The sequence below is a fragment of the Balaenoptera musculus genome, chromosome 3 (assembly GCF_009873245.2).
Source record: "Balaenoptera musculus isolate JJ_BM4_2016_0621 chromosome 3, mBalMus1.pri.v3, whole genome shotgun sequence".
Classification (NCBI taxonomy): Eukaryota; Metazoa; Chordata; class Mammalia; order Artiodactyla; family Balaenopteridae; genus Balaenoptera; species Balaenoptera musculus.
Genome location: NC_045787.1, coordinates 130296688 through 130368776, shown reverse-complemented (window position 1 = coordinate 130368776; position 72089 = coordinate 130296688). Strand labels below are relative to the sequence as shown.

The following is a 72089-nucleotide window of genomic DNA, read 5'->3' as shown; positions in this document are numbered from 1 at the left end:
GCTAACATCATACTCAGTAGTGAAAGGTAGAAAGCTTTTCCTCTAAGATCAGGACCAAGATAAGGATGCCCACTCTCACCACTCCTATTTAACACAGTACTAAAAGTCCTAGATACAGCAATCAGGCAAGATAAAGAAATAAAAGGTATCAGAATTGAGAAGAAAAAAGTAAAATTGTCTCTATTTGCAGATGACATGATTTTATATATAGAAAAGTGTAAAGACTCAACCAAAAAACCATTAGATCTAATAAACAATTTCAGTAAAGTTGCAGGATACAAAACCAACACACAAAACTCAGTAGCACTTCTATACAATGATAATAAATTTTCTGAGAAAGAAATAAAGAAATCAATCTCATTTACAATAGCATCAAAAACAATAAAAATGCATAGGAGTAACTTTAGCCCAAGAGGTGAAAGATCTCCACTCTGAAAACTATAAGACATTGATGAAAAAAATCAAAAAAGACACAAATAAATGGAAAGGTATACTATCTTCATGGCATGGAGGAATTAATATGGTTAAAATGTCAATACTACCGAAAGCCATCTATAGAGTCAATGCAATCCCTTTCAAGATTCCAATGGCATTTTTTACAGAAGTAGGAAAAAACAGTGCTAAAATGTATATGGAACCACAAAAGATTCTGAATAACCAAATAAATGCTGAGAGAGAAAAACAAAGCAGGAGGCATCACACTTCCTGATTTCAAGCTATCCTATAAAGTTATAGTCATCAAAACATAAAAACAGACTGACATAAAAGCAGATAAATAAACCAATGGAACAGAATCAAGGGCCCAGAAATAAACATAAGCATATACGGTCAACTAATATTTGACAAGGGAGCCAAGAATAGTCAATGAAGAAGACAGTCTCTTCAATCAATTGTACTAGCATAATGGGATATTTGCATATAAAATAATGAAACTGGATCCTTAACTTACCCTACTCACAAATACTAATTCAAAATGGATTAAAGATTTAAATATAAGAACCAAAATCATGAAAATCCTAGAAGAAAAGATAGGAATAAAGCACCCTGAGATGGATCTTGGAAAGAAACCATCAACAAAGTGAAAAGACAACCTACAGAATGGTAAAAAATATTTTCAAACCATATATCTGATAATAGATTAACATCCAAAAATACATAAAGAACTTATACAACTCAATAGCAAAAACTCAAATAAGCCAATGAAAAAAATGGACAAAGGACCTGAATAGACATTTTTCTAAAGAAGATATACAAAAAGCCAACAGGTACATGAAAAGAAGCTCAACAGCACTAGTCATTAGGGAAATGCAAATCAAAACCACAATGAGATATTACCTCACGCCTGTTAGAATTGCCATTATCAAAAAAAGATAAAAAATGCTGGCATGGATGTGGAGAAAAGGGAACCCTTGTACACTGTTAATGGGATTGTAAATTTGTATAGCCACTATGGAAAACAGTATGGAGGATCCTTAAAAAATTAAAAATAGAACTAACACATGATCTAGCAATTCCACTTCAGGGAAATATCCAAAGGAAATAAAAACACTAACTCAAAAAGATATCTGCACCTACATATTCACAGCAGCATTATTTACAATTGCCAAGTCATGGAAACAACCTAAGTGTTCTCTGATGCATGAATGGATAAAGAAGTTGTGATACACATACACACACACACTGAAATATTATTTAGCCATAAAAACTAGGAAATCCTCCCACTTGTGACAACATAGATGGACCTTGAAGGTATGATGCTAAGTGAAATAAGTCAGACAAAGACAAATACTGTATGATCTCCCTTATATGTGGAATTAAAAAAATAAATAAAACTCAGACTCTGAAAAAGAGATCAGACTGGTGGTTACCAGAGACAGAGAGTGATGGGAGTTAGAGGAAGGTGGTCAAAAGGTAACAACTTCCAGTTACAAGCTAAATAAGTACTAGGAATGTAATATACGACATGATGATTATACCTAACACTGCTGTATGATAAATAGGAAAGCTGTTAAAAGAGTGAACCCTAAGAGCTCTTATCACAAGGAGATATTTCCTTTTTTCTTTTCTTCTTTCTCTTTTTATTGTATCTATACGAGATGACAGATGTTATCTGAACCTATCGTGGTAATCATTTCACAAAATATGCAAATCAAATCATAATGCTGTGCACCTGAAACTTACACAGTGATATATGTCAATTATTTCTCAATAAAACTGAAAATAACTGCTTTTTTATGTTGTTATTACATAAAATAATTCTATTTTTTAAAGTTAGCGATCAGATAGATTATATTATCTGTAAAATTCATTACAAGAGAGTAAAGGGGGTGATTTTAAATATTTGTTTATAATATGGACTCTCTGGATCTCACAGAGGTGGGGACCACCATAGGATATGGGGGAAAATGTGGACTTTATTCTAAGTTCAATGAGAAGTTTGAAGTGTAGTAAACAAGGGATTGTGGTGATCTGACTTGCAGTTTTAATAGCTTACATCTGCATTTGTTGAAACCTGGTTGAAGGAGGCAGAAGGAAATCACAGAGACCAGTGAGACACCTGATACAGGGGTCAAGGCAAGGAACGATGGAGGCCCAGACTAAGATGCTAATAAGAGAGTTGATAGAAATTCATCTCCTGACTATAACACCCTTGAAGTATTTGAAGGCTGTCATCGTATCATCCCACATTATTGGGTGGACCAAAAGGTTCGTTCGGTTTTTTCTGTAAGATGGCTCTAGTAGCATTTAGTTGTCTTTAACTTCATTTGAAACAATTTTGTTAGATTGTATGTGACAGCCGTCATATCAGCGTGCATTTTAAAAAATGACATCAAAATTGGTGAGTTTTTGTGTAGCCATTTTAATATTGAAGATGGAAGAAAAATAGCAACATTTTTGGCCTATTATGCTTTATTATTTCAAGAAAGGTAAAAACACAACTGAAATGTACAAAAATGTTTGTGCAGTGCATGGAGAAGGTGCTGTGACTGATCGAACATGTCAAAAGTGGTTTGCGAAGTTTCGTGCTGGAGATATCTCTCTGGACGAAGCTCCACAGTGGGGTAGACCAGTTGAAGTTGATAGTGATCAAATCGAAACAATAACTGAGAACAATCAATGTTATACCATGTGGGAGATAGCCGACATACTCAAAATATCCAAATCAAGCATTGAAAATCATTGCACCACCTTGGTTATGTGAATCTCTTTGATGTTTGGGTTCCACATAAGTTAGGCGAAAAAAAACCTTTTTGACCATATTTCTGCATGCGATTCTCTACTGAAATGTAATGAAAACATTCCGTTTTTAAAACAAATTGTGACAGGTGATGAAAAGTGGATACTGTGCAACAATGTAGAATGGAAGAGATCATGGGGCAAGTGATATGAACCACCACCACACCAAAGGCCAGTCTTCATCCAAAGAAGGTGATGTTGTGTATATGTTGGGATTAGAAGGGAGTCCTCTATTATGAGCTCCTTCTGGAAAACCAAATGATTAATTCCAGCAAATACTGCTCCCAATTAGACCAACTGAAAGCAGCACTCTACGAAAAGTGTCCAGAATTAGTCAACAGAAAACTCATAATCTTCCATCAGGATAACGCAAGACTGCACGTTTCTTTTATGACCAGGCAAAAACTGTTACAGCTTGGCTGGGAAGTTCTGATTCATTCACCGTATTCACCAGACATTGCATCTTTGGATTTCCATTGATTTCAGTCTTTACGAAGTTCTCTTAATGGAAAAAATTTCAATTCCCTGGAAGACTATAAAAGTTACCTGGAACAGTTCTTTGCTCAAAAAGATAAAACGTTTTGGGAAGATGGAATTATGAAGTTGTCTGAAAAACGGCAGAAGGTAGTGGAACAAAAGGGTGAATATGTTGTTCAATAAAGTTCTTGGTGAAATGAAAAATGTGTCTTTTATTTTTACTTAAAAAACCGAAGGCACATTTTGGCCCACCCAATATTTTCCTCTTTTTGTTAAACATGTCCAGACTCTTCCATTATATTCTACATGACACAGTTCCTAGACTTCTGTCCACCTTGTGAACAAAGATATCTTTGTTGACATCTTCTGAAAAATGTCTAGGCTATCACTATCCCTCTTAAATAGAATTCCCAGAATTGAAGGCAATTCCTCAAGTGGGATTTGATGTATTTTCAGAACAGTAAATCACCTGGCACTTGTGACCTCTCTACCCTATCTACTGCAGAATGAAGTAGCATTTTCTGCACCTGCATTGCACTGTTTATTTACATTCAGCTTGTGATGAAATATGATTTCTCTTCCTGCCTCAGACATTCTTTGAGCCTATACACCAGTCTTTACATTTCTAAGAACATTACCCTGATTAGTTTTGATTTCTTCCTATCCTTTATCACTGGAATGAAATATCACTTCATGAATTACACATTACAAGAAGCCTTTGAAAAAAAGAAGGCAGCAGCATATGTGTGACAAATTCCAGCTGTGTAGTCCAAACAGCAGGTGTCATAGTATTTGCCATTTTTTTCATAAGCACCAACTTGTATAGGTGGACTCTCTTCTTGACGTCACTTTCTCTCAGGCAGATGTGTTTGTTCTGTCACCAACCATCTCTATCTAGCAGGAGAAACATCTTTCTTTCAGTACATTCCATGTACTGCCAGAGAGGATGCTTCATGAAGTTATGAGTTCCTTATCATTGGAAGTAGGTAAGCAAAAATAAATTATCTCTGCTTGAAGATGTTAAACAGAAAATTCAGATTAATAGCAACTGCAAGGGCGTAAATTACTAGATGACACTTAGGATCCTTATAATTCTTAAATTCTAATGATTCCATGATTCTTGTCATCTTTTTTCAACTGGGCTTGCAGTTACCCTGCTTCTCTTACTTGGCACTTGAGGGATAACTCCATGAAAGCCACTGTTCCAGCTATCTATTGCTGTATAACAAACAATCCAAAAATGTAGTGACAGAAAGCAACAACCATTTCATTATGCTCATGGATCCTGTAGGTTAGGATTTTGGACAGGGAACAATAGGGCTGGCTTGTCTCTCTTCCTCAATGTCTGAGCCTCTGTTTGGAAGACATGTGTGGCTGCGGTGACTCAGATGTCTGGATATGACCTAAACCACTGGGGGCTGGAACCATCTGGGTTTTCTCACTCACAACACATTTGACACCTGGGCTGGGATGACACAGAAGCTAGTTGCAGCTGAAACTATTGACTGGAGCATCGGGAGGCTGTTGCTTGGGGCTTAGGCTTCCTCACAGCACGGAGGCTTAAGAGTAGTCAAAGTTCTTACACAGAGGCTTAGGACTCCAAGGGCAAACGTTCCAAGAGCTAACATTCCAAGAGCAAGGTGGAAACTTCATGGTATTTTATGACCTAGCCTCAGAAGTCATCTAGCACCACTTTTTATAGGTTCAACCTATCAAAGACCTTCCCAGATTTAAGGAGAGGTGACATAGCCCCCCTCTCTCCATGGGAGAGATGTCAAAGAATATGCAGCTGCATTTTAAAGTTGCCACATTCTTTATAGCGCATATTTTTAAATTTCAGATAACAACAGCCAAGGAGTCTTTTTTTCTTCTTCTTCTAAATTTCCAGACTTTAATTGAAGGTATGTACCCGTGTAGCTTATAGGCAGACTCAGGCTTCTAAGCGCAACAGGGGAGAAAAGAGTGAACCAAAGCTTCCAGTGGACAAAATGGAGATTTTTCTGGAGCCGAGAACACATATGCATTTGGAGTGAAATGAAGACTGATATTCTGGACACCTGCTGCTTCCTTTATAGACCCTAGGAGATCCAAGATTAAGCTCTGCAGCACTCCAAACCCTGGGAGAAAAAGCCTTGCTCAGACTCAATTTATTGGACACTGACCTTTAACCCACTGAAATTTGTATGTGTTCCACAAGTCTCTCAATGTTCTGTTTTGGCTAATTCGTTACCCAGACATGTCTCATTCTCACCTGGAGACTATAAACATGCCTGGGCCTGGGAGAAGAGGTGCAGAGAAAGAGATGACTATGCTTCCCACAGAGACCCATCAGGTTCAACTTCTGAGCAACAACGGAAAGGAAGGAAAGCTATCTCAGCAAGCGAATTGAAATGCTAGAAGAAGAACTCCCCTCCTGGCTGCGTGTAGTGCCATTCTCTGTACCAGCCACCACCTAACTATTCTTCACTGCAGATCAGTAAAGGCTGATGTGATTAAAATCATAAATCAGCCCTGTGTTTCTGTGGAGCTGGGTGTGTTCATTAAGGGTGCAACATTATCAAAAATGAAGGCTTTGGTCAAGTCATGGAACTTCTCTATGTTTAGCTCAAGATACCAGCATTCTGGGTTTGGAGATGTTGACCTTTCAGTTCAAACTCCAGATCTTCGAAATTGAAGGCAGATTACAAGTCAGCATCCCTATCTTTTACAGGAGGCCCTGCAGTCCTGGGCAAGTGTAAGAAATGAGATTTTTATATGGTGATTGATCAGTCTTTTATAATGGTAGTTAAAGAGAGTTAACTAATTTAACTAAGCACTTACCATGCAAGTGCCAAACTGTTTAACATGTATCATCTGATTTCATTCTTGTAACAATCCCATTTTACACATACAGAAACTGAGACCCAGAGCAGTGAAGTAAACTACCCAAAATTACATTGTTTGGAAGTGATGGAGCCAGAAATTGAGATAAGACAGTCTACCTCTATCCATACCCAGGACTTTAACCACTAGGAAGTACTGCCTCTGCTCAGGAGCATATGGGAGAACCCTTCTAGGCACTCCCTGGGCATTCAGGAAGGTCTGGAGAAAGTGGTGCCTGACCTGAGTCTTCAGGGTAAGGAGAAGCCAGGTGGGCTGAGAAAGGGTAAAGGGTGTTACAGGGAGACCATTGCTGGTACAAGTGTGGGTAAGGGCCTGAAGGCTGTTGAGAGCCAGGATAAAAGCTCCTTAAAGTCAGGAATCACATTTTCTTGCTCACCATGGAAGCATTTGCTACCTGGCATATGCCTGGCATATGATAGCCACATGAAAAGCCAAAGGAGTACAGGAGTCACAAGCATGGGCTCTGGGGTCAGACTGCCAGTGTTGAGCTATGACACTTCAAATGATTGGCTTCACTTCTGTGAGCTTTGGTTTTTCTACCTGTAAAAACAGAGGTGAGAATAGAATCTGTCTCTTAGAGTTGTTGTGAGGGAGGATCAAATGAGATCGTGTGGGTAAAATGCATACATAGTCTAGTGCCAGCCACAGAGTCAGAGCTCAAAAAAAGGTAATGATAGTTTTTTATTGTTAGTCCCCCAATAAGTCTTTGGCAAGGGAATGAATGATTGATGTGGGCATGATTATTAGAGGGCATGACTTATTAGAAGGATTTCAGTATGAATCTAGAGGGTGAGAGACAAGTGGTACAAGGGAAAGCTGAGGCCAAATTGGACATCCCCACTTTGCCTGCTGTCTTTTCCTAATATTTTGTGATCTTAATGGTGATAGTGATGAGGAGTAAAAGAGAGGTACCACCTTGCATTTATACTTCAATTTGCACTTCACAACATACTTCTGTAGTCATTATTTTATCCAATCTTCCAAACAAATACATGACAAATATATGATGTGTGTGACTTGTTCCCATTTTGCATAAATCTAAGAAGCCCAGAGAGTATAAGTACCTATAAAAAGTCAACAGGCTGATAATAGAAAAACAAAGCCTAATTATTCTGACTCCTGGCTCTTTACCCCTCCACATGGATAACAGAGCCAGTATAGACACTCTCAGGAAATCTTCTTAACACCAGAGAATCTGTTTGACACACTTGTTGGCTATTCACCAAACCTCGCTTCTTTTCCTCCTGGAACATGTCTTTACTACATTTTCTTTACTACATTCACTACATGTTTAAAAGTACCTTAGAGTGTTTGTTTTTGTCAGAATGGCTGACAATTTTCTGTATTTTAGTTTACTATGATGATAATAATATTCCTCCCTTAAAAAAAACCATTCAAACTGTCTCAATCCTTGAGGCAATTCTTTTAACTAAAAAATACCAGCCTGATCTTTTCAAAGAAGAAAATTATTAAAATTCCTTTAGCTTGATAAATAGAAGTCATTTCTTCTTGTTCCACATAGATGTACTTCGTATGTACATTTACTACATCACTATATTTTCCTTGCAGTTAAGTGTGACCATGTAGCTTACCTCTGGTCAATGGATCATGGGCAGAAGCAATTTGTGGCACTTCCAGGTCTGATACATGAGATCTTTCTTTCCCCTTGAGCAGTAACATTAGAATTTGAAGATAGCAGATCTACAAGACTAGAGGAGCCTAGATCCCTAAATCTTAGGTTTGGATGAAACTGCCAACTGCTCCAGAACACCTATTTTGGAAATTATATGAGCAAGAAATACATTTCTATTATGATAAGTCACTGCGGCTTATCTGTTTCAGCAACTAGCATCACCTTAACTAACAAAGGCATGGAAAAAGAAATATTACAAACCCAGACACTCACTAAGACCATCTTCAGAATTCCCAAGGACCTATATTTCCATGAACCTTTGCTTCTTTATTAGAATTACATTATGTCCCCTTCTTGAAAGCAGCTGGTAATAGATAAAAATTGCAAGACTGTAAATTCATTTTGGGCAAGAGTCCTAACTACCTTCATGTCCTCAGCACCTCAAACAATACCAGGCACAGAGTAGCTGTTCAATAAAGGATGACAGAAATAACCATCCTTACAAACATCATCCGAGGAGACAATATTTGAATGGGATTTGAATAATCAGGTTTTCCAAATGGAAAAGGGTAATTTCCTTTAGGAGGTGATACCGAGCAGGACCCTGTGGGACTCCTGGGCACAAAAGCCTTTCTGTGTCCCCCATTTCTTGATTACAGGAAATAGGCTTCATTCAGCCTCCATGATCTTCCCTGAGTTCCAACGCAGGTTCAAACGGATGTTAATTAGGGAAGGGAGGAGATGTCGAGACAAGAGGGGGAATGTCAAAAGAAACAATAGTTCAGCCTTGGGTCAGGGTCCTGGTTCCCCCTCAAGGGATACACACAATGATACCTTTGAGCTGTTTTGCAGATACTGAAACTCCCACCAGGTGGAAGAAGTTCTGTATGGTGCCCACAAGCACGTAGATCCCAGACCGGTTGGAACCAGAAGGCTGGTGATGCTGGCTTCCACTCACCTCACCACCAGCCAATCAGAAGAATGTCCACGAGCTGATCATGCCCTCTTTGAACCATTACTAGAAAATTCCTCACTACCCCTCCAGGTCGGGACACACAGTTTTGAGGGCATTAGCCAGCTGTGGCCCCCTTTGCCTGGCAAAGCAATAAAGCTATTCTTTTTTACTTCACCCAAAACTCTGTCTCCAAGATTCAATTTGGTGTCAGGGAACAGAGGCCAGATTCGGCTTCAAAGGCACTGTACAAAGCAGGAGATCTGCCACAACTTGGTAACAGGGTAGTAAGAGACTCTTCACATATCCATTCATTTCTTCAGAGCTATTTATTGCGTACCTGTTATATGTCCATCACTATTCCAGGAGATAAGGGTACAACAAAAATAAAACAAAGAAGATCTCTGTGTTTGTGACTTTTACATTTGAAGGGGAGCAGAATATGCCACCCCAGAATGTGCCTCTTTAGCATGTTAAAGAGGCAACCACATGTCCAAAATGGTGTCACTTGTGCTAAAGCCCATGATACAAATCCTAGATTTAACATTTGACTTAATTACACTTTCAGCCCTCACCAGGAATGTAATCTTAATCTGCCAGTTTGGAATTTTCTTGTCAGCACCAATGAGGCAATCTGTCACATGGGCCCTCTTCATCCCCCCCCCCCCCCCCCCCCCCCCCCGCCCCAGCCCCCAGGACCAGTCAAAGAAAGAAGAGGTAATCTGCATTATAGACCTTGCCCTCCCCCCAAAAAGATGATGAAAGATGACCTGGCCTGAAACAATTCTTTCTTTTCTTTTGCTAAAAGCTTCCTTGCCCCACCCTCCTCCTGCCTATAAAACTCTCCCACTGTATAGAACCCCTCTGAGTGTTCTTCTGTTTACTAGATAGGTTGTTGCCTGATTCATGAGTCACTGAATAAAGTCAATTAGGTCTTCAAATTTACTCGGTTGAATTTTGTTTTTAACAAGGATAAAGGTTATTTTGAGCTGATTATTTTTGAGAAACAGCCTACATAGGAGAAGCTCTGCAGAGTAGAAGTTACTCTTCAGTAAGGAAAACTTATATTTGTAAAAGAAATCTCCATTAGTAAGGGTATTTCTCTCTGTGTACCAGGATGAGAAGAATGAGCCTAAATCACAAGAAAATATCCATGGAGAAGGCACTAATTTAATCTGAATAACAAAGCTAACCCCTGGTAACTGTGTTTTCCTCGTAATCCCCCTTAACTGTCTTCCCAAGCCCCAACATCTGTTTTTTTTGTTTTTTGTTTTTTTGGTCTTTAGCTAAAGGTGGTATTTAAGGTGGTGGCTTGGGCCATCTCTGGGAGTTACTCAGTTTTCTGGGGCAGCATACATGTTAATACACTTCCTTTTTTTTTTCTCTTATTAATCTTTTATTACATGGAACTCAGCCAAGAAGTCAGAAGGATAGAGGGACAATTATTCTTCCTCCCTTACACATTTTACTGCGTTTCTACACATCTGTGAAATGCTTGCATACAAACCTGGGTCAGTCTGAGCTAGGTACTCAGTCATCTGGGTACATATTACAGCAATGAGTGTTCCAGGTTAGCAATGATATGATGGGAGATACATTATGATAATAGTCCATTCTCTTAAAGCATAAGAACTCCTGCTCCAAAATTGTGAAGAAAGGAAATCTGAGAACAAATTAACCAGATACACACTTAAGAAGTTGAACCATGTAGGAATAAAAAAAATCACTGCACCAAAAATAGGTAGTAAAGATAATACTCTGTGGCTGGTCATTTAGTAGATGAAAGTATCAATCCATTCTGTTTCTAAGCTCTTGTTTTATAAGACTTAATCATATAATTTGGCTACGGGAACACCAGTGATGGCAGATGTGCTGTCCAACTGACCAGGTTAAGAAAAATAAAGGCAGATGGTTTTAGATTAAAGTCTGGATGGCAATGTTGCCATTAGAGAATTGATGTTCTGTTACCAGGCCAAGGTTCTTGCATTCTATTTACTTTACTCTCTAAATTATCTGCCACCTGGTGGTCCAGGGAATCATTTAGAAGTTTAATCATAGGCAGTTGATAAAATCTCTCTAATTTGAATTCAGTGACTCAGGCAAGAAATATTTATTGAGAGCCTACTGTGTGTAAAACAACACTCAAGGTGCTGGGGAATACAACTACCAAGTCAGTAAGCAAATTAAATTCTGTTAAGTGCTATTAAGAGAATAAAATACAATAATGGGGGCATTACAGTGCTCAGGGAAGGCTGCTTGGAAGAAGTGACATGAGCTGAGACAGGAAAGATGATGTACTAGTTTTCTACTGCCGCATAACTAATTGCCACAAATTTACTGTCTCAGAGTTTCTGTGAGTCAGGAGTCCAAGGACAGATAAGCTGAGTATTTCGCTCAGGGTCCTACAAGCTGAAATCAAGGTGTTGGCAGGGGATGTGATCTTATCTGAGGCTTGGGATTCTCTTCTATGCTCAATCGTCAGCAGGATTTACTTTCTTGTGGCTGTATGACTGTGGTCCCCATTTTCTGCTAGCTGTTGTCTGGGGACCACTCTCAGCACCCAGATACCACCCTCTGGTCCTTGCTGTGCATCGCTTTCCTCTTACAACATGCTTTCTATTAGGCCAACAGGAGAGCATCCCTCTGACACTTCACCTTCTTTTAAAGGGCTCACTTGATTAAGTCAGGCCCACATATGAATCTCTCTTTTGAGTAACTCAAAGTCAACTCATTAATAACATCATCACAGGAGTGATATAACACATTCATTGTTTCCACTCACAATCAAGAGGAGGGGATTACACAGGGCGTGTACACTAGAGGGTGGGAATCTTGCGGACCCTCTAAAAAGTCTACCTACCAAAGATGAGAACCAGCCATTCAAACTCAGGAGAAAGGCTTTTCTGGCAGGGTCACCAGAAAGTGCAAAGAACAAATTTGATATTTTCAGGAAAGGGAAAGACGTTTGGTCCACTGAGGCTTAATGGATGAGGCAAAGGGCAGAAAGAGGTAAGGAAAGAGGAATCCCCAGGAATCATTTGAATTGAAACCTAGGTGTTGGTGGCCATGTTAAGTTTGGATTTCATTTTATGTGTAAATAGGAGCTGACTAATATTAACTGAGCCTTCCACCCTTTCCTCCACCATGATATAAGACTCATCAATGGCATAAAGTATAATGGATGAAATGTCAAGAGAAATGGGAGGCTTTTATGAGTTGTAACTACCTCTCATTTTGAGAAATTAGGGCCTGTGCTAAAGGTTCTTTACAGGTCTGAAATTCAATTTTTTCTAGGTCCTATTAAAAAGACTATTCAGGTGAAAGTAAAAATAATATAAATATAATCATTTTCTAGTATTGGCTGACCTAATTATTATAGAAAGGAATCTGGTCTTCTGCTTGTTCCAGGCATCTTCCAATGCCCATGAATGTACCCTTGGGTCACCTGCATAAATTCTATAAGTAACAATAATAACATTAATAAAATCAAGGCATTTCCAGGAGCAGTATACAATTTGTCCTTTGGTCAGGGGAGAATTCGTAATTAGTGTTTTTAGAAATTTCTAGCAATGCAGTTTTCTTAGATAATACTGAAGCAAGAGTTTATTGCTTAGAAATGCTAGTTCATCACAGTCATTTTTTTTCTTCACCTTCCTAAGCTGAGGCTGAAAGGGAGATCCAACTCTGAATTAAACAACCTATAGAAATGTCACTATGTCCTAATCGACCCAGGAGTCAGAGGTGTTAACTCCTTTCTTAGTTTCTTTGATTGAAGTATTTAGCAGGATTTACTTGAGGCTTCCCTTTGAGATTCTGATTAGTAGAGGAAAAAAATTTTGAAGAAACGATAGAACTTAGATTCCTAAACTTGAAGACCCAAAGACTGTTGGATAATTCTCATTTCTTTTTTTTAAGTGCCTACTCACTGGTATAACTTCCCAAACGTCAAATGGACCAGTATTTGGATTATCAATAAAATAAGGCAATATAAGATCCTTCTTTCTCAACATCCCTTCTTGTTTCCATCACTGAAGCCTCATATTGTTACATTATTTTCCTCCTAGGAAGTAAGAGAAATTTATTCAGTGAAGCAATCTAAAAATAACTCATTCGAGAGTCAGTGGCTTCCATGGTTACCGAAAGACCCTGTTGATTCTCTGCTCTAACAGGCAACCACAACTGGTGAATCATTTGCATTGAAAACAACACACACCCAAAATAGCATGAAGGACCCTAGAACAAGACTATGCAGCCTTCCATTCCATGAAGTGTAATCTTCTTCTTCACAGCCCCATGAAAAGTACATCCCAGGAAGAAAGAAATCTATTCCTGAGAAGTAAATGAAACCTGTCTCTGAATCAGTTTCTTGGTTCTGGGAATCCCCTCCACACTGTTATGCTCTGACAAACCCCCAGTGGTTCACAATGTAAATTTCAAAAAAAAAAAAAAAAATACTGCCTTCACGAATAACAACTGATCAGATATTTAATATCTACTAAAGGCATCAAAAGGAAATTAAAGTATTTTTTCCTTAAGTAAAATTATATCACATGACTTTACATCAAAGTTACATATATATTATGACGGTTAGGAAAGGAGTAATGCATGCATGGGTAAATATATGTTTGAAACATACACACTCATATATTTATGTATTCCTTCATACATATTAAATCTCCTAAGATTCTGATACCCCATTACAACTTGTTTCCAAATGTAGGGATCTAAGAAGAATCTACTTTTGAAAAAAGAATTTCATATTTTCATCACAGATTCTCAGATCCAGTTTACCCAAAACATGTTCCTTAAATATAAGAAAAACGTACACCAAGATATATTAAAATTGCCTACACATTAACTAAGCTGAATAGTCAGAGTGCCAAAGATATGTTTAACTAATTTAGTCACCAGTAATCTAGATTAGAGGTGTAGGCAGTCAGATTTGACAAAAAATGGTTCAAAAATTAATTGTTTAATACCAATTAAATTAGCTTAAATATTTTTTTCATCAAAGGTTCTTTCTTACATTCAGCAATAACCATCAAGTAGCTGCCATGCGCCAACATTCTAGGATAATGGTATGACTGTGAGCAAGATGGACAAAGATATCTGTCCTCATGAAGCTTATATTCTAACAGGAAAAGTAGACAAAGCAAGATAATTCCAAACCATAAATGAGTTTGTAATAATTAAGGAAATTAAAATGATTTGATAGAAAGTAAGGTAGAAGTAAAAGGGAGGTTACTTTAGACAGTGTGGTCAGGAAGCCTTTTCTAAAGAGAATTTGAGCTCTGACTTAGAGTAAATAGGAAGAGTCAAGCATGAAAAGCATCCCATGAAGAGCATGTGGGGAGAGAGAACAACAAATGCAAAGACCTGGAGGTAAGAAAGAGCCTGGCTTGACAGAGAAACAGGAAGCAAGCCAGTATGCTTGGAGCAGAGGAGACAAGCAATACAAAATGAGTTGGAAAAGAAGCCTGAACGGGCCATAGTAAGGAGCTTAGATTTCACTCTAAGTGCCTTGGGAAGCCATTAGAAGAATTTAGACAACAGTAATAGGATCAGAAATAAGCTTTTAAAAGACAACTCTGGCTGGTTGTATGGACACAGGACTGCAATAAACTAAGAGTATGAGCCAGGTGACTACTCAGAAGACCATTGTAAAAATCCAAGTGGGAGATGATGTTAGCTTGCTAAGGGTGGTGGCAGAGAGGTGGAGAAACGCAAATGGTGTTCCTACCTATTTATGTAGGAAAGGATGCAAAATGCAAAGGAAGCCTAAAGGCTTCATTTTCCAGATGCATGGGTATGAGAAAGTAAAGTTGCCTGCCATCTATGAATGGGCTGTGTTCCAAAGCCTTGTTTATCACTTATTTCAAACTCAGGCCACTTTTTCCCACAGATACCTGCTGTTCGTATCTGCTGGGGTTTCATATGAAATGAATCAGTCTAAAATTCATACCAGTAATGGGCAGAACACTCCCAAAGTTCTGTCCTTTTCTCATTATCTAACCTAATCTCAAAGCAGAATGGCTTCAAAGGGTCACACATTTGCCTAATGGCTTTTTTGATGTTCTTTTGATTTTTCTCTTGCTCCAACTGTTTGCTTCAGAATATCAATTTTATTTCCTATATCTCTCTAATAGAAAATAAACTTGGTAACATATAATATTAAGGTATTTAGGCTCTCCAAAGAGGAGTATTGGACTCCTTAGTGATATCATAAATCTTGGTTTACCAAGGATCCATCCCCAGGGTAGAAGGTGTCAGAACCTTTTTTCAGAACAATGGTAGCATCTGAGAAAAAATTAAGAAAAAAAGTGGTATTTGGACTCATAAAATCTTAGGGGATGATTCCTTGGATAGGGTAAGGTGGACACAGTGAGGCTGGTGAAGTCTTTTAAGACAATACTTCTCAAACTTGTACGTACATACAGGAACTTCCAATTTGGGTCATGGTGGAATAAAGGGACTGGATTTACTCTCCTGCCTTAAACAACTACAAATATGGACAAACTATATGAAACAACAGTATTAAGACATTGGACAATAGGCAGCACAGTGATCCCTACAGGAAGAAAAACAAACCAGGTGAGTCCTGCGATTGCCCTGGCAATTATATCTGGAAAGAGTTTAGATGCCACAGTGTAGGAAGCGGGAATTCAAACAGAGCCCCGCTGAGGCAACAGAGTTGAGAATGTGGGAGGCCAAGGTGGCTAGACTTTGCAGAGCAGAGTACTAGAGAGGAGAGAGCTGCACAGAGAGAGAACTCCAGGGATGTGCAGAGGGTTTCTCTCAAGTCTTCATTTGAGTTTTGATTGGTGCATACAGTAGTCTCCCCTTATCCAGGGGGGATACGTTCCAAGACCCCCAGTGGATGCCTGAAACCAAAGAGAGTACCAAATCCTATATATATACTATGCTTTTTCCTATACATACCGACCTATGGTAAAATTTAGTTTATAAATTAGGCATAGTAAGAAAATCCCTGAATTGCCAGCACCACAGTAGACAGTAGATCTGATAAGTGAGACAGTAGATCCAAAAAGCTCAATGAACTCCAAGCTCAAGAAATAGGAATAGACCTACATCAAGGAATTCATAATCAAATTGCCTAAAATCAGTGATTTTGAAAAAAAAAAAAATCCCAAAATAGCCATGAAAAAACTTCAGTGTGAATACTAATTACTTGGTTATTTGTTACAATGCAGGTTCTGACTCAGTAGGTTTGGGAGAGGTCTGAGATTATGCTTTTCTAACAAATTCTAACAAGGTGACCCCAATGCTACTAATTTGATAATCACAGTTTTGAGAAGCAAATTCTTAAGATTTCAACAGCCAAACCGTTTTGATTTTCTAAGTTAACCCAAGATACCAAGAGATTCATAATTTAAAGTGACAGGATAGACCCAGGGAGGCATCATTTTGCCAAGCAGGGTAGACATTTTTTGGCTGTCTAGCAACCATTCCTTCTTATTTGGTGATTTTATTCTGATTTCCTTTTGAAATTATATCCCCTTATTTACACCTAGGTTATGTGCTTTGAGTGGAGATTCCCTCCAAACCAAGGATGGAAGGTATAACCCAGCTCTAGCTAATCAAGTCATTATATCTCAAAAGAGAGATTGCTCTTCTGCTTGAACCTGGAAGAAGGTAGACTGAAACAGTGGCAGTCAACTTACCTCCTTTGGAGGAGGGAGTAAGAATAGAGTTGTAAGGGAGCAGAATTTGCCACCCCAAAGTACATCTCTTTGGCATGTTAATTATTTTAAGCGATTATTTTCTAAGAAACAGTAGACATGGGAACAACTCTGAAAACCAAGTACTAGTTACAGTTGTGTAACAAACATTTACATTTGTAAGGAAAATATTCATTTGTAAGGGTATCTCCCTCTCTGTACAGGAAGAGGATAATGACCAAATCTCTAGAAACTCTTGTCAATGGAGAAGACAATCACTTGAATCTGCTTAACAACCTTACGCAGGTTTACTGTGTTTTTCCTGGTAACCTCCCATAACGGACTCTCTCCACCCTCAACATCCTATTTTGTCTTTAACTGAAGATGGTATTTAAGGTGAGGGCTTTGGCCATTTTGGTGAGTTACTCAGTTTTTCTGGGTCTCCCCCATGTATACATGTTATTAAAAGTTTGATTTTCTCCTGTTAATCTGTCTCACATCAATTTAATTCTTAGATCAGTCAGGAGAACCTAGAAGAGTAGAGGAAAATTTCTTTCTCCCCAACAGAGTCCACACAAAAGAAGCAGAGCCAAGGAGAGAGAAAAACTAGGTTCTGGTGTTTCATGTTAACCCCTAGATCATGCCATTATTGAAGTGAGACCTATGCCTGGATTCTTCAGATACACAAGCTAAAAACTTTCTTTTTTAAAAAGCAAGTTTGACTTTTTTTTATATATACAGAAAGAACACTAACAGAAACCAAAAGCATAAGTTAAATAAGCTTTTGTGACCTTGCCCAGGAATCTAATCACAATATATAACACAATTTCTATTAATGACGATGGGTTTCAAATCAAATCTCGGTATTCTTAGAGACATCTCTCCCTACTTGCTGTTACAGCATTTGTGGATAGAGGGGAAATTCGATTCTGCCTGAGTCAGGGTAGTTTGCCAAACAGTGCCTAAAATTGTGAGCTTCAGTAGATGTGGCTCTCGGGCTCTAGAGCATAGACTCAGTAGTTGTGGCGCACGGGCTTAGCTGCTCCGCCGCAGGTGGGATCTTACCAGACCAGGGCTCAAACCCTTGTGCCCTGCATTGGCAGGCGGGTTCTTAACCACTGCACCACCAGGGAAGCCCTCAGAATATTCTTAAAAGTAGATGTCAAAAGAGATCTGGCAAATAAACTGAAAGAGAAGCATAAACACCATGTACATAAGCATCTTGACTTTGAAAGAGGACACTCATTAACCAAGACAATGAGTAGCTCATTTGTGCTTGCTTGCTTTCTCTTGTTAAAAAAAAAAATTTACACTGAAATAAAATTAGAGTCCCAGATAATTCCCAGAAGATAGTGTAGGGGAACAAAAATTTTCCACCCCAAAAGATGTCTCATTGGCACGAGGATTAATTTATGCTGATCATTTCTAAGAACCAGAAGACTCAGGAATTTTTTCTTTTTACCTCTCTCTCAGCTGCCTAAAGAATTTGGATTAAGGGCCTGTTCCTGGAATAGAGCTATCGTCAGAGATATCTGCAAAGAACATGACTAGGTGTGCAGGGAGAAGCTCAGCACAGCCTAGAGAGCAGAGTCTACTCTGTGTCCCACCGCTTCTGCACGGCCCAGCAAACATTTATTTACCAAACATTTGCTTTTCCATCTCCATGCAGATTGCCTTCCTCCCTTTGAAGTCCCAAACCACTACCCCCCAACATCCTCTTTTGTCTTTAGCTGAAGATGGTATTGAAGGTGAGGGGTCCAGCCATTTTGGTGAGTTATTCAGTTTTCCTCAGTCTCTCCCATGTGTACATGTTATTAAACTTTTGTTTGATTTTCTCCTGTTAATCGTCTCATGTCAATTTCGTTCATAAACCAGCCAGAAGAACCTACAAGGGTAGAGGAAAATTTCTACCACCCCAATACTAGAAAATTTTCAATTAAACGTCATGTATTTTCATGAACCAGACCATAGCATACATCTAATGGAAGAAGTATTTAGGGAAGTTATTTTCACACTCTCTGGGGCTCAAATTCCATATATTAGAGGGAGTGAGTCAGATGATCTTTTCTTTTACTTCAAAGTTGCTATGATTCTGTTGAGAAATAATAGTGAATTAAGGTTACAATTCTAGTGTCCCCTGAGAAAGAGCTTCAAAGAGAGGAAGATAAAAGTGGGGCTCCTGGCCCATTGGTAACATCCAAAAACAAGGAAAGACAAGACTCCAAGTGGATAGCATCGGAAACCTCTCCACCTGCTTTGTTTATTATATGGGTTCCCATGGAGATAGGAGGAGTGGTCTTGAAGGAGATTGGTGAAAATAAAATAAAATCATGACTTAAAAAATAAATTTGTATTTAAGTGTCTCTCCCTGAGTCAGTCTTGTAACTGAATATTGCCCAGTTCCCTGGCATGGTGAACATCATTTTACTCAATAATAAAATAGCTCAAGTCTTTGCTGGTCTCTAACTTCTTTTAAGTAACCTTGGGACATTAAGGCCCAAACTGCCTGGAAAGTGGGTCTTGGTCATTGTAATAATATAGCTGTTTTCACTTAAAATCAACTTTGTGCCTTTTAAATACAATAAATTGTTCATTCTGATTCCCACACGTCAATCCTGGAACCCAGTAGGATGCTACAGAACTCACAAGCGAAAAAAATTTATTTCCTTCTGTTATTTCTAAAGTAAATAATAGCTCTCCCTGAGAAACACGTTGTAAAGATTCTAAAGAGCCATTGCTGTCCATAGTAACCCCTTATTCATTTCAGACTCCTTTTCTCTGGGTTTCTGGAGTCAGACCCTGGCTTCTCGCTCTCCCTTCACACACACAATAAGGAAGAAGATGCATTAAGGGCAGTGTGACCACTGTCCTGACAGTTTGACTGGGAAGAGGCAGTGATACCTTCCAGAACTTAAAAAAATTTTTTTCTGCAGAAGGGCAGTAATTTCTCCTCCATGTCCCAAACTCAATCAATAGTAAACCAAAGGAGATGGATTAGTAGATCAAACACCTGTCTATAGCGTTCAGCCTTTCTAGAACCATGGGAGGTCATCACAGTGTTACATATTTCTGACGTAAATAAACCTAGCCCCCAGGAGTTTACAATGAGGGTTCTTCCAGAGGAGACCACAAAAATCCAATCTTGCCTCCTCTAACTGAAAGGTACCTAACAAATATCCTACCTTAAGCCTTGAAGGAATATAGATTTATTATTGCTTGAATTCTATGGCCAAATCTTTGATCCCTCATCAGATAATTCCAGTTTCACAAATGATGTGGGTCCATTTTGTATACACTCAGAGATTTTGTGGCAGTGGTTCCAGCTTCTTCCTGTTAAGGAGGACACGGTGGTATGTTGTTGAACACTAAAGATGCTGCTTCTTTTCGTGTGTGTGTGTGTGTGTGTGTGTGTAGTTGAGTTCATTTATTCATTCCACAGATATTTGGAGACTTACTGTGTGCCAGGTATGTCTGGTAGGTGGAAATGCACTGGTGACTATGTCAGTTACCTGCTAAAGTCCCTGTACTTGTGGAGCTTACAGATGAAGGTAGAAGAGGCAAGTAAATATTTCAACAGGCAACTCAATAATCAGTGAGGAAAGGAATAGGAGAAGTAAGCCCAAGGAGTCCTGAGGACAAAGAGAGGTACAGCTAACTCGGGTTTAGGAAGGTAAGAAAGGCTTCCCAAAGAAGGTGGCCTCTGAGCAAAAAAACTGAAGGATAGGAATAGGAGATGATGGCAGAAAAGAGTTTTACAAAGCAAATAGCATATGCAAAGGCCCAGGGGATGGGAAACTACAAGTAGCTCAGTTTGGGTAGGGCAAGGAATGAGAGACTGGGGTATAGTGAGAAATGTGGCTTGAGAAGCAATAGGACTCAGATCACGATAAGCCTTTGGGGAACATTAAGGATGTGATTTTGTTTTTAGGAAAAACTCCTTCCCAATCTCCCTTAAGAATGAAGAAAATATATCTGGTTCAGTTAATACAGATCTTATCCATCCAGTCAGTAAACTAAGGGCATTGTGCTAAGGATCCGTACGATATCTTTTAGAAACAGAAGATGCGAGGAGAGGACCAGACAGCAGAGTCTTCAATGCTTTTCCCCAAGGGTGAGATGAACCAAGAGTTGGAATCTACTCACTCAGTGCTGTGGTCTTGGCAAGAGTGGACACTGCATGTGCCCCACCCTTGGTTCCTTAGTCATGAGCTCCCACCCTCAGCCCACCTCTGCCTCATACAATAAAGACCATGTGCAAGTGAAATCAACAGGAGTAAGGGACCGGGCAGAACGAGGCTCAACTTACTTCATCTCGAGTGAGGCTCTCTCTTTAAGAGTTTGGAAGGAGATTGATGGAGCAGCAGGAAAAGAATGAGATAATAAGTAGAATGGAGCTGAGAATGACCTTCTCACGTTCTGCAGACCTGTGGTCTTTTCTAGTGGTCTTGGCCATGCCATAGCTCATAAACCAATGTTTCAGCCTCCACACTGCCTCATCTGTCCTAATGCTTCATGGAAGGGAACCCCAGAGGAATCAGGTGAGTCAGTGTACAGAAGGTAATCTGATGGTCTCAGTTTTACAGATGAGGAAACCTGGGCTCAGAGAGATGACTTAACTTGTCCAAGTTATGCAGCTAACAAACAAGTTCTAGAGTCAGGATTCCAATCCCAAGATGTTTGACTGCCAAGTACATGCTCTTAACTATTATGTGGTATCATGGGAAAATTTTTTCCAGGAAACTCAAAACAAAGTACACGTGATTTGCACCAGTGTCACCTCTTTGAGAGCATGTGTAAGCAAGCTGCAGTTGATTACCCTTGAAGCATAGGCCTTTACTATGCTAATCGAGATACTGCATAGACCACATCAGGTATGCCTCTCTCCTCTACAACCTAGAATAAACTCACTCCCTACCATAGCCTGCCATATGCTCTGTAGCAGCCGGCCCCACTTTCCTCTCCAACCTCATCCATGACCCCAGCCACACTAGCCTCCTCCTGGAGCTTTTTAGGGTTTCATACATTCAGGACACTCTGCCTGGAGAGAATTTTCTTCTCCTCACCCGGATCTCTCCTCTCCCCTCCTTCCAGGGCAATGCAGAAAGATCATCCCTCAGAACAGCTTTGGGTACAAACCCATTCTAAATGGTTCCTGATCCCCATTCCACATCCACCATTACTCTTGATCACGTTCCCACTAGCTTCATAATAATCACCACAACTATATATTACTTTATTCTTGTATTATTTGTCTGAGTCCCATACCGAAATACAGGCTTCAGAAAGGTAGCATCCATTGCTTTCTATCTATGCCTTGAACAGTGTTTGGAACATATACTGGGCTGAATAAATATTTGTTGAATGGATAAATGAATTTTCAAGTGAAAGGGATTCCTATGATGGTTTTTTCTTAAATCCTCGCAGCTTTACATATCTCTTACATAATTGCAAAATCCAGTATCCAAACTTGCCCGGGCTTCTCTTGTCCCCAAAATAGTAACTTCTCTGCACACACCACAGACTGATCTCTGCTGGAATCACCTGACCTTACTGACCTCGAGCTCAGGGCTGAGTCAGCAAATGTTGCCTAGATTATGCATCTTTATCGTGGGGCTGCAGGAAGGCAGGAAACCCCAGTGCTCCCACACCTACTTGCCAATAAACATGATAAAGATGGACTCTCCCAGAGCTCTGGGAGATGATGTTCTAAACTCCTGCTATTTGTCTTGGCTACAGGTAACCCCATGAAAGAAACTGATGCTGGTATGGTCCCTGAGGTTGCTACAATAAACATTATCTGTGTGCAATGAAGGGAATATTGACAGAAAGGGATGAGTCTTTTGTTGAGAGTGCAATTGAGTCTCTAAAAAATAAGCAGTTAGTGGCAGAGAGCCTACCGGTTTATTTGAAAAGGATTTTACAAAATTATTTTTAACAAAGAGTCCTACTTTCTTAGGGTGAATGTGACTGAATGTGGTGGAAAATGGTAGAAAACCTTAATATGGGTTTAAGCCAAAACCAAGACAGGTATTCTCAGTCGAGAAGTAGGTTTAACTTAAGCTTGGGGTTCTCTGTCTCTCTAGAGGTAGGTTAGTCTTTTCAAATATAAAGACACAGACCTACTAGAGAATGGACTTGAGGATATGGGGAGGGGGTGGGGTGAGATGTGACAGGGTAAGAGAGTGTCATGGACATATATACACTACCAAATGTAAAATAGATAGCTAGTGGGAAGCAGCCGCATAGCACAGGGAGATCAGCTCTGTGCTTTGTGATCACCTAGAGGGGTGGGATGGGGAGGGTGGGAGGGAGGGAGATGCAAGAGGGAAGAGATATGGGAACATATTGTATGTGTATAACTGATTCACTTTGTTATAAAGCAGAAGCTAACACACCATTGTAAGGCAATTATACTTCAATAAAGATGTTTAAAAAAAAAATAAAAAAAATTTAAAAAATTAAAAAAAAAATTTCAAAAGAAAAAAGAAAAAGAAATAACGGGAAATTGACCTTATCAGTTATCTAAACCTGTTAAAGATATAAATGTTAGAATCCTGCTTAAAATTATTCAATGGCTTTTTATTTCATTAATAAAATTTCTTAACAAGGAAAAAAAAAAAAAAGCTTCAAGCTGTAGGCCATAGGTGAGAGGGAACTTGTTGCTACCCCTGGATGCATTGATGGAACTGAGGCATGAAGGCTCAGTACACGAGGAATTCAGTGCAGCCTAAACCACTAGCTCCCAACTCAGGATCTGGAATTCACTTTGCCCCCGAAGTCTGGGACAGGACCTACAGGTATGAAAGCTAAGTCTCTTGACAACAAGGACTTCTCCTTAGTCATCCCTTGGTCTAGGCACATTTTCTCAGACATGGGAGATGCCAGAAAAGTGTGCAATGGGGAGGGTGAATAAATGTGTTGTGATGTATAACTTTAAATCCTGGGGATACAGAGACAGAAAGTCAGTGCTGTTTTTCTTCCTGTGCAAAGGGATTTCCTGGATTTGAAAAAGTACCACCAGAACTATGTGCAAGGCACACTATAGAAGGAAAGATAGGGATATCACAGTCTGCAGAGCATTTTTAAAGAGCCACTGGGAGGCTAGGACTGAATAGGCCTCTTGGGTTCCCTTTGAGTTGGACGAATGGGGCAGGTGACAGATGACAAGGAAGGAGAGCTGTCATTCTCTCCCACTGAGAACCAGTTAGAAGGCTTTCATCTGGAGACGACCACTGGAGAGCCTTAAACGACTCTTCTCAGTTGAAATTTATAAATAGAAGTAATACTACTTTGTATTCAAAGCATGTTTACACATTTTGTTTTCTTTTAAGTTCATAAAGCTATTCCGCATCTGTAAAATGAGATGGGAATTCACACCTTATAGGACAGTGTTGAAGAGAAAGCAGGATAATGTTTGTACAAGACTTGGCATTTTGTGTGGTCTATAGTAAGTGTGCAATACACGGTCGCTGCTATTATCACGGCTGGTACTATTACTATTGCTCTTCCAGAATGGGTTTCCTGGGACAGAGATTAGCATGCAAGGCCTATATTGGGGGGCCCTCTCATAATCAACACCGTGCAAGGGAGGAAAAGGAAGCGGGATGGGTAGAGGTAGAAGTTGACTGACTAGTCCCCACAAAGGTCTCTCTCAGTCCCACAGAGAGCTCTGGACCACATTGGCTCTTGAGAATTGTCACGGACTGGGGTGAGGAGGCTGGGCCTTTACACCACCACAGCGATGAGTCATTACTGGAGGCTGCCCTAGAAGGAGGCAGGTTTTAGACAAGCCTGAAGTTTTCCTCAGCTGAGGCCATCTCCAAAGAGGGCTCCAAGCTGAAGCCATTTTCTAGGAGCACTTCCAGAAACGGACAGAGTAAATCATTGAGCCCTCAGGGGATATCCGGGTGTGTCACAGAGCTTAGCCCAATTAGTAAATAAGAAGATTGCTTCAGAGGGCTTCCAACAACTTGTCCAAGGCCACAGTAAGTAAATAGCAGTGCTAGAAATGAAAGTTAAGTCTTCTGACTCTAATCTGTCCTCTTCGGAGGCTCAGGACCTTTTGGCAACATTTGGCATTTCTCTCCTTTATTGTGCCAGCAATTGCTCTGCCTCGTCTGAGCCTACACAGATCAAGGAACGTCTGCTTAATGTAGTTCCCATGTCTTTTCCTGAAGATCAGGTAGTCGAGTTTACTCAAAAAAAACAAAAACAAAAACAAAAACAAAAAAACCAAGGAAAAAAGAATTATGGTAAAGGGAATTTTTTTTCAAATTATGTTTACCCTTACAAGTATCATATTCTCACCCTGCTCCCCCTCATTTGAAACATGTGCATGTGCACACACAAAAGAGACCCCCCCCCAAAGGGTCTGTTTAAGGAAAGATTTTGGCCATAGATCTACCAAATTAGAATCTCCAGAGACAGAACCCTGAATTCTACTTTTTTCTCAAGCACCTCAGATGAGGTTCAAGCACACTAAAGTCTGCAAACTATCACTATAAAATTCACCATATCACCGGTCCAAAGTGATGCTCACATTTTTTAGTTTGTGCCTATAAACTGGTTCCAAAAGCAATTCACAGAATCAAAGCATTCTCAGGTGGAAAGGTATCTTGGAGATTATTACGTCTCCATTTTTGAGAAGAAAAACCAGGGCCTGAGAGGAAGGGTGACTTGCCTAGGGTAAAAGAAGACGTTAATGAGCAAAGTCAGGCTCCCACTTTTGGGATCAGGCCTTCTTATAACTCTAACAAGCTTCAAAGAGGAGTTTCAATCCAGTTTCCAGCAATGAAAGCAAAAATTAAAAAAAAAAAAAAGTTCCAGGACTATTGTCAACAATATTGTAAAGGAAAACATCTCAATCATTTGGGTCTGTTATAAATTCCACCCTCCCCCACCATTTGCTATAACTACTCCCAACTTAAGTATCTTGTGACTAGAGACACGGTCTCTTATTTGAACTTGGTTTACCCAGTGGGAAGAGAAGACCCCAAAGCCATCAATGCCAAAAGGAATAGTATTTCCTTCTACAGTTTTATAATTTATTCTTATTCAGAAGTGAGGTTGGGTTTCCAAATCTGTTCCTTAGAGAAGGAGTAGGGGGGACGGGAAGGGCATTGCGCTACAGAGTATGATTATATTTCAGATTATTTTTTATGTTTGAAATCTCTCAAGCTCTGATTAATAGCAATTATATTAACAAAAATGATAATGATAATGGCAGAAAATCAACCTACGGTTTCTTCTTTATTAGTCCCCACACTCAGTGACTCAAATAAGCATAAAATGTGAAAGATGTGACTGCTTCTACTGGCATCTGCGGTTCTCCAGGTCCCCAAATGGCCTGTTGTTAATTTCATTTATAGCAAATTGAGGACATAAATAAACTTGTAATTTGGGTGCCTATGAAAATATGGCAGGCTGGCATGCCAGCACAGCCAAAAATCTGATTTAACTGGTGTTCCTTTCCATCAATTCCATTAAAAGTTGCTAAACTCAGAGCCCAGCTTAGAGTCAGATATAGAGAGGTCTTGAGCCTGTTTAGAGAGGCAATCTGGGATGGTGGGGAACCCCAGCCAAGAAGTCAGGAGGCAAGAGGCTCCACTACTGGCTTCTACCAACACATCATCTATATTTAGAAAACACTTTTTCTCTCGTAGTTCCTCAAACATTGTATCCTGCTGGGTGATTTTCGTAACTGAGCCTTGTTACCTGGAGTCATTCATAGCATCTAAGACTAGAGGAATTTCAGAACATCACATGGACCATAACTCTGTCTCAAGTTTGCCTGACTTCTCATCATCCTGGGGGTGGGGTGGGGTGGGGGGACCCATTTTCTTTTCAATTTAAAAATAAATAAATAAAAAGACCACAGATACAGTCTCAGCAGTGATGTAACTACAGACATGACCTCAGAAGACAGAGATCAAGAGATTGGTCATCTCTGACACTCACTAGTCAATTATTGGTCACAAGTCCTAGTTGCTCCCAGGATCAGTCTAGACTAGAGTCAGCTGAATATTGTGATTCAACATGAAGTGCCTCAATAACAACGCTAATCAGAAATGTCTTCTCTCTTGCCACCAAAAAAATTTCCATTTAGAAATATATTAGAATCAAAATAGAAGCTTCTGGAGAAGTAGGGAATGACTAGGGGGCATCATACTTCAGCGTAGATTTCAGAGCAACAATTGTATCCGTTAGAGTTCTTTGTGTGCCATAAATAGGAATTAACCCTGACTCAACTTAAGGGAGGAAGTGGAATTTAACCAGAGGATCTGCGGTAACTCAGAGATTTGAAAGAACAGCCAACTGAAGAACTCTTGCAGAGGGGCTACTCAAAGTTTCCAATCCCCAGGAGAAAGAATCTGAGTGATCAGTGCTGGCCCATTGGCTGTCCACAACCCACTGTCCACACCTACCCTGGTCCAGGGGCAGGGACCACGTTCAGCAGCCTTGATAGAACTGCAAGGAGCTGTGAACATGGTCATTTCCCAAAGGAAAGAGTGCTGGACAGGCAGACACAAAATGCCCCCACCCATGCAAGCATCAGCAAATATGTTTGTTTGCTCGTGGGGATTCTTCTGACTACAAAAGCCATGCATTTTTAGTATATAAAATTTGCTAGAGAGAGAGATTTCATTTCACTTTGTGGAAGGGAGAGTTAGAGAAGATGCAAGCAGCACATCCAGTAGCAAAGTCCCCTAGAAACAAACAGGAAATTTTCAGACTTTTAGGAAAAGGAGACGAATGTCCATCCAAGCTACTTATAAATGTCTTTAGCTCTCACAATTACTTCATGACTTGCTTAGAAAATGAAATAGGTATTATTAACTGGACTGTTTCTTGCTAGATGGTAAATGACATAATCTAATCAGACATTAGACTTACCAAAGCAAAAGCATCTCTCATATACCAAGGCAAAAAACCTTGAGAAAAGATAAAGTGCATGTGAAAGAGGTTTTAAAGCTATAAGCCAGGGACTTCTCTGGCAGTCCAGTGGTTAAGACTTCACCTTCCAATGCAGGGGGTGCGGGATCGATCCCTGATTGGGCAGCTAAGATCCCACATGCCTCATGACCAAAAAACTAAAACATAAAATGGAAGCAATATTGTAACAAATTCAATAGAGACTTTAAAAATGGTCCACACCAAAAAAAAATCTTTAAAAAAAAAAAAGCTGTAAGCCAATATTACAACTGTAAGATCATTTTCTTCTGTATATTGTTGGGAGTAACGCAAGGAAAGAGTACATAGTAGTTCTCAAAGCAGTAACTGAGAGAATCCACAAACCCTTGGCAATACACACTCTCCTGCTGGTGGGGTACTCGTAGACAGTACAGAAGTTAGGGGTCTGAGAGCATTCTTCTGATAACTAATGTGACAAAGAGAGGAGCTATAGCCATCCCACGTTTGTATATGAGCATCTAAAAGTATTAGTAGAATAAAACAGAATTGATAGAAAGACTGAAATAAAGATGTAAATTACACAACAATTATTTAGTGAGTGCCTACTTTGTTTCAGTAAATAATAGCTCTTTCATTATATTGGGGGCCCTGAGGTTAACTATGAGATATTTTATATGGTCCTTGCCCTAAGGGAAATATTAATAATATACTTGGAGATCAATCATGAATTCATTAGTCAGGGCAAGACACCAGACATTCACTGGTAGATGAAAAAGCGTGGTCCTGGTCCACTATACAGTTTACAGTCTGGTGGGGACGATGATGTCAGACTATAGAAGAAACATTAAATAAAGGTGCTGCCATGACACACTGACATGAAACAGTCCAGTTAGGGGTATGCCACCACAAAACTGTAACTAACACAATGAGTTAACTAACACAAACAAAAAATTTTGTTTAAGACAGCATGTTCAAGGTTATCTCTGTAACTTTGCATCCTGATAGGTTTTCTTGAATACAAGAGAAAGATGCAGACTTATGCAAAGTCCCTGACTAGGAGTCTTGCAAAACTCTAGGTTTTATACACACATAAATAAATAACATTTCATTGTTACTGTATGTGTTTGCTATGTGTGTAAAGCACATTTTGCAAATTATGTCACTTAATCTTACCCTCATAGCAACACAGTTAAGTGGGGTGTTTTTTGTTTGTTTGTTTTACCAGATAGAAAAACAGAGCTGGGAGATGTTAAGCAATTTGTCTGGGGTTTTATAGCTACTAAGTGGGGCCGTCAAAAGTTGAACCCAGGTCTGCCCAACACCAGAGTGTGCCCTCTGAACCACTCTACCACGTTGCCATGTGAATTTCATCCATCACGTGTAACATGGTGGAAATCAGCAAGAACACCTGCTGTCAGAACTCAGTGACTCCTGAGAAGAAATGCAATGAGCCCCATTTGGATATACCCTATTTGACTGTGGACCCCCTTATCTCTGGATCTTGACTAAAGAGTTTCAAGTATACTAGGGGCAGCTGACCTCCTGGGGCATGCTGTTACAGCTGTGAAAAACCAGGGGCCAAAATCCAAGGGACTTCAGCGTCTTCTAGGGAGGGGTAGTGGATTTTCCTGCTGACATGAGTAGAGATCAGCCACCGTGACCATTGGTCCAAAAAGAGTGAATTTCAAGATGTGTGTAGAATTCATGGAGAAGAGACTAGCTGAAAATGTGCAGGCCAGAGCTGCTACAGCCATCTCAGCACCAGGGGAAAGCTGGTATGAGAACAGAGGCAAGAGAGAAAATGGGCTAAGAGACCGGAAGGAGAAATCGTGTCCTGGTCAACTGTTCACGCTCCTGCGTCCAACTAGGCTGAAAGCACATTCTGCCATCAATACTTAGTTATAGGAGCCAATTAAGACCCTTTTCACCTAAAAAACAGTCAAAATTCTTCGTCATTTCTAATCAAAAGAATACTAACTTTCTCAATGTATAAAAGTGATTCCCAAAGAGGCCGAGGGTCTTGCCCAAGGTCACGAAGACTTTCAGTGGATGAGGGGGTTCATGAACAGAGATCTCCCAATTCCCAGCTCAGAGTAGGAATGCATTCCATGCATCTTACCTGATGGTATCAATAAAAAATATATTTCTCCCTTTCAAACAGGAGGAGTTTAAATACTTTCTGACCTGGAATCTCCTATGCAGTGGCCCAGACCCTAATTCATGGTGTTCTCATCTGCTCAGGACAAGAGAGCCACTGGGCATAATTTCAAAATGTGCAGATTCACAGTGTCTTTAATTATCTCTCTGTCATGCACGAACAGCCCTTGGAGCAAGAGCTATACACCCGACTGTCCTCCTCAGCATGGTTTCCATGGCATGGCCACAGATGGCTTCTAAATTTAAACTCGCACTGCCTTTTAATTGGGTGGTTACGTGTTGCTTCCTGCCCACTCTTGCTACAAGTTAGCCTGAGGCTACTAATTACCAGCAGGACTGGTCAGTTGTCATGTCTGCACCAACTCCATCATTTCTGACATCCTCACACAATGACAGCCTCGCCCTTTTCCCTTTAGCAAATCTGGGTTAGCCAGGGTTTGGCTTCATTCTCACGAAAGCAGGACGCCAGTATTCCTAGCTGAGACTTCAATTATTTTAGTTGAAGTTTTCTGCAGCTAAAATGTGTCTGTTCACTCAATAAATATTTATTTATTCAGGGTCTTCTCTGTGCCTGACCCTCTGCCAGGCCCTGAGTATACAGAAGAGAGATAAACAGACACGGTCTTTCCCTAAGAGAGCCTGTTGTCCAGTAGGAGAGATGGACAATGACCTAGTGAAGAGTCAAACAAGGACAAGTTGTGTTCAGGGCCAAACAAGAAGAAGAAAAAATGCTCTGAAGGAAAATAGGAGAACCTAATTTAGATGGAAGGGAGAAGGCAAGGAACACCTCTCCAAGGAAATGATAATCAACCTGAGACTTGAAGGAAGAGAAGGTGCCTTTCAGGTAAGGGTGAAGAGCAGGGAATTCCAGACAGAAGGAACAGCAGCAGAGAAGCCCAGAGGCAGGAAGGCTGTTGATGGACTCAAAGAAATGAGAGAAGTCTGGACCATGGCAAGAAAGGGAGAGCAAGCTTAAGATGAAGGGTAGGAAGGGCCTTAAAAGCCATCTTAAGGAAGGTGGATTTTACTCTACCTGTGACAGAAGCCATTGAAGAGTTTTATTCATACGTTTATTCTGTCAATCAGTCAGTAGTTGATTGAACATCTACCCTGGGTCAGGTACCATTCTAGGCACCGAGAATACATCAGCACAAAAAAGCCCCACCAAATCCCCATCTTCTTGGAGCTTACATTCTAGATGACAACTCTAACACAGAGAGGTTTTATTTGTTCCACATTTATAAGAAGAGCACTTCGGTTCTCTATGAAGAATGGAAGAAGGGAGGTGAGGCAGCTCCAATGGTTTCTGCAGGAGAGACAGAGAAGCATGAAAGCTTCCTGTGCTTCACACTGCAGGGCAGGACTCCTGATGTCCCATTAGAAAGGCGTCTTGTGCCACTTTTTGGCTAGAGCGGTAATGACTTTGCGTGGCTCCGTTATTTCATCTCCTCAGGGGTCAAAAGCAATATTTTTAAGAGGGCTGGGTAAGGTTGAATTGCAGTCTATGGCCCAGAACTGACCAGAGCTGGGCAGCACCTTTGAGACTCACTGAAGCAAGAAGCCATGCACACCTAAGCTGCATGGTGAATACAGCTCTTGGGCTAAAAGAAGAAATCTATGGCTGATTCCTCAGTCTACCCCAGTAAGACATTCCTTTCTCCTGATGACCTAATCATCTTTCCATGGTTTTCCTTCTTTTTCCATCCCTTCTCCTTAGGCACACACACACACACACACACACACACACACACACATACACACACACACAGTCTTTTAAGGCAAAATGAATGCAAATTTGGCCCAACAGAGAATGAATTCAGAACAATGACCACATAACTGGGACAAGCCAATCCAGCTTTCCTGAAGGTATAATCCAGTGATCACCTGTATCTGCATCAGGAGCATTAAAGAGTAAACACATGTCCACATTTCTCTGTATCTAACTCCTCTCCCTGCCCCAGGACCTTCAGAATCTAAATCTCCAGGGAGTGAAGCCCAGGAATCCTCACTTTTTCACATATTATCTAGGGATTTTTTTTTTTTTTTGCTTCAATTTTCTCACCATTAGAATTAACTTATTCAACTAAAGGCAAACCAGACCATTTAATTGTCTGTTCTTCTCTCCATGATTAGGGTAATGTTCAGGATCTCTAAAAGCCCTTCCTTCACTGAGATACAATGAGATGCAGGATGTCATAGAGGTTAAGAGGTGAGCCAGATCTAGGTTCAAACGCTAGCTCCAGTAATAACTACTTACGTAACCAAGACAAGTTATGTAATCTCTTTAAACCTTAGCCTTCCTCACCGGGAAAATGGAGATGATATCACATCATATATTTATTGTGAGGATTAAATGAAGCAACAAGGTGAAATCCTCAGGTTAGATCTGGCACATGCTACGTCCTTCATATATAGCGATGATGATTGTTCTCTAATTTTCTTCTTCTTTTTCACCTTTGCTATTAGGACCTGGAGAGGGTATGAGAGTAGTAAAAGATGGAAGGAGAATATAGATGACAGATACTTGTTCTTTCTTCTCTAAAAGAGAATTTTTTATTCACCTTAATCAGCATTCTAGGAACAATTCTTCAGCTGAGGACACACAGAATGGCAGCCTGAATCCCTTATGTAAATATAGAAATAGTTATTCCCACAAGGAATAGAAGCAAAACTCCCACACCCTAGCTCTCCCAGGCTTGCTCAAGGCTGCAAAAGCTGGGCTTGTCAGAAAACACCTCCTTGATCCATCCCTAGAGATTTTTCTAACCTAAAGTTAATTCGATGGCACTGGGGAAGGGAGAAAAGGGAGAGCTGGCATCTAATGCCAGCACCAAAATTTAGTTCTGTTTTTAACTTGAAACATAAAAAGGCAATGTCATCCAGAGAAAAAATTCCCAAATGACAGGAAGAAGGGAAACCTGAGGCTTAGAGAAGTTAAATATACTTTTCAGGGTTAGTAGTGATGATACACCAAAAGACGACCCTCTCACAACTTCTCCCTATTCTAATGGCTGCTTTCTTGCGTTAACTCATCTTTATCCTCTTTGGATATGATCCTCCTAACTAAATTTTAGCTATTCTGAGTTTGGAAACCAGAGGGGTTCAATACAATGTGGACTATCTGGATGAAGGAAGGGAAGAAAAGACATGGAAATGAAGATGCACTTCCCAAACAGGCCCTCAATCCATGAAGGCAAAAACGATGCACATAGAAACATTAAAAACGTCAACATGAACATCTGTTAATGAATTAATGACACATGATAGGGCTTTTCTTTTGAATTCTTGAGCATACTTAGATCTGGGGAGATTATGTTTCTGGTCGTGGTGGATGCTGTCTTTGCCCAGGACTTCCATTCCAGTTCCCCTCACACCACCTTGTTCTAGCGAGGGACCCTAAAACTCTGATGGAATATCATCCTGATGATGCCTATCATTATACTGCAATGCCTTGGCCAGTCTGTGGTCCAGGGTTAGATATGTGACCCTAGCCAATATCAGGGCACTTTCCAGGAATCATATAAAGGGGCTGGCCAACAAAAATCTCTTTTCCTCTCTATTCATGAGGCTGCCAGGATATGGCCCTGGAGCTGCAAAGTGCCATATCCCTCAACATAGAAGATCATGAGGAAATGAAGCTTGGAGAAAGTTTGAGAAGACTTGGAGAAAAGTTGAGAAGCTAAGGGAGAGTGAATCTAAATGCCATCATGTCCTGAGCTCCAGGTTCTGATCTGCAGCTCTGCCTTTTGTTCAGTGAGGTATCATCTTTCTCTTAATCTGAAGGAACTTGGGTCACTACCACTTGGAATCCCATGAATCCTAATAGTTATACTGAGGCCTGAAATTACAAGACCCAGTAGAGCAGGTTATGTGCTAATTAGCCTTCCAAGCTCATGGAAAATATAGATGTCTCTTCTTTAAAACTTTACTCATTAAAAAACAATACCATTTACAATAGCAGCAAAAGAATGCTAACTACTTAGGGATAAATTTGATAAAAGATATGCAAGACTTATACACTGAAAAGCTACAAAACCTTGCTAAGAGAAATTTAGAAGACCTAATGAATGGAGAGATACACAGTGTTTATGAATGGAAACACTCAATATTATTAAGGTATCGATTCTTTGCCATTTGCTACATATAGATTTAACTCAATCTCAAACAAAACCTCAGCAGGACTTTTAGGGAAACTAATAAGCTGATTCCATAATTTATATGCAGAAGCAAAGACCTAAAGTAGCCCAAACAACTTGGGTTGAATAATTTTTTTGTTGTAGGGGGGGCTATCCTGTGTATGTTGAGCAATATTCCTGACTTCTACCAATTATATACAAGCAGTATCCCACCCCTGTTATGACAAGCAACAGTGTTTCCAGACATTGCCAAATGCCTCTGGGGAACAAAATCACCCCAAATTCAAAGCCACTGAGCTATAGTAATCAAGTGATGTATTTGCATAGGGATAGACAAACCAGTGGAACACAGCAGAGAGTAAAGAAATAGACCCATGTATATATGGTCTACTGATTTTTGACAAAGGTCCAAAGACAATTCAACTGAATAAAAGTAATTTTTTCAACAAATGGCAATGGAACAATTAGCTATCAATAAGCAAAAAGAAGAAATGAGAAGGAAACTCAATTTATACCTCACACCACAGATAAAAATTAATTCAAAATGAATTCATACTCAAATGTAACCTAAAAATTCAACTTCTAGGTTCTAGAAAACATCTGGAATAAAATTTAGGCGAAAGTGTTTGTGACCTTGGTTTAGGCAAATATTTTTAGTTAAGGCACTAAAGGCAGGACCTAAAAATGAACGAATTGATAACTTTGATGTAATCAAAATCAAAAACCTCTGTTCTTCAAATGCTATGAAAAGATAAGAAACAAAGAGAAAATATTTTGGAATCACATATCTGCTAAAGGATTTGCATGTAGAAAATAAAAAGAGCTCTCAAAGGCAATGGTATGAAAACAGCCCAACTACAATTGGTAACGGATTTGAACAAATATTTTATCAAAGAAGATATACAGATAGCAATAAGCTCATGAAAAAAATTCTCAACATCATTAGTTATTAGGGAAATGCAAATTAAAACCCCAATTAAATATCACTATATACCTATTAGAATGGCTAAACTTAGAAACTGATGATACCAAGTGTTGGTGAGCACATGGAAGAATTAGAACTCTTAAACACTGCTGCTGGGAATATAAAATGGTATAGTCACTTGGGAACACAATTGGGCAGTTCCTTAAACATTTAAACAAACATACTGTATTAGACTGTTATGGTTGCCATAACAAAGTACCTTAAATTGGGTGCCTTAAAGAACAGAAATTTATTGTCTCATAATTCTGGATAGAAGTTCAAGATCAAGGTGGTGGCAGTGTTGGTTTCTTCTGAGGGCTGTGAGGGAGAATCTGTCCCATGCCTTTCTCCTAGCTTCTGGTGGTTTGCTGGCAGTCTTTGGCATTCCTTGGCTTGTAGAAGCATCACCCCTACCTTTGCCTTCATCTTTATATGGCATCCTTCCTTTGTGCATATCTCTATGCCCAAATTTTCCCATTTTTATAAGGACAACAGTTATATTAGATGAAGGCCCGCCTCTAATGACTTCATTTTAACTCGATTACCTGTATAAAGACTCTATCTCCAAGTAAGGTCACATTCTGAGGTACAGGGGGTTAGAACATCAACATATCTTTTTCAGGAGACATAATTCAACCCATAACACCTACCATATGATCCAGAAATTCCATTCCTAGGTGCTTATCCAAAATAAATATAAGCATATATATGTATGTTCACAGCAGCTTTATTCATAATACCCCCAAACTAGAAACAAACCAAATCTCAATCAACAAACGAATGGCTAAACAAATTGTGGTATATCTATAAAATACAATACTACCCAGCAATAAAATGAATTAACTATGGACTTACACAATTATACAAATGAACCCCAAAATAATTATGCTGAATGATGTAAGACAAAGGAATATATCTTTTGTGATTTCATTTATATAAACTCAAGAAAATGCATAATAATTATAGTGACAGGAAGCAGATCAGTCATTGCCTAATGATGGGGAAAGGGGTTAGGGAGAGATTATAAAGGGAACAAGAAAATTTTGGGGGTGAGTGATTTGTTCACTAGCTTGATTGTGATGATAGTCTCACAGTTTTATATGTATATACATGTCAAAATTTATTAAATTGTATGCTTTATATATGTGCAGATTATTGCATGTCAATTATACCTCAACAAAACTGTTAAAAACAAAACAAAACAGAGTCTGTGCATAAAGCAGGGCACCTGGTAATATTGAAGAGGGTGTCATGCTAAACTAGTGATGATTGTATAAGACAGTTGGGACACCTTTAAGAAATGGCACTCCATTTAAAGTCTTAGAACACCATCTAAGATGCCATAATAAGAAATGTTACCATCTAAAAGAGGTATGGTGCTTTAGGCTGGAGGAAGACTACTTACAAACACTGACTATCCAACATAACTGAAATGGAAATGAGAAATGCTGTCGAAAGAGAAAGCGCTATCAGCCCGATTTGTCCTGCCAATGCCAAATCAACTCATTTATTCAACACAGATTTACTCAGCTCAAACAACGGCATCAAGCTTTGCATGCAGTGGTGAATTGGATGTGCTCCTTGTCCGGTCTGGTGGGACAAGGGCAGAGGCTGCACATTATCAGCTCACCAGAACGCTGCTTGCTTAGGGCTCTGTGAATGTGCTTGCTAAGTGCTAGGGGAGCTGAAGGGGGCGGGGGATGGGTCCATCAAGTCTAACCGATTCTCTACAACTCATCAGAGCATAAATCCATCACAAGAATATAAAGTGCCAGTCTAGATCAGACTTAGACCCCCCAGATCAACATTTTGTATCTGGCAGTGATTTGTACCAAGTGTATGGGGAAGAAACACAACTATCTTCCTTGGTGCTAGCATGAAAGTTTGGGGCTATTCCTAGGGTCCTTATATTCTATGTCTGAAATGTTACATTAAGTTAAGTTACTTCAATTCTAGAATACAGTGTGAGAAAGGATATAATCAGAGTCTACAGAATCAACAGCAGTCTGGATAAGATTAATTTGAACTTGATATATCAATTCAGTGAAATCTATCAGTCCAACCAGTGTTTGACAACTGGCAGGCAAAGCAACCAATTGATTTGCCATCATTTTCTTTCTATAATTGGCTGCTGCTTGATGTAGTACAGTGGAAGAAGATCTGGATATTTAATCAAAATGCCTAAGAGGCAGCAAGGAGTAAATGAAAGGCAAGATCAAACTGTGTGACATTAAGTGAATGAACCCCTCTGAAACTTAAATCCTGCCTTGACAAAAAGGTGGATAGTAAGAATACCTATATTAAAGAGTTGATCTGAGGATTTAATGAACCAGGTGTGTGTGGTCCCTGGTTCATGGTATTTTAATAATAATAATAATAAGCAGTAGTAGTAGTAGTAGTATTGATAGTAATAGTAGTAGCAGTATTGCCACTGTCGTAATTTATGTTCTAAATCTGTTACTTGTTTTTTAGGTATGTCTCCATTGATAGGACCTTTCACTCTTTTTGACTTTTCACTCACTTAATCTGTAAGACAGCAGTTATGAGAGCTGCCTTACATAACCCACAAATTAATTCAAGAAGTAGTTCTACTTGATAGGTGTATGCCAGTCACTAAGGCTATAGAGATGAACAAGACATGATTCTTGCCCTCAAGGAGTTTCAGTCTAGTGAGGAAGGTAGACAAGCAAACAGACCGTGGTAAAATAGGATGAAGGCTTCATAATAGGCAATATACAGGCTGAGTGTGGATGTCCACAGAAGGACCAGCAGGGTTCAGGGCAGACTTCCTGAATGGGAGTTAGCCACAAAAGCGTTTTTGGCAGAGGGAATAGATATCCAAAGGCTGAAAAGGCAAGAAACAGGTGGTGATTTAGCAAATAATAGTTTAGTTTGGCGAGAAGACAGAATCCAAGGAAAAGAGAGATTAAATAAATTCTGGGAAGGTGCATAAGGGCGAGACCAGGAGAGCCTCTTAAACCATATGAAGGAGTTTGGCCACTACCTTGAAGTATCCTGAATACAAAGCTGGTATTAGAAACAAATGTTAAAATGTAAGTACTCTTTAATTCTAAAATTCTATTCAAATATTGTCACTATCATCAGGTACACATGGATTCAATGTCAGCTGTTGTGCACAAGGATACTGCTATGAACTGCAGGTTTGTGTGTCCCAAAATTCATGTGTTGAAATCTTAACCTCCAACGTGATGGTTTTTGGAGGAGGGGGTCTTTGGGAGGTGATTAAGTCATGAGGATGGAACCCTTATATGGGATTAGTGCCCTTACTAAAAAGACCCCAGAGAGCTCCCTTGCCCCTTCTACCATGTGGGGACACAGACAGAAGACGGCCACCTATAAACCAAGAAGCGAGCTCTCACCAGATACCAAATCTGCCAATGCCTTGATCTTGGACTTCCCAGCCTCCAGAACTGTGAGTGATAAATTTCTGTTGTTTATAAGCCAACAAGTCTATAGTATTCTGTCACAGGAGCCTGAACAGACTAAGACTGGAGTTCATCTCATTTTCTCCACCTCTCTAACACACACACACACAAACCGCAAAGAAAAAAATAATAAACTATCACACGATTGCTTGCAATTGTAAGTGTGAAGTCCTATGCCTGCTCACTGCCTGCAAGAAACTCAGGAGGCCAATGAAATGATCTATCATTGCTTTGTGGCAATAGCTGCTGTCCATGGTTCTACTCTTACTAATTTTATGTCATCAGAATGCAAGAGCTCCCAGAGAGGCTGGTCTCCTGTCTCCAGGTTTGCTTTCCCTTGCAGTGAAGCAGGGTTGCCCAGAGAACTGAATGTAAGGAAATGGAACCACTGAAGCTCCTAGACGAAAATTAATGTTGCCATTTTTTTTCAATGTAAGCCTAACCTTAGAATTTTTGTTGTCAACCATTCATAAATGCTGCTGTCAAATGGGCATGCAGCCTCAAAGCCCTAGTGAGGCACCAACTAATGGTTTATATTGCCACTAATATATTACAAAAGGCTTGAACATTTAGTTAAAAGTAAAAATGGAGAATTTGGGGGAGGTGCCAGAGAGGTAAATTGGGAAGAATTCCATGGCAGAAGAAAGGAGTCTTTGATGCATGCTGGGGTACAATATATGTGTACCACTTTTAATTGTTCTTTGGGTTGAAAATTGCAGTTTCTGCATCTGAGCCCTTTTAGAAGAATTAATCAGAGGAAATCTGTAAAGTTTTCCCATACGTAATAAAACATGCCTCCACAAAGCTTCACAGAGGAAATTATTATAAGATGGCCAGCCCGTATGTGAGATCACACCTGTGCTTTCCATTCTGGAGAAAGAGCTGGAGAACTTGCCTAGTTAATCTTGGAAAAGAGACTGATTTTGTCTTCTGAAACCTTTTCTCTTGTAAGTTAGTTCTCTAGACTTTGATAATCACAGTTACTTGGTTGATTTATTTGAAAATGCTGATATTCCTGGTGTTCCTAAGGCTATATAATAGTACAAATTTATGACAATTTTGACAATTCTATTAAAACTAATTTTTAGTTTTTAGACTCATTGGAATAATTATTAGAATAATTTACTGAAATTAATTTATACCAGGTACTATAAATAAGACAAGCAAATAACGAATCTGAGACTATAAAAATCAAACTGAAATATGCTACATCATATTCTGGAGCTATACCACACATCCACAGGAACACAAGTCTAAGAAAACTAGATGTAAATACATGAATTCTTATAGAAAAGTGCTTCCAGTTAAAAAGGGTAGTCTTAAGGGAATGGCAGGGTAGTGGTAAGGGGTTTTTAGAAAAATCTCCCTGCCAAAAATTCCTACCAAATGCCTTGGCGTTATTTCAAATTATTGAGTTTCTGCCTTAGAAACCTTAATGTCTGATTTATAAATCCTTTCTATAGAATCTTTTCAGGAGTATGAAAACATTCACTGGTTTATACAAAGCTAGGTTTAAAAACCTATTCAGTGCATCATTTTGCTCACATTGGTCACATATGTACAAGCTAAACAGATTTGTAAGAGGAGAGATAAAATGAATAAACTTATTCCAATAAGTTAGGGAAAAGGACCTCCAAGTATTCAGCCAAATGCAATATTGGAATAGCTGCTTCAGAGTGAATCCTGGAAGATGGAATATATAATCAAAGGTGTTATACCAAATTCCAACTGTCAAAGTAAAACTGACTGCACTATACTGACATGACACACATAGTAGTTCAAGTGGTCAAATTAGAGCAGCACAACAAGTTTCTATTCATTACCATGCAGATGACAAGTCCTGAACTAAATGTTGTGAAAAATAAAAACTTACAAGACATGGTGTTGTCCTTAAGAAGATTTCTATCTCCCTGGTGAAATAAGATTTAAATACAAAACCTAAGTCAAATTAACATAATCTAGCACATAATGAAGGACAAAATTTTCATCAATCATTAATTTATTCTACATTTGTTGTATGCTTATGGGACAAGCAATATACGAGCCACTGAGTATAAACAGTGAATCACAGTTAATCCCTGCCCTCAAGAAACTCACAGTAAAAAGTATTATTTTCCAAATTGTTTTCCATGGATAGTGAAATCTCTCAAACCACTTTGACAATGGAAGACATTTTTCCAGAGTCTGAAGAGTATTCTTCAGAGCTATGTAGGAAGTGTTGGTTTCAATCCAGGAATGGTATAAAAATTTAAGTAAGGAAAAATTTCTAGGTTATACTTTGAGAAATCTTTACGGATTTTAATCAAAGCACTGGATGATGGATAGACCTCGGACTGGTAGGTAGATTTAAGGCAAGGAGAGCTCATAATACGTGCAGGGTACACGGTAGATGATACTTAAAATGACTGGACCACCTAAAAATGGTAGACGATACTTAAAATGACTGGACCACTCTTCCTTTTCCAGTACGCGGCCTGAGGTGACCTCTAAAAATGGTTCACTATTCACTTGACCCAGAAAACCCCACAAAATCATGCAAGTCAAGAGGTTCAAGTCTTCGTGTTCACTTTTAAGAACACTCGTGAAACTGCCCAGGCCATTAAGGGTACGCATATCCAAAAAGCCACCAAGTATCTGAAGGATGTCATTTTAAAGAAGCAATGTGTGCCATTCCGTCGTTACAATGGTGGAGTTGGTAGGTGTGCCCAGGCCAAACAGTGGGGCTGGACACAGGGTCGGTGGCCCAAAAAGAGTGCTGAATTTTTACTGCACATGCTCAAAAATGCAGAGAGTAATGCTGAACTTAAGGGCTTAGATGTAGATTCTCTGGTCATTGAGCATATCCAGGTGAACAAAGCCCCCAAGATGTGGCACAGGACTTACAGAGCTCATGGTCAGATCAACCCATACATGAGCTCTCCCTGCCACATTGAGATGATCCTCACTGAAAGAGAACAGATTGTTCCTACACCAGAAGAGGAGGTTGCCCAGAAGAAAAAGATATCCCAGAAGAAACTGAAGAAACAAAGATTTATGGCCTGGGAATAAATGACTCAAAAAATAAATGCAGGGCTTCCCTGGTGGCGCAGTGGTTGAGAATCTGCCTGCCAATGCAGGGGACACGTGTTCGAGCCCTGGTCTGGGAAGATCCCACATGCCGCGGAGCAACTAAGCCCGTGAGCCACAGTTACTGAGCCTGCGCGTCTGGAGCCTGTGCTCCGCAACAAGAGAGGCCGCGATAGTGAGGCCCGCGCACCGCGATGAAGAGTGGCCCCTGCTCGCTGCAACTAGAGAAAAGCCCTTACACAGAAACAAAGACCCAACAGAGCCAAAATAAATAAATTAATTAATTAATTTTAAAAAAAATGCAAATAAAAGTAAAAAAAAAAAATACTGGATCATCACAGGTCCTCAGGCAGAGTAGTGAGAAATAAAATTTGATAGGTGAATTGAGACCAAGAGTGGAGGATCTAAAAACCCGAACTGAAAACTTCATTCTTTATTAAGAAAGTGACATGGAAAAAGCCCTATTTTTAAGAAGCAACCTAGCCATGATAGTTCAGTGTAACCTGCACGTAAAGAAAAAAGTCTGGAATAAACTCAGAAGATAACGGGACCCAAACTCTCCCTGAAGAATGGATCAACATGACTGTAACGACAAAAGTTCAATAAATGATACTTTACGTAAGAAAACATGCTAAAATTAGATAGAAATAAGGCAAAAGATGTAGAAAATTTTAATTTGCTTTTCAACAGCAGAATCAGTCTGGGGCACTGGAAAGGAGACCATCAATCGTAAGGGCCAGAAAGCATTGGACTTTAACCTTTGAGGTCCATTGAAGGCAACATGATATAGCTACAAAACTGCTTGAGCTGTACACTTGTGCTGACTGGGTTCAACCGCATTGCTGTCATTTACTACAGTTTTATTCCTATCTAAAATATTTCTTTTGGTATGTAAAAGATTCTTTTGGTAATCACTTACATTCAAGAAGGTTCTACAATGCATGAGCTTTAAGAAATTTTATATCTTCTTTTTTTTTTAAAATTTTATTTATTTTTTAATTAATTTATTTATGGCTTTGTTGGGTCTCCGTTTCTGTGCGACAGCTTTCTCTAGTTGCGGCAAGTGGGGGCCACTCTTCATCGCGGTGCGCGGGCCTCTCACTATCGTGGCCTCTCTTGTTTCGGAGCACAGGCTCCAGATGCGCAGGCTCAGTAATTGTGGCTCACGGGCCCTGTTGCTCCGCGGCATGTGGGATCCTCCCAGACCAGGGCTCGAAACCGTGTCCCCTGCATTGGCAGGCAGATTCTCAACCACTGCGCCACCAGGGAAGCCCCTATATCTTCATTTTTTACACTTTATTTAGTCTTTCAACAAATATTTTCTAAGTATCGATTATACAGCAAGGACTGAGCTAGGCACTGGAGGTTCAGCATTGAACAAGACAGACATGACTGCTGTCGCGGTGGAGCTCACATTAACTACACAAAAACTTTTTTTATTAATGTACAGAAAACTAAGAATACAGCCCTTGCACCATTTTCATAGTACAGCTCACCATGGCAGATCTAATGTCTTCCATGGTGTGATGCATAGATGTCAGAAACGAGAAGGATGCATTAATTTACTGTAGATAATGACTAGACTTTGAAAAGAAAGTATGAAATCACTGATCTATAGTAAAACCAGCAACTGACTTTTCTTGCTATTCAGAGGACGTGATAATCATCACTAGCACTTAGAAACAGAATGCCACAGTTGGAAAGGTTCAGAAAGATCAAATCATTCTACTTTGCATTTTTACCGATACAGGAACTAAATCCAAAAGAGCATAAATGATTTGTCTAAGGCTCCATAGCTATTCAGAAACAGAGAAGGAACCAGAATCAAGATGCCCTTTACATCAGCCCAATGCTCTTTCCAATACACTAGAAAGGACACCATTTGTTAAAACAGTGAGAAAGTTGGAGATTTTAGAGCAGACCTGCGATATTTATCTGCATCATCCTTCCATTTGGAGAATTACACCTCCCTTTTCATTGTCTTCTAACTCAGCTCACATGATTTGGCTGAGGCTCATACAGACTCTCCAGCCTTCCAAGTCACAGGGAGGTCACATTACACAGGCCTTGCCAATAAGAATGCTTCATCTTCTCTAGACACACTAATGGGTTCAGGGATGGGTACATGCCCCAAGCTAGGTCAGGTGATGTCCTCCTTAGGATTTTTGCCCGATTATCAGGAAAGGTATTTCCCTTCCTCTAGAACCGTAAACCATATGGATTCCGAAAGTCTGGAACTCTTGGAGCAATGTTCTCTGCCACAGGGATAGAGCCTGCTAGGAAAAAAAGCAAGTAAAGCAGAACCAAGAGATGAAAGGATCAAGCAAGAAATGTCACGAGTAAGTCACCTGGATCCAGCCTGGCCTGAAACAAGACGTCCCCCAGACTTTTCTGTAAAATGAGCCAATCAATTCCGTTTCTTAATCTAGTTTAAATTTTTTCACTTACAACTTTTTAAAAAAGGCCCCCAAAATACATGTACTAAATGTCTACTTTCAGAATACACCCAGTACTATGATCTCCAACTTGAAATGTCTTTGTAGCACTATCAAAAAAGCCCATAAATTTGATGGCCAAACCAAGAGTTTCTAAGATGCCTAACAGGAAGTGTTAAGGATGATTTATTAGTAGTTACTTTTTTCTCATTAATAATTTTTATATTTATTATATGTTGAAAAGATCACAGTTTGGATATATCGGTTTAAACAAAATACTTTATTAAAATTATTTTATTATTTCCTTTTTACTTATTTTAATGTGGCTTCCAAAAAGGTTAAATTACATATGTGGTTTAATTAGATTTACATTGGACACTGGTAATGCATAGGTACAAACACTATGCCACAACTAGGGTGAACTGCCCCTCACCCAAAGGCTCCCAGATTTCTCCCTTCCAGCGTTCTGAGTCTGCAATCCTCTGTGTAAAATGGACAGGTCCTGTCTCCCCAGTCTGACCCCATTTCCTATTTCTCTGCTTTTTTTTTTTAAATAGGTATACCATAATTCTTTTATTTTCAAGTTTAAATTTTCATCAAAATTAGATTTGGACGTAATTTACAGAGTCACACAATTCTTTGAGACTTATTACGAAAAAACAGCATTGTCCTATATTCCTCCCACCTCATCTCTTTCTCAAAAGCAACCATTCTCAATTATTTTAGCCGTTTCTTTTGTTGCTCACCTCCATATATCTAAATAACATGCTTCTATTTCCTACTTCTTGAATTTTCAGGTTTAGGTATTTATTATCTATAGAAGATGAGAAATTTTGGAGAAAGGCAGCATGCTATGGTGGGTAAGATCATAGCTTTGGAAACATACAGACCTGGGTTACATGTCAAATACTGGTTCTGCCAGTTATGGGCTGTGTGACCTTAGGCATGTTGCTCAATCTCTCTGTTTCCCCTCTCGTGAGGCCTAAATAAGATCATGTATATGGAGTGCCTTGCACAATGCCCACCACATGTGTAAGCACTAAATACATAGTAACTATTACTGTTGATATTACAATTATTGTTGTTAGTGGTAGCGGTGGTAGGTACTAACTGCAATTCTTGTGCTAAACATTCAGGATGCAAAATGGAATAAGGTACAAATCTTGCCCTTCAAGTTGCTAACAACAACCGTTCAGAATACTGATAGGTGTCAAATAAAGGATACCAGCCACAAACACTCTGGATTCCAAGGATGAGAGAAAGAACCATGAACTTAAATGGATGGGGAAGATTCTATTGCCTGAAAATTATAGTAAGTAAAGTGTATTAATGCTCCTATTTCTGCCAGCAAACATTCATGGTAGCAGATCTAAAAATAGGTAAGAAGTAGAAGAAACCTAAATGATGAGCCAGCCAAATTCCCCATTTTACAGATGGAGAAACTGAAGCCCCTTTAGAGAAGAAACTTACCCAGATCACACAACTAGCCACTCAAAAAGTGAGGGTGAGAAAGCCGTTGGAAGCTTTTGAAGTTGGAGGCTTCTCTGTGTCAATTCTGAACAGAGTAGCTAACCCATTTCTGCACATAATTTACTACAGAGTAACCTCCATCTCACCTCCTGTCAGTTTTAGGATTGTATCATTTCCTGTGATCTCTGTTGCTGTCATTAGTCAATTCCTTAAACTGACCTGAATTTAACATCTTCACTGCAGTCATTTATTTTAAAAGTTTCAATTGGCAGCTTGTTGAAAGACATATCATCTTTCTCATGACAGTATCACTCTTGATCTAAATTGTTCTCCTCATAAGCGGGATGAGAAACAGGAAGTGGAATTATTCTCTTCTTTTGACATTGATCTTGCTTCTTTCGGTGGGGATCTGCTCCAGGCATACAAGTCCAGCCCCCTTGGACCTAATTAATATTCCAATTCCTGCCGCCTAGACAGCTCCACGGACTTGAATCAGAACTCCTGGTATTAGATTAACATCTCTGCCTAGGGGAGAGCCATGTTCTCATTTAACTCAACTTTTTCCTGATGTTTTAAAACCCTTTAGTTCTAAAATTTTAAATGCTTATGCCACTTATTTCCATAGTTTCCATAGAAGAATAAACATGCGATCTATTACTTTTCTGGCCTCTCACCCAGTGATTACAGTCAAAAACATCAAGGTCTGAATGTTTTTCAAGACATCCCAGGGACTTCCCCGGTGGTCCAGTGGGTAAGACTCCACACTCCCAATGCAGTGGGCCTGGGTTCGATCCTGGTCAGGGAAATAGATCCCACATGCACGCCACAATTAAGAGTTTGCATGCCACAACTGAGAGTTTGTATGCCACAACTAAGGAGCCTGAGTGCCGCAACTAAGAAGTCTACGTGCCTCAGTGAAGATCCCGTGTGCCACAACTAAGAGCTGGAGCAGCCTAAATTTAAAAAACAAAAAAAAAAAAAAAAAAAAATCCCATATCCCCAAGCCAATCTCACTGCACATTTATGAAAATTTGTTCTAGAAAGTCGCACTATCCAGCCATGGATTTAAATTTATTCTCTGAGATGTTTGAGATTCTCCATTCTCACTGACAAATCACAGGGAATTTTACATTTCCCCTCTCTGATAGCCTCATGGCTCTCTGTTGTTCCATCACCGGCTGGATTATCATCCACGAACCGTGGTGGGTTCCAAAGAGACAGAAGGCTGTTTTCAATCCATTTGTTATTTTAATGACAAAGAATCAACCCATAAGCCTTGTTAAAACCTCATTTAATCTAGAAAAAATAGAGGCACCAAGATTCTTAAGCAGGAACAAGGTAATATCACCATCCATCAAACCTGAAATAATGGAGTGGAAGGAGGCCTAGAAAGGCTGTCCTGGGAGGCATGTGGTCATCCCAGAATGAGTCAGCAAGAGCTTTTAGCATTAGCTACCACTTCATTTAACCCTCATTTTATCAGGAATGAAAACCTTGCATACTTATTCTCAAACTTTAGAAAAATCTTGTGTGCAGTCAAAACACCAGGAAAAATAAAGTAATAGAACAATAACTCATGCACGTATCTTGAAGATCATCTGTTGCACTTTAAAAGTGTGTAAACTAAAACCTGGAGTGGAGAAGGGACCAAGCCTCTCCCCAAGACTCTTTTTAAATGGCCTTAATGTCAACTGAAATGTCATTTGCCAATACTCATTATTCTAGTCTTGGCTCTGTCACTTATTAGCTGCATAATACTGGACAATTTGCTGAACCTCTCCAAGCCTCAGTTCCCTCATCTATAAAGTAGGTATAACAACAGTGCTTACCTTATGATGCTGTTATAAGGATTAATTAATATATGTACATGAAGCGATAATCACATAGTAAATATTTGATAAGTGATAGACATCAATACTATTATTTATGATGTGAAATTGTAGTATGATGCACCTATGGAGAAATGTTGATCTAAATTCCACCCCTTAATCCTCTGTGTCCCAATCTCTTTCTTGCTCTCTCTCTTTCACAGATGTGTTCTATAAGCACAGAATGTGGAGTCAGGAAACCTGGACTTCAGTGTCAGCTTTGCCATACTATATGTTGGGTGACCTTGGGCAAGTCAGTTTACCAATCTAGGCCTTAGTCTCCTCACTTTTAAGATGGGGAAGTGAGATCAGGTGATATCTATGGTCCTAAACATCTCCACTATTAAATAAATTCTAGAATCTATACCATTGACTGGCTGCCCAGGTCGTTTTCCTAGATTTCCAGTCAAAGGGAAAAGCGTCTAGCAATACTCAGCCCCACAGATAATCTCTCTCAAGGACTGGGAGAAGGTGAAGCTCTAAGCTCAGCTCCCCATCCTAAAATCACAATCCAGGATTTACTCTGAAAACCACCAAACAACTCCCCATGGGTGATAAAGCCTGGACCTGCTGAAAGACCCCACCTGTCTCAAGAAAGTCCCCATCACTCTCCTCTACCAGCCTGTCATGGACCTTTGCAATTTCCATCACTCTCCCCAACACTATGGCAGCTTCTGTCTTACTTTCAGAGAAGCTTAGTTATTGAGGAAGGGGGCAAGGTTGCTGAAGAGGCCCAATGCTCTACTCAATTTTATTTTTTGAAAGTGTATGGAGTGTTTCTTATAAGCTAGGTGTTGTTCTAAGAGCTTCACCTATATTATCTCATTGAATCTTCACCACAATCTTGGGAGGTAGGTACTTTGTTATCACTATGCTATAAACAAGGAAACTGAAGCACAACCCTACCATGATCAAGTCTGTAAATTTCCAACGTATATTACCTACCTGTCCACTGAAACTAAGATTTATTCTGCTAGTCATATTTATCTTGTGGTTTTGATATAGATTTTTTTCCCCTTTTTAGGCAGTGCTTGCTTACTCTGTTATGGGTTTTAACTGAGCCTTCTTCATGTCTGTGTGGCAGATGTGTAAAATCATTAAGTACTATTGAAAACTCTCAACAGGAATATTGAGTTTTTCCTACAGTTCTTCCCTGAGATGGTTATTACTGACAATTTAGACTTCTGCATGTTAAAATAAATTGACCTGGCATGCGTCACTAAATACAATCCGAGTGATCTTTGGTTGCCCAATTTTAAATCCTCAGATGAAATGATACAGTTTGGGGGGTGAGAAACAGGGAAATATCTGTCAGTTTAGCCAACAACTTGAAACTGTATGAATACAAAGGTTTTTTTCTCTTTTTTCTTGAATACCTTTTAAAAAATAAATTATCCTTTAAATTTAAGTGCTTTGGTTCCTGTATCGGTCAGGTTTTCCATAGGAACAAAACTAATAGGAGATATATATATATACACACACACACACATTATAATATAATTTTATTATATATAAAATATTATACATAACATACAATATTATATTATAATAATTATATAATACATATAATTTTATATATTATATATATAATTTTTTTTTCCAGTCTGAGTCCAAAGGCCTGAGAACCAGAAATGCTGATGGTGTAATTTCCAGTTCAAGGGTAAGAGAAAACCAACGTCCCAGCTTATGTAGTCAGGAAGAGAACAAATCCTCCCTTCCTCCCCTTTTTTGTTCTTTTCAGCCCTCAACGAACTAGACAAGGTCCACCTGTAATGGGGAAGGCAATCTGCTTTACACAGTCTGTTGACTGAAAAGCTAATCTCATCCAGAAACACCCTCACAGACACACCAGAAATAATGTTTAATCAACTATCTGGGCATCCTATGACCCAGTCAAGTTGACACGGAAAATTAACCATCACAGTTTCACTGTTCCTCCAAGTTAAATGACACTGTATAGAAGTCAAATTGTACATTAGGAAGTGGTTAAAAAAAACTGGAATTTTTTTCTTTTATATCATTCAGGAAAGATGGACTATCTTTCAGACCACAGAAAGTTCCATACATTTGTCTTTCTTCTAGTCATCAGTAAAGGTCCTTAATGCCAGAAATCACATTATGCAAACTTGTGTTCCCCTCAAAACTTAAACGGTTCTTAGAACATAGGAGGCACAGTAAAATAAACGCAGGAAAATATGCAGTCATTGAACACGTGAAAAGAATTATGAGATTGGCTCATTTACACTGACATGTAACTCATAAGCAAAAGCACTTTTGAGTAGAGGACCCACTATGTGCAAGATTGGTATTTAATGGCTAAATGATCAACTGGAATGAGTATCACCTTCCCAAAGTTATTCACATGGATCTTCAGCTCTGACCAAATTTATAACAACTGTGGCCAACATCTTAATTTTTCCCTTGCTAAATTACTATGGAGATGAATTTTAGCAACTTAATCCACCCTGCTTAAACTAATTCTTCATTAAAGCGTAACTTTCTCCCATAGGGAAACTTCTAAAGCCACCAGATATAGGCAAGAACACCTCTGGTTTGTTTTAATTCTTTTTCTTAAGTGAGAAGCTGAGCACATTTTGCCAAGGATTAAATTTCCTCAGGTCTCACAAATTTGGTATTTTCAAACTAAATTCATGGTCTCACACTGCAATTCTTTTGCAGCTGGAGGAAAACCACTTCATGCTGCTATGGGAAAAGTATTTAAATGACCCAGAAAGATGGCAAAGGGCTTAGGTATGTCCATACCTCCTAACATTTCTGCTAAATTCAATATTAATATCCTAAAAAGCTGTGGATTACATTTCTCCTTATACTGCTTAATAGGCTTTCAAATGAGCAAGAACTTATTTTTTTTAAGTTAAAACACTCAAAAGGATGTGAAGACAAGCCAGACTGGGAGGAAATATTTGCAAAAGACATTTCTGATAAAAGGTTACTAACCAAAGTATACAAAGAACTCTTAAAACTCAACAATAAGGAAATGAACAACCTGATTTTAAAATGGGCCAAAGATCTGAACAGACACCTCATCAAAGAAGATATACAGATGGTAAATAGGCATATAAAAAGATGGAGAGGGCTTCCCTGGTGGCGCAGTGATTGAGAATCTGCCTGCCAATGCAGGGGACATGGGTTCGAGCCCTGGTCTGGGAAGATCCCACATGCCGCAGAGCAACTAGGTCCGTGAGCCACAACTACTGAGCCTGCGTGTCTGGAGCCTGTGCCCTGCAACAAGAGAGGCCGCGACAGTGAAAGGCCCGCACACCGCGATGAAGAGTGGCCCCCACTCGCCACAACTAGAGAAAGCCCTCGCACAGAAACGAAGACCCAACACAGCCATAAATAAATAAATAAATAAATAAATAAATAAATAAAGATGGAGAGCATCACATATCATTAAAGAATTGAAAATTAAAACATGAGATACCACTATACATCTATTAGAATGGCCAAAATCCAAAACACTGACAACACCAAATGCTGGCTAGGATGTGGAGCAATAAGAACTCTCATTGCTGGTAGGAACACAGAATGGTACAGCCATTTTGAAAGCCAGTTGAACAGTTTCTGGCAAAACTAAACACACTCTTACCATATGGTCCAGCAATTATGTTTCTTGGTATTTACCAAAACGAGTTGAAAACTTATGTCTACACAAAAACCTGCACATGATGTTTACAGCAGCTTTACTTAGAATTGCTAAAACTTGGAAGCAACCAACATGTTCTTCAGTAGGTGTCTGGATAAATAAGCTGCGGTACATCCAGACAATGGAATATTCAGTGCTAAAAAGAAATGAGCTACCAAGCCACAAAAAGACATGGAGGAATGTTAATGCACATTACGAAGTGAAAGAAGACAATCTGAAAAGAATACACACTGTATGATCCCAACTACATGACATTCTGAAAAGGCAAATCTATGGAAATAGTAAAAAGATCAAGCATTGCCAGGAGTTAGGGAGGAAGAAGGGATGAATACATAGGTGGGGGACATTTAGGCACACCCAAAGAGCCAATCCAACAGGAAGGATCTTGTGAATGGTGGCAAGAGAAATAGAGTCTTCATACGTCTGAGACTCAACATATGCATCCAATCTAAAAAAGCAATCCTTTTCTTCAAAGCTCAGAAATAAGGTTTGGACTGCATTTCCCATTAAATTTCTGAAAAGCCACATCAACCACGTTAGAATGCAGACACTCTGTCTTTTTTTTTTTTTAAACAGTGTGAAAGATTTCAGCATGATTTGATGAGCACCTGCTTTGAGATTTCAGCTAATGCTATTAGAATCCTTATAGGCAGATGATACTGGGGTAAGGGCAGTTTCTTGGAACCATGCTGTTCCATCATCGTCTGGTCACCAATCTAGATTAAATGGCAAAGACAGAATTAGAACAAACTTTGAATATAACTGGAGTCCATCCTAGGCTAATCTTTTCAGATTCTTATATGAGAGCATGCACAATAATACCATTTATACAAATTCAATTCCTATCAACTCAGAGTAGGTACCTAAAAATCAAGTGTCTCTAGAGCATGAGCTTTGAAGGAGCCCATCAAATAATGTTGCACTCATTTGATGCCCTTTTACCCTTCAGAAAAAAATAAGTCTGATGTACTTGGACCAAATCAAACTCAGGGGATTCTTTATTTACTGTACAAAGCAGTGGTTCTCAATTAGGGGCATTTTGTCACTCATCCCTAGGGGATATTTAACAATGGCTACAGACAATTTTAGTTGTCACAACTGAGGGAAGAGACTGCAACTGGCATCTAGTGGTCAGAGACCAGAGAAATGGCTAAACATTCCATAATACACAAGATAGTCCCCCACGACAAAGAATTACCTGATCCAAAATGTCAACAATGCCAAGGTTCAGGAATATTATTATTATTCCAAGGTAACATTTCTGTAACTTTTCCTTCCACTGTACAAGTAAACGTCTTAGAAGCATTGCCCATAGTCTTTATCTTTGCCTCTTCACCTCGCACTAACACCACATCCAACCCCAAACTGGACCCAGCTCCCTTCATTCCAACAAAACAGTTGTCACCGTAGTCATCCATGAGCTCCTACCACCAAATCCAGCATACATTTCTCATCCTGCTTGACCTCCTTATGAAAGACTCTCTCCTCTTGCTTCCAGAACCCTAAATTCTCCTGGTTTTCCTCTTCTCTTTCTTCCCTGTCTCATTAGTAAGTTTCTCTTCTTTATATCACCATTATGTAATAGAGTTCCATGACTCAGTGTTAGGCCCTCTCTCTCTTTAACTTTTCTCAAGGTAACTGGATTAGTTTCCTATCGCTGCCGTAATTACCCCAAACTTGGTGGCTTAAAACAGCACAGTTTTATCATCTTACAGTTCTGGAGATCAGAATTCCAAAATGAGTCTCACTGTACTAAAATCCAAGTCTAATCAGGGCTATATTCCTTTCTGAAGACTCTAGGGGAAAATCTATTTTCTGGTCTTTTCCAGCTTCTAGAGCTGCCCCTATTCCTTGACAAGAGGTTCCTTCCATTATAAGCTGATCCACTTTGTTATAAAGCAGAAACTAACACACCATTGTAAAGCAATTATACTCCAATAAAGATGTTAAAATAAATAAATAAATAAAATGCCAAAAATAAATAAATAAATAAAGTAGTTTGGCAAACTGGTAAATATAACAAATGATAATTTAAAAATAAAATGTTATTAACAAACCACAAAACAAAACAAAACAAAAGCCAGCAATGACAGGACAAGGCTTTCTCACATCACATCCCTCTGAAACTGACTCTTCTACTGCTGTCTTCCACATTTAAGGACCCTTGAGATTACATTGGGTCCACCTAGATAATCCAGGATAATCTCTATTGCACAGTCAGCTGAATAACAACCTTAATTCCATACGCTATCTTAATTTCCCTTTGCCATGTAAGATAACACATTCACAGGCTCTGGAAATTATGACATGGACATCTTGGAGAGGCCGTTATTCTGTCTACCACAGTAATTTACTTTCAATTATCACCCATTTGTGCACAGATGACTCCCAATTTCATATTTTGTATCTATAACCTAGACTTCTCTTCTCAATGCTAGATCCAAATATTCAAGTGTTCAAGAGAAAACTCCAGACCCAAAACAAACTCATAACCTTCCTCCCTGAATATGGTCCTTTGCCAGTGTTCCCAGGTTCAGTGAATGACATCATCAGCCATTCAGTTACTAGAAACTTGGGTGTTGGTCATCCTTAACATTTCCTTCTTCTTTACCTCCATTTTCAATCTAGTACCAAGTCCTTTTATTTTCTAATTATCACATGAATTCATCTACGTCTTACCATCTCCATCCCTCTCCCCATCTACTGTCATTCAAGAGACCTTTAGCTCATCAGAACTATTGGAAGACCATCCTAACTAGTCTACCCTTACTAGTTAGCTAGCTTTGACCCCTTCCAACCCCCATTCCTCATATGGCAGAATTATCTTTTTGGAACTCAAATCTGATCAAGTCATCCTCTGCTCAAATTCTGTAATGGCTTCCTGTTTTTCTAGGTGTAAAATCAAATCACTTGAATATGGCACAGAAGGCTCTTCCAAGCCTAGCCCTATATCTCTCTCCAGCTTCATAGGGTAACAGAACACACTGCTTTTCTCCCACAATGAGAGGTACCCACCTCTCGCACCTCACAGGACCTTGGCACACACTGCTCTCTTTCAGGAATGTCTCTTCCATTTCTCTCTTGCTGTATTTGACTCAAAACTTAACTATCACACCTTCTCAGGGCAGCCTTCCCTGACGTCCCTTGCTCAATCCTTAAAGCACCATGCCTCTCTCTTTAGTACCACTCAGCATAATTGCAGTTTGGGGGACTTCCCTGGTGATCCAGTGGTTAAGACTTTGCCTTCCAATGCAGCAGGTGTGGGTTCGATCCCTGATCAGGGAGCTAAGATCCCACATGCCTCACAGCCAAAACAAAACAAAACACAACAAAAAAACCCCACAAAACAGAAGCAGTATGGTAACAAATTCAGTAAAGACTTTAAAGTTGGTCCACATCAAAAAAAAATCTTAAAAAACTAACAATGATAAAAAAAAATAGTTGCAGTTTTAAATTTCTCTGTGAGATTATTTAATTAATAGTTCTCTTCCCCATTTGATTGTCTGTCCAATGAAAGCAGGACAGTATCTGTGCTCACCACTGAATCCCTAGTGCCTAGCTCAGGTTTAGGCACAATGTCAGCACTCAATAACTATTTGTTAAATGGGTAAATAAATGACAATTGTATGCGGAATTTTTTTAAAAAAATGATACAAATGAACTTACTTACAAAACAGAAACAGACTCACAGACTTAGAAAAAAAAACTTATGGTTACCAAAGGGGAAAGGTGCAGGGGAGAGATAGATTGGGAGTTTGGGATTGACATGTATACACTACATGTTTAAAATAGATAAACAACAAGGACCTACTATACAGCACAGGGAATTCTGCTCAATATTCTTTTTTTAAACATCTTTATTGGAGAATAATTCCTTTACAATGTTGTGTTAGATTCTTCTGCATAACAAGGTGAATCAGCTATATGTATACATAGATCCCCATATCCCCTGTCTCTTGCATCTCCATCCCACCCTCCTTATCCCACCCTTCTAGGTGGTAGCAAAGCATCGAGCTGATCTCCCTGTGCTATGCAGCTGCTTCCCACTAGCTATCTATTTTACATTTGGAACTGTATATATGTCAATGTTACTCTCTCACTTCATCCCAGCTTACCCTTCCCCCTCCCCGTGTCCTCAAGTGCACTCTCTACATCTGTGTCTTTATTCCAGTCCTTTGTATTTCTGCAGTGTCAGTGGTTACTTCTCCTTTTTCATTTCTAATTCTTTTGATTTGAGTCTTCTCCCTTTTTCTCTTGATGAGTCTGGCTAATGGTTTATCAATTTTGTTTATCTTCTCAAAGAACCAGCTTTTAGTTTTATTGATCTTTGCTATTGTCTCCTTCATTTCTTTTTCATTTATTTCTGATCTGATCTTTATGATTTCTTTCCTTCTGCTAGCTTTGGGGTTATTTTGTTCTCCTTTCTCTGATTGCTTTAGATGTAAAGTTAGGTTGTTTATTTGGGAGTTTTCTTGTTTCTTGAGGTAGGATTGTATTGCTATAAACTTCCCTCTTAGAACTGCTTTTGCTGCACCCCATAGGTTTTGGGTCATCGTGTTTTCCTTGTCATTTGTTTGTAGGTATTTTTTGATTTCCTCTTTGATTTCTTCAGTGATCTCTTGGTTATGTAGTAACATATTGTTTAGCCGCCATGTGTTTGTAGTTTTTACAGTTTTTTCCTGTAATAGATATCTAGTCTCACAGCATTATGGTCACAAAAGATACTTGATATGATTTCAATTTTCTTAAATTTACCAAGGCTTGATTTGTGACCCAAGATATGATCTATCCTGGAGAATGTTCCATGAGCACTTGAGAAGAAAATGTATTCTGTTGTTTTTGGATGGAATGTCCTATAAATATCAATTAAGTCCATCTTGTTTAATGTATCATTTGAAGCTTATGTTTCCTTATTTATTTTCAGTTTGGTTGATCTGTCCACTGGTGAAAGTGGGGTGTTAAAGTCCCCTACTATGATTGTGTTGCTGTCGATTTCCCCTTTTATGGCTGTTAGCATTTGCCGTATGTACTGAGGTGCTCCTATTTTGGGGGCATAAATATCTACAATTGTTATATCTTCTTCTTGGATTGATCCCTTGACCATTATGCAGTGTCCTTCTTTGTATCTTGTAATAGTCTTTATTTTAAAGTCTATTTTTTCTGATATGAGAATTGCTACTCCAGCTTTCTTTTGATTTCCATTTGCATGCAATATCTTTTACCATCCCCTCACTTTCAGTCTGTATGTGTCCCTAGGTCTGAAGTGGGTCTCCTGTAGATAGCATATGTACAGGTCTTGTTTTTGTAACCATTCAGCCAGTCTATGTCTTTTGGTGGGAGCATTTAATCCATTTACATTTAAGGTAATTATTGTGATGTATGCTCCTATTACCATTTTCTTAATTGTTTTGGGTTTGTTTTTGTAGGTCTTTTCCTTCTTTTGTGTTTCCTGCCTAGAGAAGTTCCTTTAGCATTTATTGTAAAGCTGATTTGGTGGTGCTGAATTCTCTTAACTTTTGTTTATCTGTAAAGGTTTTAATTTGTCCATCGAACCTGAATGAGATCCTTGCTGGGTAGAGTAATCTTGGTTGTAGGTTTTTCCCTTTCATCACCTTAAATATGTCCTGCCACTCCCTTCTGGCTTGCAGATTTTCTGCTGAAAAATCAGGTCTTAACCTTTTGGGGATTCTCTCGTATGTTATTTGTTGTTTTTCCCTTGCTGCTTTTAATATTTTTTCTTTGTATTTAATTTTTGACAGTTTGATTAATATGTGTCTTGGCATGTTTCTCTTTGGGGTTATCCTGTATGGTACTCTCTGTGCTTCTTGGACTTGACTATTTCCTTTCCCATGTTAGGGAAGTTTTCGACTATAATCTCTTCAAATATTTTCTCAGACCCTTTCTTTTTCTCTTCTTCTTCTAGGACCACTATAATTTGAATGTTGGTGAGTTTAATGTTGCCCCAGAGGTCTCTGAGACTGTCTTTAATTCTTTTCATTCTTTTTTCTTTATTCTGCTTGCTGGCAGTTATTTCCACCATTTTATCTTCCAGTTCACTTATCCATTCTTCTGCCTCAGTTTTTCTGCTATTGATTCCTTCGAGAGTATTTTTAATTTCAGTAATTATGTTGTTCATCACTGTTTGTTTGCTCTTTAGTTCTTCTAGATTCGTGTTAAATGTTTCTTGTATTTTCTCCATTTTGTTTCCAAGCTTTTGGATCATCTTTACTATCATTACTCTGAATTCTTTTTCAGGTAGGTTGCCTATTTCATCTTCATTTATTTGGTCTTGTAGGTTTTTACCTTGCTCCTTTGTCTGTAACATATTTTTTGTCGTTTCTTTTTTTTTTTTTTTTTTTGATGGATGGTGCTGTATTCCTCTCTTATTGGTTATTTGGTCTGAGACGTCCAGCACTGGAGTTTTCAGGCAGTTGGATAGAGCCAGGTCTTGGTGCTGAGATGAAGACCTCCGGGAGGCCTCACTCTGATTGATATTCCCTGGGGTCTGAGGTTCTCTGTTAGTCCAGTGGTTTGGATTCAGAGCTCCTACCACAGGAGCTGGGCCTGACCTCTGGCCTGGGAACCAAGATCCCACAAGCTTCGTGGTGTGGTAAAAAAATAAATAAATAAAAATAAAAGAAAGAAAGAAAGAAAAAAAAGCACTGTACAATATCAAATAATAAAAAACAAAATAAAATTAGAAAGATAAAAAATATATTAGGAAAAATAAAAGTATAATTAAAACAACTGCAATAAGGTAAAATAAAACCACAACAGAAAAAAAAAAAGTGGGGTGGGGGGTGATAAGCCAAAAGGAGAGAACAATAGCAAAGTATAAAGAATAAAATAAAATTAGAGAAATAAAAGATTTATTGGGAAATATAAAAATAGAAAAGAATCAACAACAATGAATCAACAAGGTAAAATGGAACCCCAGTCTAAAAGAGGAAAAAAGAAAAGAAAGAAAGCCTTGGCTATGGGGTTGGAGTTTAGGCCAGGGTGGAACTTAGGCAGGGGCGGGGTTTAGGGTGGGGCTGGACTTAGGCAGGTTGGGGCCTAGGCTCAGGACCCACATAGGTGGAAAAGGCCCTGGGGGCAGGGCCTAGGCGGGGCGACATTCAAGCTTGGGCTGGGGCCTCTGCTTAGGACCTGCAGGGAAGGGGAGAGGCAGCACGTCGGAAGGAGGGCCTCTGGAGTGTGGAGTTCTGGAGTTTGGAGGTAGGGCCCTGAGTGAGGGTGTGTGGGTGGGGTTTAGGCGCAGCACATTGGAGGGGGTCTCCTAGTGTAGAGGTGGGGCCCTGGGTGGGGGTTTAGGGGTGGGGCTTGGGTTCTGCACAGCAGGAGGGAGGCTCCGAGGGCAGAGGATTAGGCCGGGGAGCCCAACAGGCTCCCCAGTGCCTAAGTGGACAGGGAAAGTACTGGCCGCATTCCCTTCCGTTCCTTCGCACCCCTCCCCCACCATCTCCCCCAGAGTCTCCCCTGTGGCGCTGGACCCCTAACCATGGCTGAGTCCTGCTGGGTGTAGGAACTCCTCCCTTCCCCCAGCCATCCCTTAGGGGTGCAGGTCCCATCCCACCTCCACTTCTCCTCCCCCTTCACTCCCCCCACACCCCACGTCCTTCCCAGTCGCTGGGTGTTCCTCCCATCCCCTTAGGTGTCAGTGGTCCCCCACCGGTGGCTGGTAGGTGCCCTAGTTGTGAGGAGACGCGAATTCCACGTCCTCCTAGTATGCCATCTTGATTCTGCCCTCCCATTATTCTGTAATAACCTAAATGGGAAAAGAATTTGAAGAAAAATAGATATATGTATATGTACACCTGAATCACTCTGCTGTACACCTGAAACTAATACAACACTGCTAATCAACTATAGTCCAATATAACATAAAAATTTAAATAAATGACAATCAATGAGTAAGATGACTATTACTATACATAGTCATACCAATGATTTGCTAGTCATCTTGCTGTTCGTTCACTCAATAATGTTTTACTGAATGTACTTTTTTTCAAATACCAGTAAGCTATCCTATTTTATTTTATTTTATTTGCTAGTTAGAACTGCCAATTGTATGAGCACAAGTTTAACAAGTGTACTGTAAGATCAAGAGGAAAGAAAAATGCTCTTTTGGCATCCCTTGATTTCTCCTCTTAGGTATCATTGTCTTCCCCTGAGATACATTTGGACCACTCTACAGCAAAGTGGCTTGACCCTCTGTCCTCAGTATCACTGGCAACAATTCTCAAAGCTGCCAATGGCAGTTGTGGACACTCATTGGAAATGACAGCAGACTTCAACAGGGCATTGACTTGCATGAAGTTTCTCTAATGCTTAAGGAGTTTGGTCATGTGTCAGAGCTGCTCACATTAAATGATCTATTAGGTGCCATGATCTCCAGAAAGTTCATCTGTCACACAGTAGGCCAGAAGTGTCACCTCTGTTTAATGTGATATGAAGCCAAACTCCCAAACTAACTAGAGAGAAATTGGCATATGTCACTGCTGACGATCAGAAAACTGAGGCTCTCGGTTCACACCCACGATTGTGCAAATGAAAGTTCCCTACTTTAACCAGTACATAAGCTAAATGTTTAATAGTTTAAGAGTGTATGACTTAATGGCCATTGAATTTTAATAGTTACAGTATTATTAGCTTAAAATAATATTATAATGAATATAAAGTAAACCTATAATGAGTATAGTTATGACTAAGATGAGTGAAAGCCTTTTTTTTTTTGCGGGGGTGGCTACAAAATGAAACTTTTGTGAGTAGTAAGTGAAAATATTAAACTGAATTTACCGAACAAGAAAGATTTTTAACTGTGAAAGAAGTCCAAGATTCATTTTCAGATATTTGTAATATTTGTGAGGATCTGGGGTGATTCCTAAGTTGGTCAAAAACAACATCATGCATGGCAAGATCTAGTTGAAAAGAAAAATCACAATATCGATTAAATGGAAATCAAGTTTAGTGAAGTGTCCCTGAAGATAGGGTATATAGACTCTTCAGAAGCACCCCCAAGTGGTTATCACTAGGCTAACATGGACTGGTGATTAAAAGAATTAATTATAAGGGAAAAAAATACAATTTAAATATTGTGCTAAAAAGTATGTACGTGCATTATATCTGACATATTTTTGATATCACAAAAGGTAACAATTGGGTTCACTCTCAGCCTTTGTCTCAAGATACATGAAAGTAAAAGAGAAAGTGTGCACTTTAGGCTGACATTTCATCATTCATTTGTATAATCTGTATATGTTTCCCATTTTGTGTGTTTTCCTTTGTTACAGTCCAGGTAATTTTACCAATAGTCTAGAAGACTGTTAAGATGATTCCTACAGCTGAGATGTAAGTTGCATCTCTTAGAGAACTCACAAGTGTGTAAAATTTTTAAATACACTAGGGTCATGCAGAGACTCAAATCTCCTTCCCCTTTAGACAAGCGCTTGGAAAGATAAAGCAGGTGAGTTATTTCTCCAAAACACAGTTTTGGAGTTGCGGCTAGGGCATTCTGGGACTGCAGTCTGCACACTGTTCTGTGTCTTTCCAACATGTGATGACACCTCCCACAGTACTAAATTCTTTCGGATATGATTAGTCCTTACAATCTTCCTCAAGCAGCATGACTGCCTCCTTACACTTCAAAGAGACATTAAGAGACCCTAAGAGTGAAAACCATAAAAAAGAATTGATAATGCTATAATTTAGAAGTTTGTCACCAAAAAAAGATACTATAAACAAAAGATAATGTACAAATGAGAAACCATTAGCATTGGACATAACTGAAAAAGGACTAGTCTCCTGAATATATAAAGAGCTCCTTTAACTCAAAAAGAAAATGAAAACAGAAAAAAAAAAATGGACAAAGTATGAAGAAGCAATTCATTGACCAAGAAACCCAAATGGAAAATAGATGAATAAAAAGATGCTCATCCCAGACGTCCTTTATCTCCTACTTTCTCTGGAATTGTATTTTCTAATAAATGATGTTTAGAAAAACAAACAAACAAAAAAAGATGCTCAGCCACACTGGAAATTAGGAAGATGTAAATTAAAACAACAATGAGATAGCACCAAATTGACAAAAAAAAAGTCTGACACTACCAAGTACAAATAATGTTGCAGAGCTATGGGAACTGTCACATACTGCTGCTAAGAGTTTAAATTGGTACAATGACTTTGGACAACTACTGACAATATCTAGTAAAGTTTTTAAAAGCTCATATCCTATAAGTCAGCAACTTTCCCCTAAATCTGTGTTTCTCAACAAGGAGAGGAGTAGTTCACCTATCCAGGGGGTATTTGGCAATGTCTGGAGACATTTTTAGTTGTCACATCTGGGGTTGCAAAGGCAAGGGAGGAGGGAGGGGATACTACTGCAATATAGTCCACAGAGGCTAGAGATACTGTTAAACTTCCTACAAAGCACAGATTATCCTTATGCCCAAAGAATTATCTGGTTCAAAATTTCAGCAGTGCTGAGGTTGGGAATGATGGCCCCCAAAAGACTTGTCAACCTGCAATCTGTGAATGTGACTTTATTTGGGAAAAGGGTCTTTGCATGTGAAGTTAAGGATCTCAAAATGAGATCTTGGATTATCTAGATGGATCCAAAATCCAATGACAAGTGTCCTTATAAGAAGACAAGGCACAGGTCTCTTGGGCCCTATGTGGGGAGTGGGAGGTAATCCGTGGTAATCCACGACTGGGTGATATCTGGGGACCCCGGGCCTGGATGGAAGGTTCCAGCCATGCTCTCCACGCCTCGTTGCCATGCCTCACAAAATTGAGGAAGTCAAGGGTTTTCTGCTCACAGCCGGGCGAAAGGACGCCAAGTCGATCAAAATAAAGAAAAATAAGGATAATATGAAGTTTAAAGTTTGATGCAGCAGATACCTTTACACCTTGGTCATCACAGACAAAGAGAAGGCAGAGAAGCTGAAGCAATCCCTGCCCCCAGGTTTGGCAGTGAAGGAGCTGAAATGAATCACGCACACTGACTTGAACTGTATTAAAATTTTTAAAATTCTCAAAAACAAAAAAAAGAAGAAGAAGAGGAGGCACAAACAGAAGAGGAGAGACACAGAGGAGATGGCCACGTAAAGACAGAGGCAGAGATTGGAGTAAGCAACCCCAGGCCGAGTGCCAACAGTCAACAGAAGATGGAACAGGCAAGAAACGAAATCTCCCCTAGAGCTTCTGGAGGAAGTGACTGACACCTTGATATGGGGCTTCTGCCCTGCAAAAATGTAAGAGGAAAAAATCTGTTGTTTTAAGCCACCCAGTTTGTAGCAATTTGCTGTGGTAGCCTGGAGACTAGATATACACTCAGGAGAAACACTTGCATATGTTTGGGAGGAGAAAGGTACAAGGTTGTAATTGAAGTTCATTATAGCAAAAAAAAAAAAAAAAGAATTGAAACAACCTAAATTTTTATCAAGAGGAAAATTGAAAAATGTGTTGAAGTATATTCACTTAATGTTCTACAGCAGTTAAAAAAAAAAAAGAACAAATTGGAACTGCATGTATCAGCATGTGTTAATTTCACAATATAATAATGAGACAATAAAAGCCAGTTCAGAAGGATATATAAGGTATGATACCATTTATATAAAGTTTTTAAATCTACAAAGCAATATTCTATAATATTTATGGCTATCTAAATCTGTGGCAAAAGTATAATAATGTGGGTGATAAACACTGGTCCCCCAGTAGTAAGTACTCCTGCTATGGATATGGAGGAAAAAGAGAGAGAAGGGGTGTACAGGAAGCTCCTCTTTGCATCTGAAATATTTAACATCTTTACTTAAAAGAAATAGTCTGATGAAGATCTGGCATGATATTAAGATCTGATAAAGCTGGGTTTTGCCATCTTGTAGTAGTGTCCATTCTTCTCTATTTTAAATCATTTATGAGAAAATTAACTAGCCAAGGTTTATAAGACATGGAAATGTATGCCATGTAAAATAAATCAGAATGATGTTTACAGGTGTCAGCGTAGTAATGAAGAGACAGTGAAGTGATGAGGAAACAGGATACAGGTGGGGCATTGGATTCAACACAGAGATGGAGCCCTAATGAGCTGGGCAATCAGAGCACAGATGCATCCCTTTTTAAAGCTTTCTTCGGGGAGTTTCCTCTTTTCCTCCCCACCTGTCTCTCCTCTAGTTCTTTTATTATTTGATTTCAGTTGAGAACATTCTCCCTAGTTTTTCCTTGGTTCAAAATTACAGCTAGGATAGTGGTAAATGAGGATGGAGAGACTTTGGTTTTTGTTGTTTTGATCAAGAGCCAACCAGGATATTTGCATCAGTGAGTTATACTGTCCTAACCATACTTTTCAGATTTGGAGGAATTGCAGCTGTGATGTCTTCCAAGGGACTTCTGAGCACAACAGCAGAACTGTCTTATTAGTGCTTCTGGGTCCTGGCTCTGGGGTTCCTCGAGGAAGGCAGGGCCAGCTGAGCAACACAGATGAATTTTGTGAGCCTAGTTGAGCTTGTGAATATGTACAAAGTCCAACTCCAGTTTGTGATTATGAACTTAGTCGAAGTACACCAAATCAAGAGTTAGGGAAGGTATCTGAGAGGAAAAAACTAATAATAAAACACTATGCTGCTGGCATGTGGGGACCACTAGTAGTTTGGAGATGTTTTGGGAAGAAGAAAATATCCTGATTGTTTAACAGTCTAAAATGCCTAGGCTCCTTCCTTTCATGTTGTCCCTCATGACAAAGACTGGATTTTGATAACAATGACTGGCTTGAAATAATTAGGAAGAAAGCACTATATTCTTCGGACCAAAAAAAAAAAAAAATTTATAAACTGAACCTCTTCACTCATGAATTTTTATATTAGATGAGGCACTTCCAAATGTAAGATGGAAATACAGTGCTATTCTAAGAAAAAAAAAAAAACACCCTGTATTTCCAATTTTGCAGCTCATTATCTTTCTTTGTCCACTACATATATATAATCTGCTCCAAAACTTCAAATTAGGAACTTATTTATAGCATTATTCTTGCTAACCTTGATATTAACCCCAAAGCTTCTGGAAAAGCGCTACTTTTGGGCTTTGCATATAATCTGTCCTTTCCCCAAGATGTACTCACTAGGATAGAAATATTTATTTATGCAATTATCTGTTTACTGTGTGCCCACCTAGCTAGACTGGAAGCTCTATGAGGGGAGAGAGAGTGACTGTCTCATTCAGCACTTCATGTTAGTGCCTATCATAGAGTTTGCCCCATAGTAAGTGCTTATAATGGACTGAATTATGTTCCCCCAAATTCATATGTTGAAACTAACTTCCAATGTGACCATATTTGGTGATAGGGCATTTCAGGAGGTAATTAAGGTGAAATGAAGTCCTGATCCGATAGGACTGGTGTCCTTGTAAGAAGAGGAATAGATATCAGAGCTCACCCTCTGTGTGTTCACAGAATAGAGGCCATGTGAGGACACAGCAAGAAGCCAGGTGCCTATAACTCAGCTCACCAGAAACCAACCCTGATGGCACCTTGATCTTGGGCTTCTAGCCTCCAAAACTGTGAGCAAATAAATTTCTGTTGTTTAAGACACCCAGCCTGTGGTATTCTGACCTAATACATTGTTCCATAAATTCTTATGAAATAAATGATGTTGTGTTGATGATGATGATTATAAGAAATTACAGGCTGATAGAACATAAATGCTAAGTATGTAAAGGTATAGCTATTAAACCAATTTTAAGTAATTCAGATTTAGTGCTTCCTAAATACACAAAAATAATTCTATCCACAGATCAAAGATGTTTAAATTACATTTCACAAGAATAGATGCAGAAAACCATATTTCATTCTTGATTGGGTTATTTTTTTTTAGTAAGTGGAAGTATTCATTTCAATTTTTAAAAATTACTTGACCTTCTTAATCCATTTTGGTAATTTCCATGATTATTAAATAAGAATTCAAAATGCTCATACAATCCTACAAATGTTAAGTAACTATGTCCAAAGTACCTTGATTGACTGAGGCCTTTTTTCACTTGAATGTGGAATTGAAGAGGGATTAATTAATGTTTCTTTAGAACATGAGAAATTTATTCTTGTCCAAATATACATGTTTTTCCCACCCCACCTTCATCAATATTATGTTTCTCTTATCTTCTCCCCAGTGCCCAAATCATTTGCTTCACTGACCTATCATAATTAGAAATTACAGATTTATTTGTGTAATTCTTAATTTGACTCTCACCAAACAGTAAGCTCCATGAGGAAATAAATTATGTCCAATTTTATCTTAGCACAGTATTCTCTGTACCAAGCACCGTGACCACCATATAGTAGGCCCTTAATAAATATTTGTTGAATAAATTAATGCATTTTAGAGGAATAATTAAATTTTTACCCTTTTCACTGAACTCCAAGGCAAGGTAACTCTTGCCTTCATTTTAACATCTAAAACCAACCCAATTAAGTCAGCTACTTTCAAAGGGCCATTTGGAATTATTTGCACACCTCAGAGTTCCGCACTACAACCACAGGCAACACAGAAACATTTTCTCTTGCCAGAGCTGAATGAATCCATCAAAGGAAGTAAATGTTGCCAGTGACTTCTAAACACTCTTCTGGGTGATTGGCAAAAGAGAGGATAAAACCGGCCTTGCCAAGTGGACCAGTCATTCTCTCTGAATCAGCACTCATCATGATTGACTTAGCACCCAGAAACTGTCCTCCAAAAGTCCAGAAAACAAATACACTTGCCAGATGAATGTGAATGTGAATGTGAATGTGAATGTGAATGTGAATGTGTTTGCTTTTGCAATTTGCTCTGACTCACAGTGACTGATGTGTGGTGCTATGGGTCATAATGAAAAAGCACAAAAATCTAATCATTGGTACCTATAATGAGCTTTCCTCAGCTAAGCCCCCTGAAATTGTATCTGAACAAAGATCTTTCCAACATGCTCTGGTGACCTAGGTCATTAGCCAATCATTTATATTTTTGGAAAGGCCTTTGAGCAATAAGCTGAGAGTGTTTCATAGTCTTTAAAATCAAGTCTGTCAGAGAACGCATTGCGGAAAAGCAGTTCATGACATAAATCTTAATGTTGGTTTAAAGTTTAATAACTCTTTCTACATTCTCATCTTCTAGTCATTTACTGTGTGTATATAAGGAAGTGCATTATACTCAGGGGGCCTACTAATCAGTGGGAAGAAATTGGGGAGGTGCATTAAGCCTTTTAGGCCATTAGGATATCATTTAGTTCATTGGAGAAGGTCATTTACTTACAGCAAGGAGCCAAGGTCCTTCCCAAAGATGAGCCATTTAATCCCAGCTCACCCACATGATCCTGCCCAATGCGCATTTTCCTAGTTTAATTTCCTCTGTAGGTTTTCTTTGATTTGTCCTAATTTATTTCCCATTTTATAGTCATGTTGTCCAATTTAAACTTAATTAAAACTTGCAATTAGAAAAAAAAAAAGGATAGTTCTAGATACCTCCCAAGAAACACTTCATTAACGGGAACTACTTAATAAGCAAAATATCTCACTGTGCATACTAGAGCCAAAGCTAGGGCTTCAAAGATCCGACATGTTTGTTCCAAAGTCTGGGTCGCGATGGCCAGGGATGACTAAATGCCGCAGGGCTAGAGAGTTTGTAGCCTAAGATCAGCATCTTTGGCTTGAGGTATTGTGTTCACCTGATGACTGTGATTGACTCAGGAGTGAAGCATGATCTAAATAAAAGCAAACAAAGCCAAACCAATGAAGGGACTTTTTCTGGAACTATTGGGGAAGATGCTCTATCTTCTCTGTGCTTTTCAAGCTGATAAATTGTAATTCTGGAACTTCTAGAAGCATGGGATGCAAACAAAGAGGTAAGTAGAGACTAAAAATCTAAGTGACAAATTATTGGAAATGTAGTTTAAACACTTGATCCAGCTGTGCTTGAAGCAATATTTACTACTGCACTTTCCAAGTACACAGACATCCCTTCCCCAAAAAAGCCCCTCTCCACATTTTTTCCCTTAGACCTCAGACCTACTGAATCAGAATCTCCATTTCAACAAGATCTCTAGGTGATTTGTATGCCCATTAAAGTATTAGAAGCACTAGCTTTAGCCCTCTTGAGTTGCACTTTTTTACTTGCAGCTGAAATGTTCTTAATAAATATTGGTAGGTTCTATTATTATTTCTGTTTTTACAAAATAGGATACTAAGAAAAGTTCAGTTGTTTAGGATCATGCACGTAGTAAATGGCGGAACTGGGCTCAAAACTCGGCCTGCCTGTCTCCAAAGCACATGTCCTTACCACATGGGCCAAACCACAAGGACTCTGCTTGACCCTGATTGACTCTGTTTTCAAGTGAATCCCCAATGTGATAGGCAAGGTCAGCAAGTTGGAGATTCAAGGAAGAGTTGCAGTTCGAGTCCAAAGGTGGTCTGCTGACAGAAATCCTTCTTGCTTGGAGAAGATCAGTCTTTTAAAATTATTATTAATTTTTATTGGAGTATAGTTGCTTTACAATGTTGTGTTAGTTTCTGCTGTACAGCAAAGTGAATCAGCTATACATATACATATATCCCCTCTTTTTTGGATTTCCTTCCCATTTAGGTCACCACAGAGCATTGAGTAGAGTTCCCTGTGTTATACAGTAGGTTCTCATTAGTTATCTATTTTATACATAGCAGTGTATATATGTCAATCCCAATCTCCCAATTCATCCCAGCACCCTGAGGTCAGCCTTTGCTCTATTAAGGCCTTCAACTGATTGGATAAAGCCCACCCACATTACGAAGGGTAATCTGTTTTACTCAAAGCCCACCAATTTAAATGTTAAACTCATCCAAAGAAACCCAACCAAACAACAACAAGAACAAAAACAACCACCTTCCCAGAAACATCCAGAACACTGTTTGACCAAATATCTGGACACTGGCCCAGCCAAGTTGACACATAAAATTAATTATCACCATTTTATGGATTGATGGAGGCAATACCTTTGCCTCCTTGTGTGGAACCTGGCAGATTCAACCATCTAAGAAAAGTGCGAAAATAACTACTAATCTCTAGGATGAACGTAACTCTCTTGCCCTGGCACAAGGTCACTCTCCAAGGAGTTTTATATGCCACTATGGTTAGGCCTGGAAACTCAGCAGAGGCCAGTCTGGCCACAGCTGCTCCTGCTTAGCGGCTTCCCAGGTGGTGGCAGAAGGTTCCTGTCAGTACAGGTAAAGGCTAAAAAGGTCGCTGGTCATCAGAAGCATGAACGGCAGCCTAAGAGGACATGGCTGGCCAGGTGGGATTTCTGTCCTAAAGGAATGTAGCCAACTAACCTAAGAAGAAAAGGAATGTCATATAAAGCTGGACTTTCACAGAATACTTTATCAGAGACTCCTATCTCTTCCTGATTTGCCTTCTTTTTTTAATTGCATTGCTTGTTTTGTGGTTTGGATGTCACAAGTTTCAAAGAAATATTTGGGTTTCTCTGGATTAGACTTGAGCTTGTTACCTTGGTTTAATGCAAGTGAATATGTCTCCATGCTTTTAGGATAAAAATCCACCATATTCTTATTTATACTCTCACCTTTAAGCTTTTTCTGTTTTTCTTTCTACAATATTTTTTTCCGTATTTGCCCTAATAGTTGTTCTATTTCCCAATTAGACACACCTTGGGATACCCATAGGTTACCATATCCATAAGATACAATTCCCTGTGTAGAAGTCACCCCTGACTTACTGAGATGATGGTCGCTCCTGACTTATCACATCCATCTGCTGTTACATCAGCAGTCATGGGGTTTTAGACCCACTGTCTCTGATATAGAACAGAGCCCAGACAGCAACATGCCAGAGGGCACAGTGTTATATATAATTGTGTCTTCTAGGCCTTGGATACCATTTAGTCATATCCAATAGGAGCTGCAGGTGTGACCTCTGTAAGGAACCAGAGGGAGCTGCTAAGCCCCCTGAAGGACACTCTGAGGGCACAGTATACAGGCCATGGTCAATTTCAAGTGACACCAAGTGGACAGTAAGTCCACTCATTTACAAGTTGGCCTAAGTCCTTTCTTCCACATATTCAAAGGGAAAACCACTTGTGAAGAAGGATCAAGTAGAAACTCTCTAGATCAGGAGCTATCCTAGGGGGAAAAAAGGGGTGGAGGGAAAGGGGGTACTTTACTACAAGGTCAATGTCAGGATCCATATTAGGCTCCCTGGACTTGGAATGTTAGCACCAAGGAGAAGGAGTGATGTACCTCACCTCAAGACCCAGCTTGGAAAGCAGAGAAGCAACTGAGTTTCTCCACCTCTCAGTACATCACCAGCGTACAGTCCTCAAGAAGTGACTTTAAACAACCTAAAATGAAAATCTCATCAAGTCATTCCCCTACCTTAAACCCTCAAAGATTTCTAACTGCCCTTACAATTAACAATAAAAATAATAATACCAAAGGTTGGCATTGTTTCCTATTATTTCCACTGTGCCAGGCACTGGCCTAAATGCTTTATGTTCACCTACCCTTTTCTCCCACCTCATACTCTGCCTGGCACCCATGCTGAACTTGTCCAATTCCTCAAAATGCCTGTGTTCCCCTCCCTCTCCAGGTGTTCCAATATGTTGTTTCTTTTGCAAACACTCTTCCACAGCTACGGTCTTGGCAGATTCCTTTCCTATTCAGATCAGCTTAGATAGCATGTCCACAGGGAAGCATCTCTGTTACCCCCTTCAAAGTTACTTCCCCTTTTTTTTTTTGGCCATGCTACACTGCATGTGGGATCTCGGTTCCCCAACCAGGAATGGAACCTGTACCCCTTGCAGTGGAAGCTCAGAATCTTAACCACTGGACAGCCAGGGAAGTCCCAACTTCCTCTTCTTATATGCTTCCAACGTATACTCACTTCCTCTTTTGTAACACTTATCACACATACAATTTCCTGTTCAATGTCTGTCTCCCCCACCTGATTACAAGCCCTACAAGGGCAGAATGACATTTGTTTTTTCGCCAATTTACCCCCAGTACATCACCCATAGCTTTGTACACAGTGTGTTCTCAGGAATATTTGATGAATGAATATAAGAAAACACACCCCTCATGACATAGGACATAACACTATTTCTGACATTTTCCCAGTTTGTGCTACAAAATTTGGGGGACCTTTTGTAGGCCTCCCCCAAGAGGAAGTTTCTTTGCCTGTGATACCAATTGTTAATCACCAGGTGAACGAACTGAATGTACTTCCCACTCGACCTCAGGCAGTGACACCTTCCCGTACTCCTGACCGAGGGCCTTAACTCATGCCCCCAGCACTACTCTCCCCAGTGAAAATCCTCAAGAAGCCTCCTCATGTGTCTACAAGCTCATCAAACCCAATTTGTCAAAAGCCCTGGTGGTGCTAAATAATATATGAGATACATCTTAGTGCAACACTACCAGCATGACATCACTGGGACCTACTGTGTGCCAATATCATTAATGATATAATGATTATGACAATATTGACAACAGTGACATCACAATTATTTCTTGAGCACCAGCTCATACTAACCCTAGGAGGACATTGCTCTCCTTTTACAGATAAGGAAAATGAGACTCGGAACTTGCCCAAGTTCACTCAGTAAGGGCGGGCAGAGGTAGGATTTTAGTCCAATCATCCGTGTGGTTCTAAATGTGGTCAGAGAACCACAAATGTCAGAATTACCTGTGTTTATTTAAAACACAGGCTTCTGATATATAGAAGACCGAAATTAGAATCTCTCACGGTGTGGTCCATTGTTTCCCCTTAATGCACCTTAATATTTGGGAAGGGTCACATCAAACTGCAGTTTTTCCATAAACTGTTTCCAATTCACTGTCTCAACTTATTAAGTTAAGCTCTCTCCACTTACCATATCCTTAAAAATGGACCCGAGACCACTCTGAAAGGGTTCATCTCCCCTCATTTTAGCTCCTAGAACCCATCTGTATCCCCAGTTGGTCTGATAAGGATAATGAACTTGGAAGAATAAAACAAACTGGTGGGTTTTCACATACATGTGTGTGAATACTAATATATTCATAACTAAATATACTCTTCAACTTTTTACTTTGAAATAATTATAGATTCACCGGAAGTTGGAAAGAAATGTACAGGGAGGATCAGTGCACATTTTACCCAGTCTCCCCCAGTGTTAACATCTTGCATAACTATAGTACTATATCAAAATCAGGTAACTGACCTTAATCAGATATAGGAGCTCATTTGTGTGTGTGTGGGGGTGTTATATGTGTAGTACTATGCAATTTTGGCACATGTGTAGCTTCCTGTAACTACCACTACAATCAAGATATAATCACCCCAAAGCTCCCTTGTACTACCTCTTTGTAGCCATATCCCCTCCCATCCTTCACTCCTGGAAAGCACTAATTTTTTCTCTATAATTTTGTTATTTTAAGAATATTATATAAACGGAATCATACAGTATGCAGCCTTTTGTAATTGCCTTTTTTCACTCAGCATAATTCCCTTGAGGTTCATCCAAGGCATGCTGAGTTGTTGTATATATATATCAGTAGTTCATTTCTTTTTATTTTTGAGTAGTATTTTGTGGTATAGATAAAACATAGTTTGTTTAACCATTCATTCATTCATTGAAAAACATTTGGGTAGTTTCCAGTTTGGGGCTGAATAAAACTGCTGTGAACATTCATGTACAATTTCCTTGTGAACATTCATGTACAATTTCCTTGTAAACATAGTTTTGATTTCTTGGGGATAAGTGTTCACAAGTATAATTGCTGAATCATATGTTAAGTCCATTTTTAGTTTTAAAGGAAACTGCCAAACTGTTTTCTAGAGTGATGGTACCACTTTACATTCCCATCAGCAATGTATGAGTAATACAGCTTCTCTGCCTTCCTGCCAGGATTCAGTGTTATCACAATTGTGTCATCTCCAAAAAGAGACAGTTTTATTTCTTCCTTTCCAATCTATATGCCTTTTCTTTCTTTTTCTTGCTTTATTTCACTGGGTAGAACTTCCAGTATTATGTTCAAGTAACCCACAGGAAAGTAAGACAAGAGAAAAAGAGGAATAAGAAAGAGAAAACAAACAGAAAACAAAGTGGCAGACTTAAGCC

The 72089-nt window shown here is 39.3% G+C and overlaps 2 pseudogenes; both read left to right on the top strand.

Annotated features, from left to right (window-relative positions):
- The first annotated feature begins 40967 nt into the window (after nucleotides 1-40967).
- Nucleotides 40968-41523, top strand: LOC118892838 (annotated as a pseudogene).
- A 20234-nt stretch (nucleotides 41524-61757) lies between these two features.
- LOC118893291 lies at nucleotides 61758-62007 on the top strand (annotated as a pseudogene).
- Nucleotides 62008-72089: the final 10082 nt, after the last annotated feature.